General features: G+C 36.6%; 1 protein-coding gene across 1 annotated transcript; it reads left to right on the top strand.

Annotated features, from left to right (window-relative positions):
• The first annotated feature begins 9,066 nt into the window (after nucleotides 1-9,066).
• On the top strand, nucleotides 9,067-50,103 carry Trhr (thyrotropin releasing hormone receptor). The gene is made up of 2 exons (XM_069991830.1): nucleotides 9,067-9,903; nucleotides 49,696-50,103. The coding sequence occupies exons 1-2, from the start codon at nucleotides 9,115-9,117 to the stop codon at nucleotides 50,101-50,103; spliced, it is 1,197 nt and encodes a 398-aa protein (XP_069847931.1). The 5' UTR covers nucleotides 9,067-9,114.
• The last annotated feature ends 21,986 nt before the right edge of the window (nucleotides 50,104-72,089 follow it).

Here is a 72,089-nt window from a genome sequence, read left to right on the forward strand (position 1 = left end):
TATTTACTATTAAGACTGTCAGTTCTTATCCAAAGAGCATCTAGCTTCTTATAGTTACCCTTGCTACTTCTTGAAACCACTAAGCTACTAGGTGGGTACAATTTCAGAGGATCAAAAATTTTTTTTAAAAACTCCCATTGTGATTATTATGTTTAACTTATTGTGCTAGAACTAAGAAAATACTCTATCATTTACATCCATAGATATTCTGATTGTAAACCACATACATAGACAAACAAAAAATCAGTGTAATTAACAATATAATTCCTTTTATTCTTTAAGTCATGTTCTAGTCCCTGGAACCTGTGAATATGTTTGAATGTGAGGTGCAAAGTTATTAAAAGTTTCAGATGGGGAAAAAAAATCAAGCAATCTTCTGACTCTCATCTAATTCCAGTAATAGTTAACATTTCCTCAGTACACTATTTATGTGGGCAAAGTTGCAATAGTTTCAACTCATATGGATTTATTTAATGTTAAAAATAATCATACAACCTTAAGAGATAACTAGTATGCTTATTTCTACTTTCTACATGAATAAATTGAAGCAGAGAAATTAAATGATTTACTACATTCAACAAGAGGGTAAGTTAGCCAGGATGAAAGACCAGTCAGTTTGAGTTGAGAGACCTCAAGCCAGCCATGCCTTACTACTAGAGTCCTACACACAAGAAGGAAGCCACTTAGACTGTGTGGCAGAGCTTATCAGGAGACATCCTTGAAGAAAGATCAGTTTCCCACTGCTCTCATCGTAGAGTTTTTGTACACCCCAATCACTTAGTCAGGGACTAAGTGGTTTTTTTTTTATTTTATCTCTATTGCTTATATGTTTCTCCTGGGTCTCAGTCTTGTTGACCTTTTTGGTTTTGTGGAACTACTCCATATCATTCATACAGAATTAGTCACTTCTCACCCTTTGCTCCCTAAATATGTGTACATATTTTATAGCAGCTGGCACACTGCATTATAGTTGGCAGGGTAGTTCTTTCTTCTTTTTTGTAAGTCACTCATGTCAGGCTGGAGAATCCTCTGTGCTTTTTATATTTATATTTTTAGCTACGGTATCTGGCATATAGCCTGTCAGATAATTGGCCATGAATAACTTCAGCACTTAACCAGTGAGAATGGACATACAGGTGAATTTTTGCTCTGAAGGGTTGAAGTAGTTAGATGTTGTCTCTTAATTCATTCTTTTTCAAAGCCAGTTTCCTAGCCAGCTGGAATGTTGAAGGGAAATATATGAAGTACTACAGAAATGTCTACAAAGATTTCACAGACTGAAAACTTGTTCTATACTAGCATTCAATGTTCTAAGATTACTGTTGATTCTTAATGTATAATACCTCTCAGCACTCACAAGTTAGAGACGGAAGGACTATGAGTTCCAGGCCATCCCAGGTTACATAGTGAGAACCTGCTTCAAAATGAACAAAAAAAAATTGCAATATTTTGGATTCTGGCAGGACTCACTTACCTCTTTCAAGTAAGCCACCATTTTTATCACAATCATTCTTCTTGCCATCTACCTTCGGAAGGGCAGGACCCATGAGATGCCCTCAGAAAAGATCTACACAGCAGGTGTGGTCCCTGTGCATGCATACCAGCGGCAGGATGTTCACATTGATAGCACTAATATCCAGCAAACACTGGCAACCTAGAATTTAAGTGACTGTATCATAAACACAGTCTTCTTTTCCCTTTCCCTCAAAAAAAATCTGATTTTGTCATTCTGTACTTCTTTACTCCTTTAAGATACTACTTATATCAACATAGCATAGAGAGAAGCAGGTGGTCGCAGTACAGTCTTATGTAAAGAGGGTGATTCTCGAGGGATCAACTGAGAGTAATACAGAATAGGTGATAAATAAACAGCATATGAATAAACAACAGAATACAAACAAAATAATGCAGAGTTGGTGACAGACAAACAACATTTGGCATGAGGTCCAGCACGTGGTTTACCATAAAAACTTCATACTTTCCCTACTCTTTAAAAACTAGGGGATTGTGAAAAATAAAACCGGTGTTATTAAATTTGCTAAAACACTACTTAACACCTTCACAGAGCTATATAAATTATAAAAATATCTCCTTCTGTATCCAATGAGATGTTTGGGAGCTTAGGTGAGACCCATCTCTATACAGACCCCAGAGCCACATCACCAAGGAGATACAAAATAAGATAGCGTCAAAGTACATGAGTCACCCAGTGACAGAAATAAAAAAAAAAGAAATAGGAAAATTCAGTTATCTTGAAAAATTGGTAGAATGAGAGGACAGAAAAATCAATTGGATATAGAATCCTTAGCACTATAAGCCATCTTCAATTTATTATCATTTATAGAACATTCCAGCCAACCAAAGAAAAATGCATGCAATCTTCACCAAGCTCAACCACATGATAGGCCATAGAATAAACTTCAATGAGTTAAAACAAGTAAGATAATGCAGAATATGGTTTTTGTGGAAATAGAAAAAAGAGAGTTGACAAATTCTATAAATATATAGACATAATAGCACACTTCTAAGTTTGTGAAGATATAAAAGGGAAACAAAGTCAGGTAGTGGTGATTCATGCCTGTGAAAATCACAGTTCAAATCCAGCCCAGGCAGGAAAGATTTTGAGATTTTTATCTCCTATTAGCCACCAGAATTCCAGAACTGGAGCTGTGCTTTAAGTGGTTGAAGGGCATCAGCCTGGGATCAGACCCAGGCCCTGAGTTCAAGTCCCAGTACTGGTATACATACAAAAACATTAATAAGGCTGGGAAGTTGGCTCAGTGGTAGAATGCTTGCCTTGCATGCCTGAGGCCCTGGGTTTGATTCCTCAGCACCACATAAACAAAAAGAAAAAAGCTGGAAGTGGCGCTGTGGCTCAAGTGGTAGAGTGCTAGCCTTGAGCTGAAGAGCTGAGGGACAGTGCTCAGGCCCAGAGTTCAGGCCCCACAACTGGACCAAAAAAAAAATTAATAAATAAAGTAAAGCAATATACAGTGAACTGAATGAAAATAAAAGCATGCCAGCAATGCTGAGAGATGAATTTATAGTTCTATTTACATTGAAAACATCACATCAGTGATCAAGCTTCCACCATAAGAAATTGATGCTAAAAAGGAGAATAATAAAAATAAGAGTAAATTCATGTGATGTAGAAATTGAGAGGAAATAGAGAAAACAATGAAACCGAAAGCTATCATTTACAAACTTTGATTCAATGAATAAGCCTCTAGCTACACAAATAGTGATTCAGGTGTCCTTTGTCTGCTAACACACACTGGGGATGTGATAAAGGAAAAAGAAGATCAACTGAGGGCCAAATACGATGTTGATGGACTGTGTGGTAAATAAATAAACAAATGCAGCATCTATTTTAACATTAGGATGTGAAATGTTCATTTGAGATTGTTAGAAGCCAATGGTAAATATAAAACACAATTACTAGAACCCTGAAAATTTCTAATACCTTTTTCAAATTATACAAATTTTGGAAAGTAAGTTTGAGTTGTCTTCAATAAAACATGCAATAAATCAAAATAAGTATGAGCTCAGAAATTAGACAGTTAGATTAAAAGCCAGTTCTTCAATCTTTTGTCAGGTCACGTCCCTGAATGACACTTTGGGGAAAGTTTTGCAAAATATGTTAACCCTTTATAAACATGCTGTTCATCTGACAGACTGCATAGGGAAAATAGTGATGTACTTCTGCTGGTATATTTCCACTTCAAAATACTTTTAGGTCGAGTTTTATGGTGCTTTGCTTTTAAATATGATTTTATTTGCTCCATAAACATAGATACTAAACAATATAAAAATATATAAGCTAGAGAAATAGGCAAAGAAGTATGTGCTCAAATTAGACATTACCTTACAGCATATTTTTATCTTTCAGAATAAACACAACTCTGTCTTTTCCAATAAGCAAAAACATAATTTTACGATCTTATTACATAAAACATTTTCATTTGTTGATCAAAAGCCAGCAACTTTCTTTGGGTAATGTCTAAATTTCAGAAAAAATAGATTTTTGTGACATGTTTTCTCAAAAGTTTTGCCAAATACCTTCTTCCACTCCAGGATCTGTGATGGATTCTACACCTAAAGAGAGGAAATTTAAAGACCCTTCAAGTAGGATGCAGGCAACTCAGCATCAAACCCTGTGCTGACCTTCTTTTTCGCCTCTACACCCAGCATCTCAGCTCAGAGACTAGCTATTCACCATGGTTTTAGTGTCTGTGAGGCAGTTTGATAGATTGCACCACATTTAGCAATTCTGAAGCCTGAAAACAGGTATCACTGATACAATTTCTCATAGGAACCTGAGTTTTTCACTTGTGCTTTCTTTTGCTTAGTTTTCTGGTGCTGACATCTTTCTAAATCGTTAGCAGTTATCTGCACCCAGTTATCTCCCTCGTCTTTACACAGTCTGGACTACCAAATACCATCGATTTCTCTTGCCTAGAGAACAGGCTTTGTTCATTTGGGCTTAGGGGTTCCCAACCATCTTTTTGCATACAAATGCCTAGGCTTCACTTCTTTACTAATAAAATACTGTATCTGAGAGAATTCTGAATAACTGCATCAGGAACTATCCAGATGATTCTAAAATTAAGCCATGAATGGAAAAATCTAAGCTCAAAGTAAATAATGATGAAAATTTATGGAGGCTCCCAAAACTCTCAGTGCTAAAGGTGAGTTTTTTTTTAAAGAGTTTTAAAAATCAAATAATACAAAATAATTTATCATGAACAAAATATCAAAATTTTAAGTGAAGAACTAGTACTTAAAGCCTATAGCCAAAGGGAAAACTCATAATACTGACTCTTATCTTTACTTAAAATTCTGATGTTTTATTCATTTAGACACTTCTGCACAAAATTTGATTTTAAAAAAAAGATATTGCATTAAAATATTAATGATACTGATTGCTGAGGTTTGGGGCATCTTAAATTTTTCTCTTTTCTCAACCTGGCTTGGGCCCTGAAAACTGCTACCCTAGCCAAATGCTCTTCAGTCTCAATAGGAATCTCTCTGGTCTCTGGAACATATGACTGAAGCAAGAATTGATATTTTCTTTTCTGAAAATTCCCTATCCACCAAAACAATTATAGTAGTACAAGAAACATATAAAATTATTTTTAAAAAATCACCTGGTTTGATATTGAATCCCCATTTGTTTTTAACGCATTGTTCCTAGGAAACTACCTATCCCTAAAATATGAAGAACTAGACTTGTATGAACATTTTTAATATTCTGATTTTTCATTGCTCCCCATCACACTCAATCAGAACCACAGAGCTAGTCCTAGAGTACATATTACTCAAAAAATTGCTTTAGTAGTATCAATATCACTTGGAAGTATAGAAAATGCTCTGGTTCCATCATCAATCAACAGATCTACAGAAGTAGGAACAAAGGCAGGAACCTAGGTTTTAATAAGGTCATGAGGTAATTCTTAAGGATTCAAGCTAAGTGTAAGAAATGCTCATAGTATAAATAATTATATACCTATTGATGAATTTGTAATGATCAGTAAACAAGTACCGGCCCCTGGATAGCTAAGACCACTTCCCTCCAGAAATAAGGATAAGATTCTTCTCAATGGCTTTTGTGCTAAAGGCCAACAAATATGATATCATGTTAACTAGTGTGTGCTAGGGCCTGAGTTTTGGCAAAGGGATAGAAAGTTTCTTGGGGTAACCACAAAAGGGAAAAAACAATATTACGAGTAAATCATATAATTGGGAATGCCAGGATGGGGTAAGCCTAAAAAAGTTTTCTTAAAGCTTAAGACATGTCTGATACTATATCAAGAAAAGATGAACAAACAAAAAGTTTCAACTGTAAACTAGGACAGTTTTGCAAGGGAGCCTGTGGAATCTGCTACTTCCTTTTACTTGTTATTAAGTAGTCTATGAGTAAGAATGTCTGGCTAAAGACAAAGGGCAAGGGACAATAGAATTGGAAAGTAGACTTGAGAAAGGTACCTACCTGTATACAACTATTATCTAATCACCTCATGAGGAAAGATTGTGGCGTTGAAGCCAACCTGTACCACAGCATAGAAACCCTGTCTCAATACAATAATACATAAATAAATACATAAATCGAGTTGAAGTAGAGGTGGCAGGGTTGGAGTAGAACAAGAAGACAATCCTTTCCTCTTGCCAATCATTTTTCTGTCTGAATATCAGAAATTGAGGCAAGAAACAAATTCCTGAGAACAATTTCTGTCCTAAAGAATAGGGAAGGAAGTAAAGGAATATCTGTTGTCCGCTTTGCTAAACAAGTTGAAAGAACAGACTAAAATTCAGGCAAAATTCCTACTCAGCATAACAAATGTACCTTCTCTTCTCAGTCTCAACTTGGAATACAGAGACCAAAACTCAAATGATGACAGAAGCCAGGTGTACGATTAGTGAGAAGCAGCTGACATGAATGACAGAGAAAAGGGAGATGTAGAGTGTGCAGAACACAGGAGAGAGCACAGTCCACAATGAAGACCCTGGAACCACTCTCCGCGGCTACTCCTCAGAGTCAGGTAACATTTGTACTCAAGATGGTGGGCTTGAGGTATAAAGAAAACTCCAAATTTAACATTCAGTTTCTCTCCCAACTTTAAAAGGTAAAATATATTGGAATTATCCCCCCAACACACACACACACACACACACACACACACACACACACACACACACACACACACACACACACACACACACACACACACACTTGATCCTGCCTTGTATAGGTCGAACAATACATGTCTAACATCAGGACCAGTTTGGGGACAGTTAATAGGTAATTACAGAGGATTTGGAAGGAGAAATGGGAACTCAAGGATTCTTTCATCGTTCAGAGGTCTTAGTCTTCCCATATGACCTGCACATCATCCTCAGCTCATGGTTTGGAGGATTTCCTCATGTTTTTGACACCTTTGTGGGCCTATCTCCCCAAAATAAGACTCTTCAATTTACATTTTCTAGAAGGAAAAACATCTGAAACTTTTAAAGATAAGGAATCAGTTCATCTTGTTGAGAATTTAGCTAAGAGCCATTTTTTTGTTATCAGTTGGTATGTTAAGAGGAGACACACATTAACATATGGTGTATTCAGTTGGTGTCCAGAGAAAAGGCTTGTTTTCTAAGTCCTATAGAAATGCACAGGTTTGCCCACAGGATGTTTTTGAGTAGTAAAAAATCAAGGAGGGAACTGTGCTTTTCTTAGAAAGATGAGTATATAAGATTTCAGAGGTGTGTTGCTGGAGTGGCACTGGACTTGAATTCCACTACATGACTTTTCCAAGTAGAAATAACTAAACACACAGCATTGCTAGGTGACACATGTGGGTACTATTCTTAAAAAGTGGAGGAAAGGGGAGGCACCCAGAGTATTTTGATACCCAGAGTTGAGAGATAAACTTCACAAGTCATATACAAATTTCATTCATGCTTTTAGCACAAATCACTTTGTCTTTTTTTTTTTTTTGACACAGGGTCTTATTATAGCTCAAACTGGCCCTCAATTCACAATCCACTCGATGCCTGAACCTCCAGAAGGCTGGGATTAGAGGTGTGCATGACGATGCCTGATGTTCAACTCATTTTTAAATAGCAAATTTTAGAAAACCCTGGAATATTTCAGGTAAAACAGTTTAGAATCGTTTTAACTCATTTTCCATTCATATAATATGAGAGGACCGAGGCAATTTTACTGTTTCATGGATGAAACAGTCTAAGGGATTTTGTGGTAAAGAAAGAGGTTGCTTTCCGCACAGACATTTCAAGCTCCAAGGGATGTGTCTAGACTAAGAAGGTTTTGCCATCCCCTCAAAACAAAAATCCTGTCAAGCGAGGAGTGAAAATATTATCTTATGGCAGTTCAGGTACTGGAGTTGCTGCAGAAGTTAGCCTCTGAGCAGCAAAGACCCCCTGGACCCCCTTGCTTATGTTTTCAGCCTTCCACACTGCAAACTGGATCGTCCTTACATTTAAAAGTAAATCCTTCAAAGGAAGATTATGAATCAGGCAGTGACTGGCTCTTGTGATTATGAGTATGTGTGTGATTGTCTGTGTGTGTGCGAGAGAGAAGAGAGAGAGAGAGAGAGAGAGAGAGAGAGAGAGAGAGAGAGAGAGAGAGAGAGAGAGAGAGAGAGAGAGAGAGAGAGAGAGAGAGAGAGAGAGAGATTTTGAGTCTCTGCTCTCATTAGGGGACGATCTATGATTTGCTAGCCTGGCTGCTGCTGCTGCTGCTGCTGCTGCTCCTGCTTCTGCTCCTGCTGCTGTGGTGTCGGCTTTATGGTCTGTCAGGAGTTTAAAGAGCTGCAGCTCTGAAACACTGAACACTGCTAAGTGGTCTCCCTGTCAACAGAGATTTTCTGCAGGATTGGAAACTTGGACCTATTACCGTTTCCTCTACCCAGAAAAGCAGACAGCGTGAGAGAGAAAAAGGTAAGAGAGAGAGAGAGAGAAAAAAAATGTTCTCTATTGAGTATAGGGGTTTCATGAGATGAGGAGACATAGACTCAAAAGCTTGCTCTGTTATACCAGAGATTTCACCCCCTGGGAGCAAAGAAGCGCCAGCTAAATTTCTACCAAGCTTAAGCAGAGTCTCTTGGCTTTTTCCTTGGTTTCTTTTTTCTTTATTATACCACCACCCCCCCCCCCCCCAGCATCTCAGAGGTTTCTTTGTGTTTATTTTGCAGCTAGGAGATATCCTTTAGTTGTTTGTTGTTGTTGTTTGGTTTGTTTGTTTCTTTTTTCAGAACAATTTCAAAGCAGGAAGTGTTGTGGGGTTTTTTTTGTTTCTTTTAAGCATTTTTCCCTCCTAAAGGGAGCCTTTTGATGTGAGCTGATTACAACACTACACCCTCCTACGTGAAAGTTAGAAGAAGTTTTCTAAAGTGCTCAGGAGCCGGTGCTATTGCTGTAGAGAAATGGAGGCAAAGGAAAGGAAGTGAGAGGGACTTGGGAGTGACTGGACTTGCCAGGACACGGTGAGGCTGAGGCTGAATTATGTACACAATCTCTCCCACAGGGGTTAGAACTGCTGTCGTAAAGCTGGGAAGGAGATGTTTTAAGAAGTTACGATTTCAGAGACAATTCAAACCACGAAAGATGGAGAACGAGACAGTCAGTGAATTGAACGAGACCCAGCTTCAACCCCGAGCAGCCGTGGGCCTCGATTACCAAGTGGTCACCATCTTACTTGTGCTGATTATTTGTGGCCTGGGCATCGTCGGCAACATCATGGTAGTCCTGGTGGTCATGAGAACCAAGCATATGAGGACCCCCACAAATTGTTACCTGGTGAGTCTGGCAGTGGCTGATCTCATGGTCCTGGTGGCCGCCGGCCTTCCCAACATAACAGACAGCCTCTACGGCTCCTGGGTCTATGGCTATGCGGGATGCCTTTGCATTACTTATCTCCAGTACTTGGGAATCAATGCATCCTCGTGCTCGATCACGGCCTTTACCATTGAGAGGTACATAGCAATCTGTCACCCCATCAAAGCCCAATTCCTCTGTACTTTTTCCAGAGCCAAAAAGATCATCATCTTCGTCTGGGCTTTTACATCCATTTACTGCATGCTCTGGTTCTTCTTGCTGGATCTCAATATTAGCACCTACAAAGATGCTATTGTGGTATCCTGTGGCTACAAGATCTCCAGGAATTATTACTCACCTATTTACCTAATGGACTTTGGTATCTTTTATGTTGTGCCCATGATCCTGGCCACAGTTCTTTATGGGTTCATAGCTAGAATCCTCTTCTTAAATCCTATTCCATCAGACCCTAAAGAAAACTCTACCACATGGAAAAATGACTCAAATCATCAGAACAAGAATTTGAGTTTAAATGCCTCTAATAGATGTTTCAACAGCACAGTGTCTTCAAGGAAGCAGGTAAGCAAAGCTGAACCTCCAAGCTCAGTAGAGAAAATGTAGAGTTCCTTGTAAGATGGGATCTACTTTGCCCTTCTTAGCTGATATCAAAATCCAAAATACAATCATGCCAATTTTTTATAGCATTAGCTTCTGTTTTACATATTAAATCCTTCTGTGGAGCAACTGGAGATCTAAAAATAAATGGGGAGAATTTGATAGCACCTTTATCAAGTAACAGTTCAGGTGCTATTAAGATATAAAAGTATACACAGAAACTCTAGAAATCTACCTTTAAGATGTTTGTGCCATTCTGGAAATGGTATCAATATTTAAACTTCTGGCTCCTAAAGGTAAAAATATTTCCAAGGCAAAAATATCTTTAAAATTCTATTGTATGACAGTTAATGATTGAGAACAGATGAATCAAAACAATGGAACTTTTCTTGTCTTCAATAAGGATCTATTAACAGAACCACCAGGTTAATTTTCATTTACCTTAATTGAAGAATATTCTTTCACCCTTTCCTATTTCCTCTAAGGTATCTCAGTGTATAAAAACTAAAAATTCTCTTTGCTCAGGAAATGTCCTAATAAAAAAGCCAACATAGAGCCCATTTGGTTGTAATGAATTGCTAAATTTTAATGTCTGTTTTTCCAGCTAAACTTAAGTAATAACTTAATTCAGATAAGCTGAATTTCCATGTGGTTCCAGTTAAATAGTGGTTTTATTAATGAATAACAAATAACTTCATTTATGGTTGTATTTTATTTGTAAGGCAATATACAATAAAATGCATTTATATCATGCTCATATTTACTCACATCTATCAGTTGTTCCAAACTACTTACAAAATTAGCTTTCAATTCCTTTTTTCCTTTGTTGACCATAATAAACAGGTGGTACATATTTATTCTCATAGTTGAAGTGAAATCATGAAATTAACAGTACCAGTTCTTCTGAATGGCTTGAATTATATCTTTTTTTGTCTTTGCAATAAATGCATTTAACTGTGTGTATAGATAGAAAATGAGAGTACTTTTGAAAGTGTTTATATGGGTCATTCACACAATGAATTCCTAAACTCTAGATTAGCTGAAATGTAAAGTTGTAATTGGACATATATAAGGGCATGCAGTGGAATAAACTACTGAAAAGAAACATAAATAGCATTTTAGTAACATTGTGATATGTGGTTTATGTGGCAGATACTTGCTTCCTTATTGCAGATATCTAGGGATAGAAAAGAAGACCTGAACAGTGATTGACAGTTCTTAGATTCCTAATTCTGTGACATTTGTATTGCTACCTAACACAAGGCAGGTTTGGGTATCTATTACAATATACTTGACTAATTGAAATCTAGAGAGATCTATTGACCATTTGCCAAGACAAACATTAACAAATAGAGTAGGAAGGTAAAGAATGTGTATATCTTCATTAGCCAAACACAGGTTAGCATTTGCAGCAAAGAATGCTAGTGAGTAAACTCATTCATTAGTTTCCAATTTATATTCTTATTATTAATTCTAAAATATTGTTTTTCTGGTCTAAGGTCTCTTCTTTCAATTACAACCATTAGTACCTATCAGCAGCAGTAATGGATTTTTAAATAGCTAATTATATTACATGTTCACAGTCTTTTTAAAGCTGTCGCAGAGAAACTGGCTTTATAAGGCCATGTGCTAGAAGAAACAACTGAAGACTTGTCTTCAAACAATCCAAAGATTAAGTACAAAGCTCTCTAATCAGGCTGTATGTACTTGGATGAGCAGAACTTTGTGAGCCTTGGGTTTTTTTTTCCCCACATATAAAGTAAGATTAAAAGCAACACCCAGAATCCATTTAAAGGCACAGGCAAAAGAAACCTTATGAAATAAGCCTAAATTAGAGTGGAGATTATCACCTAAGGGCTAATTAAGATCCTTTACACTTTTTATAAATGTATAGTCACCTCTCAGGGAAATACAGATTTGTTGTTAAAAATATACTTTACCACTTACACAGTGGTTGTTAACTAAGCAGGCACACATATGGTATAGTAACTTTTCTAATGAATATTCAGTATGTTTGGAAACAGTTAAGTCTGTCAATATAACAACACTGTCAGGAACCAAGAGTGAAGGAGGCCAAGGGCCTGCAATGTGCAATTCTGTACAACAAAAAAAAAGTGTCTTCTTATAAATAACAAAAATATCCGGATATCCTCGTTGAAAAGCATGGAATGACAGACGAATCAAAAGGAGTGCATTCAAGTAATGTGCCATGTAATTCAATCTTAAGTACAGATGGAATGGGAGTTGGTAAAAATCAAGGGGCATTATGATACTAGAAAGATCATTAAAGTATTTGTGGATGGGGCACCTTTTGAGAAGGCTCTGGGAGGATGTGAAAAGTAACAGTAAAACTCCCAGTAATTTGAGGGAATGGGTGGGGTTGGGAGAGATCAGAGAAGCCATGATAGGGTGACATTGATCAAGATGTATTATACTTATAAACTGACATGTTTAACTGACATCTCCTTGAACAACTGTTTAAAGATAATTTTTAAACATAGTAAAAGTTAAAATTAAGCACAGCAGTCCATCTATTCACAAAAGACCAATAGGGTGGCTGGGATGGTAACACTGTAGATTAGGGGAAGGATCAAGGAAGTGGGGGAAAGGTGGAGTTTTTATTGGATAACATGATGACTGGAATGACATACTAGTGAGAGTAAAAAGAGCAGTAAAAAAGTAAGATTTGGTCAAGAAAAATGTGTGCATGAGAGAGACAGAGACATAGAGATAAAGGTAGAGGCAGGGTTGTGGAAGATACCAACTATCATGCAATCAGAGTTTTAACTGAATGGAGAGGCAACAAAGAATGTGAGTAGTAAGCCGAAGCAGTAGCTATGAAAACTGGAGATAAGACATTTGATAGTTGTGAGCAAGGTAGATCCGAGGTTCAAGACACTCATGGCACCCACATGCAGGTGACTCACACCTATAATCCTATAGCTACTAAGAAAGCTGAGATCAGAGGATCAGAGTAGGAAGCCAACCTGAGCCAACAAATCTGTGAGAGTTATTTATGGATCCAGTGATAGTGGCTAACTGTGAGAAAAAAAATCTGAGCAAGGATATGAGTCTCTGAGTCCCTGAGTTCAAGCCCTAGTACCTGTACATACACACACACACACACACACACACACACACACACACACACACACACACACTCATGGCAGAAAACTGTAGAACCTGTTGATAATGATACAAATATAATTTCAAAGGTGTAAACCAGAGAAGCATCTCAAAAAAAGGATGGTACAATATGAATATAATCGACAGTAGGATTGGATGCAGGGGAAAAGTCAATGTGGCACCAGGGTTCTACATTTGGATGAACAGTGGCACAATTGAATACATGACAGCTCTCTGGGGGGAAAAAAGTGATTTTTGTACAAAATTAGTGACCTGTGATCTGTCTTGTTTCTTTTTTGAAGTAATTCTTGACTTAAATTCTCATATGATTAAAAATTTCATCCTTTATAACTCAAGGACTTTTTACTTTAATATTTTTCTCTGCATACTTTCTTTTAGGCAAGTTAAGTTTACATTTTAACAAATACTGAACTAGCCAGGTCTTTCCAAGAAACTTATTAGAGTCAAGGTTGAATACCAAAAGGATTACAATTTTAACAGAATTACCTTTAAAAAGACAAACACAGGGTTTTTGTTTTGTTTTATTTTTATTGTTAACATAGGTACAGAGGTTTCTGTGTAGAAATTCTAGTTCAGAACCATTTTCCTATTATTCAAGATTCAATTATATTTTAGGAAATCACCTTAGTTTGAGGTAATTTCAAAGAAAAAAATACTCCAACTTACGGCTTGAAATTATGTAGAGTATTGATTGGATCTTTTGTTTTAAAATCAATTCTTTTGACATAGAGAAGGAATAGTGTAGATGACCACATTTGTCCTCTTTCCATTCTACATAGAAGCCAAGAAGAACACCTCGGACCAGTTCATTCACGCATTCAGCATCATGTGGATAAAAAATATTTCTATCATTGACTATATTTCTATGTAACTGATTAGTTCTTTTTGGTATTTTGGAAGCTCCTATATCTCTTGGTGAAGTGCTATAATATAAATGAAATCACTTAACGCAAACATTTTCTTTTTTGGGGGGGGGGGTCCAGTCCTGGGGTCTGAACTCTGGGCCTGGGTGCTGTCCCTCAGCTCTTCAGCTCAAGGCTAGCATTCTACCACTTGAGCCACAGCGCCACTTCCGGCTTTTTTCTTTTAGCTTATGTGGTGCTAAGGAATCGAACCCAGGGCCTCATGCATGCAAGGCAAGCGCTCTACCACTGAGCCACCTTCCCAGACCCTCAAACATTTTCTACACAATGGAAGGCTTTCCAGAATACTTCCTAGACCAAACTCCCAGTCCTATTTTCAGTGGAATTATTCCAATATCTTTTTTGTTTCTTAAAGAATAAGCGGGAGAACAACTGTGCAACACAGTCCTAACAAAAGCTCTAAGAGTTTATGGCAAATGTTCATTATGGATTTTATTAGACTATTTTATTAGTCTTTTAAAAAAATTCTGAAATTTATTTCTATAAAATTCTTAAAACTCCTCAGAATGTTGATAATCCAAGAAACAGAAAACAACTTTTAAAAAAAAAAAAAAGCCATATATACGTTTTGATGATGATGATGACAATGGTGGTGATGATGATTATGGCAATGGGGTAATAATGGTGATTGTGATGATGACAATATAGAAGCAACAAAGTATTATAAAAACACAGAAAATCTAAGAATAAGAAAAGAAGTATTTCTAAACAAAGACAAATATCATTTTGTTATTTTGTATAACTTTTACTGGATCACTATTTAGATAATTACATTTATAAAATGTATGTAAATATACTTCCCACTTTTTCAAACCAAACATTGAAATTGCTATTATCAGAGAGAATGCACAGAGTAAAAACGGGATTAAACTTGTGTCTGCTTCTCTGAGCCTCCATTTTCTTCTCAGTAACACAGGCAAAACAGTTGAGCAAATATGATGCCTAAAACACAATTTATATTTGGTCTCTTCTTCCTGCCTGTTCGACTGTTGTCCTCTGTCACCTGCTTCTCAGTGACTGCAGCTCCCTTGGTGTCCTTCTGACTCTTCAGCAATCCTTGCTTGTACAATGTGTCCTAGAACATGTAAATACTCCAATAACTTACACCCAATGTCTCACTTACCCCTCCACACTAATCTCCTGTCAAATCCTGAGTCCAGTGATAATCACCTTTTAAAAGAAGGGCTGTTTTAATAAGCAAGGGGGAAAAGGCATGATGGTGGAATGGGCTACAGAGCTGGAATTTCAGAGCTGGTATTTCATTAACTTGTGTGATGCGGGGGAGTCTCACTTGCACCCTACATTAGCAGGCCCTGATGAACATAATCATCCTTCTCCCTCCATTAGCTCAGCTCAGGAGTAGTCTTAGGAGGCAAAGTACCAATAGTAAACTTCAATGATGAAGGATGACATTCATCAAAATGTATTGTACTTCTAAGGTGAACTTTTCTACTACTTAAAAATTAATTAAGCTAGGTGCTGGTGCCTTACATCTGTAATCCGAGCTACTCAGGAAGCTGAGATCTGAGGATCACTGTTGAAGCCAGCCTGGGCAGGAAAGTCCCTGAGAAACTTATCTCTAATAAACTACTCTGAAAGAGCAGAGACAACGCTCAGGCCCGGAGTCCAAGCTACATAACAAGAAAATTAATTAATTAATTAATTAGTTAAATTTAAAAACTAAACTTCAGCATTGAGCATACAAAAGTTCCAAATTTACTAGGGCTGTTTCCACAGGCCAATTTTTATTCATTCTTTTTTCTTTTTTATTGTGAAAATACTGTTCAGAGGGGTTACAATTACATGGGCAAGATAATGAGTACATTTCTTATCAAGCATTGTAGTCTCTTCCTTTATTTCCCCTTCCCATCTCTTCCCATCTTCCCTCCCTCCCTTGTCCCCCACCCCATCATCCACCTCTTCCCCTCCCCCCCACCAAAGTAGTAAAGTTCATTTTTGACATAACGACTTGTACATCTCATTGTTGTAATGGGTTCACCTGTATCCCTATTTAAACTATTTGTTTTTTCCCTTCCCCTCCACAAATTATACCAACCTCAAATACAGTGAAAACAGGGGTTATACCGTGGGGGAGGGACATACAAAGCAACAAAGAAATCATCTTATAAATGTGTTAGAAACAATTGCATGAAAGAAAAAAAACAGTTGAATACATATCTTAGGGTTCATTTCCCTAACATCAACTTATCTGACCTTTTCTGCTTGATTCAGACATATACTGGTTATTGCAAATAAGGGAAACCATGGGACCTATGTTTCATTGGGCCTGGCTTACTTCACTTAATATAATTTTTTCCAAGTTTTTCCATTTCCTAACAAATGGGGCAATGTCATTCTTTCTGATGGAGGCATAGAATTCCATTGTGTATATATACCTCATTTTCTTGATCCATTCATCTACTGAGGGGCATCTGGAATCAAGAACTCTAATAACAACAGATGCTGGAGGGGATGTGGCCAGAAGGGAATTTTTACTCATTCTAATAACCTAGATTCACAATGTCCTTAGTAGTATAAAGATCTCTTAAGTTAGAAAAACTATGTATAATTGTCACTTAGTACAAAGATTGCTAAATGGACCCTTTTTTTTCTTATTAAAAATACTTTTCCAGCATGGTGCCAGTGGCTCACACCTGTAATCCTAGCTACTCAGGAGGCTGAGATCTAAGGATTGCAGTTCAAAGCCAGCAGGGGCAGGAAAGTCCATGAGACTCTTACCTCTAATAAACCACTTAGAAAAATGGAAGGGGCACTGTGACTCAAGTTATAGAGTGTTCGCCTTGACCTGAAGAGCTGAGGGACAGTGCATAGGCCCAGAGTTCAAGCCCCACAGCCTACCAAAAAAAATACTTTCCCAATTTATGATTCATATATGGATTCAATTTATGGCCTATATATGCATATATATAGGCCATAAATAGAACGATAATTCCTCTAGTTACATACTTGATATCTTTTGTCTTAGAATATATACTATTTATTTGCAATTTTAAATTTGCATTTTGACTCATAATTTCACCAGAGGAGAAATATTGCTTTCTCTACTACAGTTCTACATGTCCACAGAATTCTCAAATTGGCCATATAACAAAAATCTTAAAAGTCAACTAACTTGGAAAATGACAAACCATATATATATTTTTTTGGTCATTCGTGGGGCTTGAACTCTGGGCCTGGGCGCTGTCCCTGCGCTCTTTAGCCCCTGCGCTCTTCAGCTCAAGGCGAGCTCTCTACCTCTTGAGCCACAGCACCACTTCTGGTTTTCTAGTGGTTTATTGGAGATAAGAGTTTCACGGACTCTCCTGTACAGGCTTGCTTTGAACTGCAACCCTCAGATCTCAGCCTCCTGAGTAGCTAGGATTACAGGTGTAAGCCACCGGTGCCAGCTCAAACCATATTTTTTTATAAAGCATTTCATGAATTCTTCACAACATGGATATCCTAAGTGCCAGATGGGTAGAGTCTGATTTGTCACTGTGTCTTAGTCTCTTCTGCTTCAAAAATAAACAAAATAAAGCAAAAGAAAAGGTGGATGGCACAAAACTACAGCTGAATTCACCAATAAGCAAACTTTTGCAGACATTTCTATGCAGTATCATCTGTCATTTTATTAAACATTCATTCATAGCCCAGATGCATAGGCTGCAGGAATATGTGTAGACAAACAAAATCAAGTTCAAGGATCTGAATGCTCAATATCAAGGATATTGAGCATATCACTATGGTCTATGAAAAGGCACCCAGCAGCCATGAGAACAGTGAAACCAAGGAAGGCTTACTGTACTTGGTATCTGAGTTGCACTTGTAGAGATGAGTTGAATGCTTGAAGGAGACAGAAAATTAAGCAACATAAAGGGGAAGCAAATGAGAGGGGACTGAGCATGTTCGGGCAGAATAGTTCAGTATAATTAAAGTGGGCTATGTCAGGGGATTGTCTGGAAAGTACACACTCTGGTACCCACCACACTCACCACTACCCCATTTCCTAGTCCTGTGCTGATCTTTCAGTGTGCCTTCTGCTATACTTACTCCTGCATCTACCTACCACCTATGAATCTCCCAGTATATATAACTCTAGAGAATGTATATCTTGATCTATGTAGGCAATTGCATAGTGGATGTTTCTATCAAATGTAATAGGTCCAAACTAAACTGATTATTTTCCTTCACAAACCTTGCTTTCTTCCTTCTCTGCTTTCTTTTCCTTTGTTTTTCTTCCTTCCCTCTTCTCACTTCTCCTTTCCTCCCCTTTCCTTCCCTCTCATCCTCTACCTCCCTTTCTCTCTCTTCCTCTCAACTCTTTGCTTCTTCCTTCTCTTCCTCTCTCCTCCCCTCAATTTTCCTCTACTCTCCTCTCCTTCTTTCCTTTCCTCTTTCTTTTCTATTCTTTCTTTTCTGTATGTTCCAAAGTCCAAAACCTGAGAGTCTTTGTAAGAACATATTTAGCCTTTTATCCCCTCACCTAAATCTAAGCAGTGGCGAAGTGCTTGTGGTTCTCGATGATAACTCTCATAGCTGATTTGCTTCTTTATTCACACTGCCACCATCTGAGTCCATGGGCTCTAACCGCCCTGGATGCACACCATATGAGCCTCTCCACCTAACCTCCCAAATCATTCGGCAAATCGCTGACTTAGGAAGCCTCTGTACCACAGAGATATAGTGTCAAAATTATGTTTAGCTTTTCTCAAGACCTAGAGATTAACCTCTTTACTAGAACAAGGAAGATCTTGACCTTCCTCCATTTCTGGCTTCATTTCTGATGACTTACACTTTATGCCTCAGCAACACTGAATTATTTATAGTCCTCGTATATGCTATGTTCCCTAAGCCAGAACACCTTCCCCTGGCAAATTCCCAATTACGTTTTAATTCTCAAATCAGATAATGCCCATGGAACTTGTTGAGCCAAATTTGCATAGCTGAGTTCTTAACTAAAACTATGTGTATTAGGTATTCTTCCCATGCAGCCCTACTACTTTGCATATGTTTCTATTTTAGTCATTCTTGTGTGTGCCCTAATTGGGAGCCTATCTCTCTTTCTACTTCCACTAATATCTTGAAAAATAATGCTTTGCTCTGAACTGGGTATACAGTATGCTATCAGCACACACACACAGTAGTATGCTATAGCTGAGGAGTATAGACTTTGCAAGAGAAAATCATTAATTTCTTCCCACTTCTGTATACGGTGTCATCACAATGACTGTTTAAAGTATACTTGGCATACTTACACCAAAAAAAAAAATCAGTGAATATGATGGCCCAGCACCCATCTCTGACTTGTAGAAAAATGACAAACATTTACCAGTAAATTTCTGTAGTATGATTGTACCTGAAATATGTAACACTTCATATACAGTAAAAAAAAAAGCATACAAGAATATGTGCAATGCATACTTATGAACTCAGTCACCAACAACCTAATATTTTCTCCCTGAGAATAATGTGTGCCCTATTTAAAAATTAATTAAAATATTATTTATATTCTATCAAATCACTTTTGAGTTCCAGAATGTTCAAGTGTAACTAACCAGAATGGTGATCATTAGATTAGGAGATAAGACTTTTCAGATATTTTTCTTCAATCGAGACAGGTTGATTCAGAAACCCATCAGACTCAGACAGTAATTCATATTATACAAAATTAGGTTGACTTTCCTATGGACTTTCTCCGAATGAGGAAGCTAACTTGGATGGAAGGGGCAGAAAGGTAGAACAATGTTAAGCCAGGGAAGGAAAACAGTATGAACACAGGCATAAGGATTGCAATAAACCTAATTGAGTGCTCCCAAGCGATTAATTTTCTTGAATTAACTTGTATCTATTATTTTCTTTAAAGTGTCTACTCTTCTCTGACTGGCTTTTAAACCCAATAACATATCACATTTTAACATTTCTCCTGATTTTTGGCCTTCTGTTATCTTTTTAACTTAATAAACATTCATTGAGCACCAACAAATAATAATTAGTACCATACTGAACTCAAAATAAAATATAAAAAGTTGACAGTAAGAACAGATGGGAAATTATGTTGTATACTACTGAAGAGGGAAAAGGGAAGAGAGAAAATCCTAAAAGGAATCCAAGATTCTTAGCTGGGGCAGGAGTAATCATCTTTATTTGTTCCTTCTCCATAGATTTAACTATGTCACTAAGAAACTTCCTTATACACCAAAGTTATGCATACATTATAATTTGGCTCATGTAATTTCTTTCTACTTGTATAACCTTCCCCATATTTGATACTTATATAACTTTTAACAATGTTCTGTTTAGATTCCTAGCTTAGGCTGCAGGTGGATCAAGAACTATCTATTGGACATATGCTAGAAGTCGGTGAACATAAGTTCTAGAAAGGAGTGACATTAATTAAGATATATGGTATTCCTAAACTCTTTTGTTAAGTGAAAACTACTCTGTGCAATGACTTAAAGGTTATAAATAAGTACATAAATAAATAATCCCCCCAAACATTAAACAAAAAGGTTTTTGAGGTAACTGGAAATAGTGAAGCTATTTTTTAAGTTGAATGAAATATTAAAAAACACTGTTAAAAATGTTTTATTATATATGGTCCTATGCACTTAGTGATTGGGCTATTATGATCCCTTGCTAAGAATATCATAGACATATTCTAGTTATTTCAAATGAGGAAAATCATGAAACTTATACTTCTTTGTGCCTGGCTTGTTTTGTTAAGGGTATCAGAATGAATTTCAAGAATTGGAAACAAGAGGTTCTTATTATGTCCTGTATGCAGTTATTTCTATTTTTTTCTTTATGTTTTAGTTTTCTGTGTCCTTTGTCTTTGGTATAAGCTTATCTGACCCATGGAAAGGAAAGGGAATCACAGAAACATCAGGACAAAAGATGAACTAATACAACAATGATCCCCATTAGACACTATGTTGGAAATGAGCTTTACCATTTGGGGGAGGGGAGTAGGGAGTGGCAAGCAGAATAAAATGAGGGAGTGGGTAATAGTGTTTAAAAAGAAATGTATTAGCTGAGCACTGGTGGCTCATGACTGTAATCCTAGCTACTAAGGGGGCTGAGATCTGAGGATCACAGTTCAAAGCCAGACTGGGCAGGAAAGTCCATGAGACTCTTTTTTAAAACATTTATTTTATTGTAAAGAGGCTATACAGAGGGGTTACAGAGTAAGGTAATGGGTCCATTTCTTGTTGAGAATTGTTACTCACTCTGTTGTTCTCCCACTATCCCTTCCCTCCCCCACCTCCCTCCATTCTCCTCCCTCCCGCAGTTGTAAAGTTCATTCCAATAGAGTGTCTTGTGGGTATCATTATTGCAATGGGTCATCTTGTGTCCTTGTTTCAGTGCTTTATTATTTTCCTTCTGCTCCTCAAATTGGACAAAGATGCAGGGTGCCAATATCAAGTACAGTGACAACAGGAGATATACCATAAGGGAAAGAACATACAAAGGAAACAAAACAATCACATATTACATTAAAAAAAAAAACAACAAATAAGAACCACTTGTGTCCATATCTTGGGATTCATTTTGCTCAACATCATCTTTTTCTTTCTTTCTTTTCTTTTCTTTTTTTTTTGTCGGTCCTGGGACTTGAACTCTGGGCTTGGGCACTGTACTTCAGGTCTTCAGCTCAAGGTGAGCTCTCTAAAGCTTGAGCCACAGCGCCACTTCTAGTTTTCTAGTAGTTTATTGGAGATAAGAGTCTCATGGACTTTCCTGCCCTGGCTTTGAATCATGACCTCAGATCTCAGCCTCCTGAGTAGCTAGGAATACAGGCGTGAGGCACCGGCACCCAGCTTAACATCATCTTATATGGTCATATGTCCATAGCTTTTGAGTTTTTCTGCTCATCTGATAAAATTAACCTAAATGTATACTAATTATTGCAAATGAGGGAAACCATGGGCTGAAAAAAACACAGAGAAAAAGAACGAACTGTATACAGAGTCTAATGAGAGCTCTTATTCCCAGAAGTTGGAGTTCATGTTAATATGCTTCCTTATATATAGTCCTTTACATTAAGCATTTGGGATCTTGAGAGTTAAGAGTATCTTCTACATAATCTAATTCTTTCAGATGAAGGAGATCATGTGACCTGCTTTTCTTTGGGTCTGGCTTACTTCACTTTAATGGAAGGAATATTTAACCATCAGAAAACTGGAAGTGGAATTGTAGCTCAAGTGGTAGAACATTTGCCTTGAGCTAAAGAGTTGAGGGACAGTGCCCAGGCCCAGAGTTCAAGCCCCACAATCAACAAAAATAGAAAGAAAGAAAGAAAGAAAGAAAGAAAGAAAGAAAGAAAGAAAGAAAGAAAGAAAGAAAGAAAGAAAGAAAGAAATGCACTCATTACCTTACTTATGTAACTGTAACTCCTCCCCTGTTCATCACCTTTACAATAAAATTTTTAAATGTTTCATTTAGGAGGGGAAATTGTTCATAGGAGTTGAAAATATTAGAGGATACATTTTCAGCATCAAATATGTGGATTTGGGTAACATTAGGATAATAGAAAGAAGGTATGAGGAGATTAAATTTAAGAAAAGGGAAGTATAGCCTGATACACATTGAGCTCTCAAGTACTGCTACATTTACGAAATTAAAAGATGAGAGACTTTGCTAAAAGTGGGGGGGAAACTATTATTCCTCTCAGAACATTGACAGAGGGGCAAAGACAAAATTTGTTGAGAAAGAAGGAAGGAGAAAAGGAAAGAAGGCAGGAAGGCAGGAAGGAAGGAAGGAAGGAACGAAGGAAGGAAGGAACGAAGGAACGAAGGAACGAAGGAACAAAGGAAGGAAGGAAGGCAGGCAGGAAGGAAGGAAGGAAGGAAGGAAGGAAGAAAGGAAGGAAGAAAGGGAGAAAGAAGGAAAGGAGGGAGGGAGGGCAGGAGGGAGGGAGAGAAGGAAGAAGGCAGGAGAAAGGGAGAGAGGGAGGAGGAAAGAACAAGGAAGGAAGGAAAAAAGGAAGGGAAAGAAGCAAAGGAAGAGGACTCTCAGTTCAGACCAGCCCTGGAACAAAGCAAGACCCTACTTTCAAAATAACTATAGTACAAGGGGCTAGAAATACATATCAAGTGGTAGAGTACCTGTTTGGTAGGTGCAAAACCCTGAGTTCAGCATTAATACCACCTAACAACAAAATAAGTGAATTTACCTAAGGTAGAAGTTATGGCTTAGCCCCTTAAATCAGAAGTTTACAGTCTGATTGAAAACTCAGAAAAGTAAAAATGATCATTCATACATAAAATGAACTCAAGTAAATTTGTAGTTAAATTAGCTCTGAAAGTTAAAATAAGACCAATGACATAGACACATGAAATAGGGTGAATGATATAAAACACTCGACAGTTTCTAGTTGAAATAAAAAGATAACATTTTGCAAGAAAAAACACATTCATAAACATTCATAAACAACACAAGTAGCTAACTCCTTAGATAGACTGCCTTGAACATAACATACAATAGCAACCAATAATAAAAACCTCCTACACCTGTATGCGGAACCATTATTTGAGTTTTACAAGGATTTTTGACTATAGGAGGACTCAGAATATTTTCTGCAGCTTTGAAAGTAAGGGAGTGAGTCAGTGAGAAAGGTGACACTATTAGAGTAAAAGAGAAAAAAAGCAGGTGAATGCTGAGCCTTCCATGAACTTTTAAAGAATATTTGTAAAGTCAAATGAGTAAAGGCTCTCACTTAATGTGCAAGGTGATTAACCCAACATGCATTTTCTCAGAGGAGTTTCCATCTGTGATTGATCCTACTTGGGAAAGATAAAATAAAATTTTAAAAATGTAAAATTTAAATGATAAAAATGTGTGTGGGCCTAAAATGTGGGGATGAAGTAAGGTGGAGCGAAGAACATGCTGATGTACTTTGTTTTACAAAAAAAAAGGCTCAGATTGAGTACGTTTATGGGAGAAATATTTAACGAGAGCATACAGAGTACCACAATGGACCTCCTCGGATTTCCTTAAGAATCAAGTCAATATCTATCTGAATAAGAGCAATCAAATCAACTTTTTATATAAAGTTACTATAGTACACAGTGGAGACACTATCCTGGATCAGGTATGGTCTAAGACCATCTTAGAAAATTATTACTTGAGAGACTAAAATAAGGAAGAAGCAGATATACAGATGCAGAGCAGATTTGTACCTTCTCTTTTATGACTTAATTAGGAACTCTATTACATTAGTCACAGATTTAGTCACTAAAGTGCAAAATTTAATAAGACAGAGTGTCTGTTCAGAAGTTCACGGTCTGATAGAAAACCCAGAAAAGTAAAAATGATCATTAAATCTATAAAGGAATTAATGTTATCATAGCAAAAATCACACATGACTGGCTTGAGAAGAGTTAGACAACAGAAAAGCTTTATGGAAAGTAAGAGTTTTGGAACTTTGTGAACAGAAGATTCTCTGGATGAATAGATACTTTGTTAGTGAAGAAGGGGAGAAAGGTGGTCTCTGTAAATGGCACTCTACAGGTAAATACCACAAATCCATAAAAAATACTACTGGTCCAGAGAACTTCTAGTAGTTCCTTAAGGCTGAGCATCAATAGTTGACTAATAAGGAAAGAAGGGACCAGGAATTAGGTCTTTTTCTGGAATGTTGAGAGATTTGGAAACATTTCTAAAAGCTACAGAAAGTCAATGGGAGATTGCAAGACAAAAATATTGTGACAAGAGTTATGTTTGAGGAAGATCATCCTATCTTCTATGTAGTCAAAGAATGAACTCAAGGGGAGGGGTCATGATTTAGGAGAGTCTGTATGAATAAGGAGTCATCCAGCCAAACATAGCAATGTCAGAGAGGATGGACAGAAACTGACCTATTTGCAATAAATAGTGAGATAAATGGTGAGAACAGATTAAAGCAAATGGGAGAGAAAATGATCAAAGGTGACACTTTAAACTCTGAGAGAGGAAATGTGACAGTTAAGAGTATAAATTATAAAAAATCTTACTCCCTAGGGCCAAAACCAGGGATGGCCCCACACTATGGGAGGTGAAAGAGTTAAAAGGTAAGAACTGAAACATATCCAAAGAGGCATTGGTAGCCTGGGTGAGTAATTTCCATAAAGCACTGGGGGAAATGTATTAGATTACATGGAGTTGCTGAATGATGAATGAGTGTGAGGGATTAGAAAGAGGGCAAAGGTAGACAAGCCTGATTATGAGATTAGTAATGATATAAGGAACTAAGGCCAGGTGTTTTGTTTGCTTTACTTGGCCTTCTTTCCTAAGGTAGAAACGGCAACGTCTGATGCTTTTATATCTTGATCAGGAAGAGCTAGCAATGTGACATGATTTATTTGTCGATCTAAGAGCACAGAACAACTAAATATTGATAGGGAATGGCTTGGGAGGAAGCAAGAGGAGCTACAAATAGGGCTCATCCTTCTTTCGCTTGTCATCAGGAATTGTGTGTAATTCTCCAATCCATCCACAGCATCTAACACAGGGGCTCTCACAGTAGTTTACAATAAATGTGTTTCAAGTAAGTGGATGGATAAATGGATGAAAGAATAAACACAAAACAAGGGAGAGAATAATCATGGTTGCAGATCAATTCTAGTTATAATGTTGTGGTGAATTCGTATAAGCTTGTGTCTGTTTCCTAATTGAGAATAACAGAGTTCAGACAGGTAGAGGTGCACTTAGGTGCTATTGTGGAGAATAAATTAGGTAAGTGATTGGGTACAATGAAATAGGATTAAGTCCCATTAATGTTTAGAACAAGTGAACTTGTAAAGTAGCAAATTACAGCTCTGCATTTCTTAATGACATGTGAACACTACAATGTCTCTGTTCTAGAGCTCATTCCCAATAAAGCATATTTATATGCCATTTCATTAATCAAAACCTAGCCATTTCATTGATCAAAACATTGCTGTTTCTCTTCTGTTGCAGTAATAGTATCTCCATTCAGTATAATTTCCTAAGTAGCACTTCATTCCCCTTCATTGAGGCAAAGATATTAAGATAAGGTGTCTGCCTGGATTACATAGGACATATTACCAAAAGGAAAGGATTCCTTCATTTGCTAAAGAACATTCCATCTGAATCTCTGGCTCCTAATTGATAGAAGTTAGGTGCTTTGATAAATCTCTTAATCAAACAGATTGTGAACAAGATCAGCAATAATTCCTCCACCCAGTCTTGAGCCAAGTCTCTCCTTTATCAACATTCCCAGATGATATAGCTAGATTTTTTTTCTTTCACTCAAATATGCTGATTCTTTCCACTTTATCTTCAAAGAAACCTGGAAACACATGTAAGAGAAATTAGTCTTGAGACAAAAACAACACACTCCATTGTACTCAGACTTCTTGCCTTTTCTAGTTCTTTTCTATTTCTTTTTCCCTCAAAGAAATGTGATATATTTGTGAGTGAATTTTGATGCCAATTGTGTTCGATTCCTCATTCATAAGCAATTCTTCTATATGTGTGCATGTATGTGTGCATCTATCAATAAGATCTTTTGAGAGTACTGAAAGAAAAAAAGCCAGAAAATCTTTCTCTATCAATGTACCACCTCTCATATTTCAGAATCACAGGGGATTCGGGGCTCCTTTAGGAGCCCTCCAAATTCAAGGAGTCTGTGTCAGCCATTCAAAATCCAGTACAGACACAGAGTTCAGACAGGTGGAAAACTGCAGTTATTGACCGGGGCTTTTTAGCTGATGAACAAGCTTCTGTTGCTGGCTCCTTTCCAACTTCGCCCACTTCAACAGAATAATTCGTTAGTGGTATTTTAAAATCACATCAGGTTTATTGTCCCCCATTAGAGCCATATTTTAAAATAGACAAATATCAATAGATACACATACTATAAGTAGAAAAAGCAGTCTTGATTTTTTAGTTTTTAAAATCAAACATACTGCTGAGACTCCAGAATAAAATTCATTCTTATTATATTATCATAGTTAAAAGACGTAAACTTCTGAGCTGTGATACAATTAATGATCTCAACTAACTTTTTGTGATCATTAGGGTCTTCATAGTATGTAAAGAAGGCACTATTTTTTGTAAATTGATGCCTTAAATATAGAACCATTATCAGATCATTCAGCTATCTTTTCAAGAGTTTCAGAGTAAGGCTTTAATCTTTAGAATCCGTTATTCATAAGGTCACCTTTGTGCTGCAGCTAAACTGACCCAACATGATCTCTAAAATTAAGGCTAGAGATTCAAGATATTTTTTCTAACAATAGAATATAAAGCACCCTTTCAAAAGCATCCATAATTGGTCACAGTGTGAAAAATTATTATTAGCAAGCATAAAATTCACAAGACCATTTTCCCTAAAGAGAAATACAAGTGTCTGAACTCAGAAGTAAAACAAAGTCATATATTATTATAAAGGAAAATGCTAGGCCCAAAATCCTTAAGAATGAGTAAGTGACTTCCTTGCATACTAACTAGCCAGTGGTGTATGTATTCATTGTGTTCACAGTCATCATAAAGACTTGAACCCATTATATCTCAATCATCTATTCTAAATTTTGATCATATTTTTTCATCACCACATCAGTAAGATACAAGACATTCTCCCCTCAATAACAGTGTCACATTACAACACATAAAGATGAGACAACACTGTTAACTCCTATGTGAAGACTTGAAGAGTCCTCTTTCATGTATTTCATACAACCCTCCTTGAGACCAGCTCATCATTGTCCAAGAATCATTATTTAAAAATTCTATTTTATATTCTTGCACTGAGATATGCACCAGACTATTTGTGTGCTTTCCCACCTAACAGTATCCTAGAAAACTTTCTGTCACAGTTGTATGGATATCAGTCATGTTACCAACCTATTAATAGCATAGAGATTGTTACTGAGCTTTACTGTGGGCTATGAATGATGCTGAGGTATTGTCATTTATTTATACCTACAGTATAGGTGCACTTTTTCTATAGGTTTAAAGATGAAGGATCAGAAATTCAGTAATATTTAGCTCAAGGTCACTCATTTTATAAAGGGAAAATAGAATCTAATACCAACATCTAATCTGAAATCTCTGATCACAACACTCTACTGCAACCCTCATACACATGCCCGTGCTACTGGTACCTCAGAGATGAGGGACAGACAGAATTTCCATTCTGTCCAAGAAAAAGGAAACATTTTCTTATATATGTATATGGTAAGTAAATTAATTGATTCATACAAAAATGTGTTGAATGACTGCTTAGATGATCTAGGTATTGTTTTATTGTTTGGAAATATTTCAATGATTAAACAAGACAAAATCTCTGTCCTGTGGAGTTTATATTCTAAGGTGAATAAGAAAGAGGTAGATATTTAAAAGAGGAGCATATAAAGCTGCAGAAACTCTAGAAGCTGAAGAGGATACTGAAATGCTGAAGTAGAAGATGTATCGTTTTTATTTGTTAGCTTATATGTTTCTGTAGTGGGGATGATACTCAGGGCCCCTTACTTATTAGACAAGTCATCTACTTCTTGAGCCACACCACCAGCTCTTTTCCTCTTATTTAGTTTTTCAGATAGGCTCTTCCAAAGTTTTCCAAGACTGTCCTGTACCTGATGACCCTTCTGCCTCTGCCTTCCAGTTTCAGGCATGTATTATCATACCTGGCTAGGAGATGTATTATTTTAAATATAACAGTCAGAGATACTAAATGAACAGCCTGTTTGCAAAGTATAATGATATTGTGATTTTATATTCAGGCATGAAGGGATGTCATTTACACATCAATATTTGAAAACACAATTGAATTTTTCCCATTGATAAAATAATAAAACACCAGATTTGCCTACATTGGTTTCTATACATGGTTAGCATAGCATTAATGATCCTATCCAACTATATTTTACAGAATGCTAACGCTCACTTTCAAAGCAAATACCTTCTACAATGTAATCAGGAATTGAAGTCTTTCTTCCCCATTGGTGAAATAAGGACTTCTAGACATGTCAGTGACAAAGAGGAGTTTGATATACATAAATATCCCCCCCAAATATAGTTAGCCCTCTTCAATTGCATCAAAGGTAGGATGACAAACTCTATCCAGTCCCTCAAGTCCTTTAGCAAGAAATAAACCTAATTGATTAAAATCCTTGCTTAGCCATTTGTAAATGGAGATTTGACAGCAACTTCCTGAGATGTTCTTGTCAAAATTAGCTGAATTAAACAAAGTATTAGAAACAGGAATAGATACATAGTAAGTAACACATGTTCTTTGTTAGTTTCCAAAACTAGCTTTTAATTCTCTAGAATTAACTGTGTTTCAAAAATTGGCATGAGCATTTACATTGCATTTTTCTACACAATATTCCTGTGAGGTAGATATAATTTTTGTCAAAAATAGAAGCATGCTCAGGTCTAATACCTGGTAAGTGTCATGGTCAGGATACCAAGTAGAGGAGCTGCTGTGGAACAAGGGAGTCTTTCCCTCAGGGAAGTAAGGTAAGCTAAGTAGACAAACAGAGCACTGTCTTGCGTCAGGTCAGAATGCCACCTCCTTTCATGGCTTTCCCAGGAGCCTTCTGTTCTCACTTGTACACAACTTCTGGTTTCATTCATTCCTCAGGGTTCTAATTTGCTGATTTAATCATAAAGTAGAGTCTTTTGATATTTTAAGGATGTAGTGCTAATCATGATTGTCATAACAGACACCCTTTTTTGTTTTATTGTCAGTTGTGGGGCTTTAACTCTGGGTCTGGGCACTGTCCCTCAGCTCTTCAGCTCTACGTAAGCACTCTACCACTTGAGGCACAGCACCACTTCCAGCTTTCAGAATAGTTAATTGGAGATAAGAGTCTCACAGACTTTCCTGCCCTGGCTGGCTTTGAAACGCAATCCTCAGAACTCAGCCACCTGAGTAGCTAGGATTACAGGTGTGAGCCACTGGCCCACAGCTAACAGAAATCAAATTTAAAATCAAAAGTTTATTACAAGAGATGAGAGTCATAACTATTTTGTCTTTATTCCTCACAGCTAGAATAGTCATTGGAAGGCTTTGAAAAATAGCCATAAATCACAGCAATAGATTAAAATGGCTTGTGTGCCATTTGTCTGATTTATTAAAAGACTTCAACTGTTCCACTCATTGGGTTAGGACTAAATGCAGCCTGCTTGTTTTTATAAATAATGTATTGGCAGAACTTAGAAGTCATGTCCATTTATATTTGTGAATTCTATAGTTGCTATCACACTTTAGTGACAGATTTCATAGTATGAGCCAGGCCTCCTGGTGCAGAGGATGAAGTATTTCCCACCAGGACTTTTACAGCGAAAGTTTGCTGAGTCCTGAACTATTCCAACACAAGAATTTATTTGTGGAAATACTCTTTGCTTAGTACAGGTACTGGCCCAAAACAAATACTCAATAAATAAATTATAAGTGCACATTAAATAAATGGATTCATCGATGTACATCCCTAACTTTATCTGAACAAAAGTGCACTTTATTGTCAAATCCTTAATTTCACCAGGTTTGAAAAACACAAACTATATAACCCATATCTGCAGAAAGACATTAAAATAGTTTCCTATAGCCCTATTAGTAACAGGGTAGCCACAAATGAGATTTGAAGCAAAGCGCATTTTGCTGTTATATATAAACATGGTGTCAATCACCATCTAGTTATAGGAAATTAAATGAATGAAACATAAATCATATTGAGTTAGAATCTCCTTGACTCTTTTAATTTTCTTTATGCCAATACAGTGTACAATTCTTTATTTTTACAGAGTAATAGACTGTTCCCCAGAAAATATCCATTACCATAATTTGTTTCATCTACCACATCACTTTTTGAGAAGGAATTAGTTTTAACTTCAAGCATTTTTATGCCAAACCCTATTTTAGAGATTGGAGATTAATATATGCAATAAAAGCTATTCCTTTAATCAAGATCTTCCAGAAAAGAGAAAAAGACGCAAAATAATAATGGACTTTGTGCTTCTGGGTCAAAGTACAAAACAGCCCCATGAAATGCCATGGAGACTGTAGGGCTCAGAAAAATAGCATTAGTGAGTTTCTCTTTGCTCATTTGTTTATTCATTCATTCTCTAGATACTGGTTGCACCTATTACTTATCAGACCCTCATATTGCTCCTTGTAAATAGAGTAATCCAGGGATCTTCTAGGAGAGGCAGAGAAATGAGAAAGTAAATAGGGGAACAATCAGAAGAATGGGATCACTCAGGTTGTGACTATTAGCACAGATAGAATAAGCGCACATGGGTGAGAAAATATGGTTTAGAGAAGGGTTAGTTTTCACTACCCTCTCTAGAAATATTCACTTCTCTGTATTCCCCTTACGTTTATGCTATCACATTTGCCTAAATAAATGCTCCATATTTACATAGTGGTAGGAAATATTTGCACCCTCAATTAAGTAAAATTGGCTGTCATTTCATGAAAAACATATTCTGCGTCAGTGCTTAACATAAATAATCTCAACTATTCTTTGTTCCTGTGTGTATGTCATTGAGGTTTAGAAGAATGAAATGGCTTGCTCAAGGTGATACAAATAGTGTCAGAGCCAGAACTAGAATCTAGTTATGTTTGCTGTCAGAGCCTGTTTTCTTAACCTCTTTATAATACTGCAAAGCAATCTAGACTGTATTGTCCAAAGGAGACTTCGGTGCACATAAATTGGTGTTGAAAGTTTAGATCACATAGCCAGGACTGGAAACCTCTGGTTTGCCTCGCAAAACTCAGAGATCCAAATGTGTTTCTAGGTTTACACCAGTTAGAATCAGATGAATGCAAAGAAGATTTATTCAGCCTGATAACACAGCAATAAAACTATCACTCCTTACCAAATATGCATATTTTTAAGATAAAATAAAGAATCTAACAGCCTCTAATATGTGCGAAAAGTATTTTTATTTCCTTTTTGTAGCCAATCCCCATGCATGTATTTCCCATAATAAATGCAGATATTAAGGCTCAGAAAACTCTAAATGGTAATAAGTGGTAAAGCTGAAACTTAAAAATGGGCCTTTTGGTTTTGAATATCATATTTAACACCTCAGAAAGTAAAAGTCAGTAGAAACGGTTGAACTTTTGATTTACTGAAAGGAGGAAATGTATTTCCCTCGTCTGAAACTGTCTCTGTGCATTCTTCTGGGACAGCTAGAAACTTAGCTCCCTTACTTCAGGTGGGCCCTTCTATAGCATAGAGCAAAGAATTGTATGCTTCCCAGGTGCTCTCAGCCTTTCATGGGGGACTTTCGTCTATAAGTATTATAAAAGAAAATGAAATGCCCACAAAATATTTGGCAGCCTTGACAGTTTTGTTTTTATTACAAAATCAGTATCAGTTTTCCATCATTGACATTTTACAGTGTAAAACTGACTTCCCAACCTTTACTGGGTGAGTAGCTGAAAGATTGCTCATCTGTATCTTGTTCTACAATGTCACCATACTAGGCTGCAGACAGATAGCCAAAGAAACGCAGAGGAGACAAAATATTGCCCTTGCTCGGATAGGATCAATATCCTCAGAAAAGTGTTACGACTAAGCAGCCTAGTTCCAAGCTCAGAGACAGCTAAGATGGCCTATTTAGAATTTCTAAGGTCCAATTCCAAAGAGAAAAAATGACCAGGAGCATAACTGTGTGCTACAGTGTAAAAATACAGAAAGTAAAGCAAGATATATTCTTTACCTGCTTAGCTATTTACTGGTAATTTACCTAGCAGCAAGAATAAAAAGATAAATAGCAAACCACACCTAAAAAACAGATGAACTCTAACATTTCTGCAACATGCTCAAAAGAATTTTCAGTACATTTTATTTGCTAAATTCAGATGTTATTGAAATTTGAATCCCAGTTCTGTCAGCTGAGATTTTTTCCTTTCTCAGCATGTTTCTAAATGCCCATCTCCCATAAACAAGAAAACATCCAAGCAACAGGAGAGAGCCAGACTTTCATCATGCACAATTTTCACTACTGATTTATCAATATTGAAACCTCCCACACTCTAATTATTTCTAGCATGTGGAAAGTTTTGCATCTGATCCTCAAGTGTAACTGCAAATATTACCTAGCACACAGCTGTTTCCCACTTTTAAACCCTAAAATCAGAAACACTTTAGAAATATATGTAAGTATAGTGTATAAAGGAATGAATATCCAGCGAGTCAGCCTTCCAGAGACAATTAACAGTTTCACAAAATACCAGAGGCTCTCCGAGGTAGTGGGAGAGGGAATATGGGTGAATGAAAAAGGAAGAGGGGACAAATATAGGCAGAATACAATGTACATCTGTGACAAAAGAAGGGGGAAATGTGAAATGAGTCTGAGAGAGGGAACAGATGGGGTGAAGAATGAAGGAATGTGTAACTTCTGATCAGGAAGCAGATGAGCACATTAAATTGTAACCTTCTTGAGCAATAAATTGCATCAAATTAATAACTATGTTCCTAAAAGTCTTAGTGTCACAGTATGAAAATTAATCTTTGTTAGGAGCAGGTGGCATAAAAATCTTGTGCAAAAAAGTGATTTTTTTTCACTCCTCCAGTTCCCCTTCCACTGGACTTTAAGCTCCAATTTTGTTGGTTGGTTTTTGCAAACATTAGAAAAGAAATTTCCTCACAAAATTTGAGTTATTTAGAAAAGACAAAATGGTGAGTTTGGATATATGTGTGTGTGTGTGTGTGTGTGTGTGTGTGTGTGTGTGTGTGTATACATACACACACATATATATACTTATATACACATATAGGTATATATATATATATTATTTATGTATTTTCTCCATGAATTTTCTGATTTTTCCTGTAAAATTCAAGTAAAGAGGACTATGATGAAGAAAATAAATTCATTTCCTGGCATATAGTGGGCATATCATATGTCTTTATTCCCTTCAGTTTCCATTTGTTTTTTCCTATTTTTTGTACTGTGAAACATGTTAAGACAATAACTGCCCAGTTTCTATCTAACACACACATTCAACGATTCTCAGAAAGTCAGTTTTGTCATCACTTTTCGTCCATTCCTCGTATCTTTGCCTCTCCTTGGTCCCCTAGCAGAAGTGCAGAGCTCATCCCCTTCGCAGAGAAGGACCTTCGCCCAGCCAGTGTAGGTGCTTAGCTGTTTTCTTGGAGAATAGAAGACGTTACAAAGGAAAGGGCAAACCAGTACTGTGCAGCTGTATGTCATCTCATAATTCCAACTCTGCTATCTTCCCAAAGGCAACGCCAACCTGTGGTCCTACTGGAAATACAGTCCTCCTGGGATATAGAGTTCTCTTTCCTCAGCACAAACTCCTATCTCAGGAATCTGCTCTGCTTACCTTCCTTGGCTCTCTCTGAAACTGTGGAGGGAAAATATATCTATTTCAATAAATGTTTTACATTTATTATTAAAGTATAAAACTTTAAAATTCCTCGGTCATCATTTCTGCACTAAAGCCCTATAGTTTCCTTAAGCATTAACAAATACAAATGCAGATTCTTTATTGTGCTTCTCTGCTAATTTTTCCAGAGATATACATACTGATTTTTCCAGGAATATGTGTACTTGTGCATGCATATATGAGTGCATGCACATGTCTGTGTGCTTGTGTGTGTGTGTGTGTGCGTGCGTGTGTGTGTGTGTGTGTGTGTGTGTGTGTGTGTGTGTGTGTGTGTGTGTGTGTGTGTGTGTGTGCTGTTTCTAGGGCTAAAACTCAGGATCTGGGTGCTGATCCTGAGCTTTTCTTTTTGCTCAATTCTAACACTCTACCACCTGAATCACAACTCTATTACAATTTTTGCTGGTTGGAAATTATTCTCACAGACTTTCCTACCCAGGCTGGCTTCAACCACAATCCTCAAATCTCAGCCTCCTGAGTAGCAAGGATTACAGGTATGAGCCACCACCTCCCAGCCTCATGGGTATTTATAATCAGGTTAGAGCCCAGAAAACAGTCTGTAATTCTTCTAGAACAGCCATTCTAAATGGATCATTTAGATACTGCAATGACAGTTGGAGTCAAAAGCCTAACATTAGCATTCCTGGATGGCTTCTTGTCAAGAAATCTATAAGTAATGAACAGCCCACAGCCTGACAATCCATAGCCACCTCATGGGTCACCACTGCGCTTCTATTCAATCTTGAGGCACTTTCTGGCTGCCTTGAGTTGATTCCAAACCCCTATCCGGCCCCATCATTCAACTTTCAAGACCCACCAATGATCTCAGTCTATGAGATGAAGTACCCTACATTGATTATATCTTTTAAAATCTGAATGTCCAGACATGTGTCAAAACAAACCATAGCAATCTGTAAGAAGACATTCCCAGAGTCCCAATCAATTGCCAAAGCTTGGCTACATTCAGATTTATTTAATTACCAAATCAAATTTAGCCTTCAACTGGCTAAATTAATATAACAAAATGCAGAAGGTCATGGATCACTTTGCTGAGGACTATCTGAGAGCAAAATGATTCCCAGTTTCAGAACACTCTGTTAATATGCAGACGGCAGGAGAACATGGACAGAGTCCAAACACAGAATGTATTGTTACTCTTTGAAGAATGGCATTGGAATATTAAAGGATTTTTAAATATGTTTTATACTCAATAGCAAAAAACATGTCTCCAGAAAGATGTACACTTCTGAAAATGAGCATTGCAGAAGTGCACTTTGCTGATTGATGAAGAACCCTGAACCCACATGTAACTCTACAACTCTACTTAAAAAAATAAAAACAAGTATTTATTCAGCAACTATATCTAGAGCACTTGTTATATGTCAGGCCTACTTATCAATAATTCCTCCAAACTTTTGTGCAACAGGCATGCTGTGAATTTGTTGAGTTACTTTGTCCATGAAGCCAAATAAAGTGCTTATTCATAAATACAAATTACCTGCTATGATGCCCTTTAAAATCACTCATTAAGAAAGAGGTGAGTAGCTTTCAAAACAAGTTTAATGATGTTGCTGACACCTCCTGTTGTATGGCTTTGTCTTTTTAGTACTAACAAAGCCTTTTCCACTAATTGAGAGTGTCCTAGAACTTAAGAAAGATTCAGGCATAAATCATGTCATCTGCCCAGTGTCCTCAGAGACAGAGAAGTACTATAAAACCAAGATACTGGGTTCCAGTTATGGCTCTGTCTTTTGTAACTACCACACGTTGTCATTCATCAATACAGAGAACAATGTCATAATGCTTATCTTCAAAGGAATAAGGTCCAGGCAATAACAAATCCCATGAGGACACACAGATTTCTATTTCCTAGAATCATTCACAGAATCAATGATCAGATACTTTTTAACTGAATTAGCACAAAAATTGCAACCAAATCTCCTAGGGAATTGAAGTATAAATGAATCCCTATGATTTCCCTAGGAGAGCTAATAAGCTGATAGCTGACAAATAATTAAAATGTCCCCGAGCTTATATAACCAGAAACAAATTAATGGCTTACTCTATATCCCAAGAACTGGACCTATTTATCATTTTATTGACTATTTTTGAATTTTCAGTGCCGTTGTTTGCTTATTTCTTCAGGAAATAGATTAGTGGGAAGGACTCCTCTCTGTCTTACTATGGAAACTTTCTTCTCCCTAATCAGGACTCTCTCCAGGTGTATCTCCACTTGGGGTAAAGCAACCACAAAAGCCCATAGAGAATTCCAAGGTTACAAATGATTCCTGGCAACCATACCTTCCAGTTATTTTGTAACTCATCCTTCCAGCAAGTAAAACTAGCTTAAAAACATGTTGATTTCTGTTGATAGGTAGAATGAAAATGAGAGCCAGCATCTAAAGACTCTTGTTCAGTCATTAGTTTTGCTACTTGCCTATGGCCTATATCTCTGTATCTCTGTCTTCAATTGACATCTCTTCACCAACAAAATGGGAGCTGTAACATTCAACCTACAGATGTCAGTGGGATATGAATACAGCACGTTCCAGTGATCTGAAAAAAGTGGATTAATTCCAAAGAGCTTAGCAATTAACTGCTCACAGAATTTTCACTCAGGGTTGAGAAAGGTGATGAGAAAGATAGCATCTTGTCTTTTATTGTCTTGATCTCTTCAATGTGACTAGGAAAGGAAGCATAGCTATTCAAAAGATAATTTTGTGTGTGCACCTGAGGAAATTCCAGCCAGACTACTTATGTCCTGGATGCTATTCTCCATTCTTGAAAAGAGTTTCTTCAATTATCTTTGTCCTGAACCATAAATTTTCACTCCCTGAGCAAACGATGATACTGTTTTGATACTCTGTTTTTCAAAAAAATAAATAAAACAAATACTTCTTTCCTCCTTACAAGCCTTCTTTGTCTCCACTCTTCTTTCTAGAAAACTGTCAATAAATAGGTTTACAATAACTACCTCCAGTTCTCCCTATTATCCCCCAAAAGTTCTTCATAGAGTGAAATTGAAATAGTATTTAACATTCTTGAGTACTGTATAACTTAAAAGGCAGAACACAAACCAGCCATTCTACCCCCGTTCAGTGAAATAAAGATAAATGACTGATAAGAGTAATAAAATCATATGATCATATAAAATTTGTCCTTCAATGTCCATACTAGTTTTATGCATTATAAGCAAAACAGAAAGCAATGGATAAATAAATTTGGTGCATATGTACTATGGGATATTATTCAGCAACAAAAGAAATTCCCATACATGCTACAATGACTATCCTTATAAACATTATGCTAACTAAAGAAAGTCAGTTCTACACAAAAGACTATATGATTTTATTCAGATACAAAGATCATGAAAGGAAAATTTATAGCAACATACGTAGATCAGTGCCTGTGGAGACCTGAAAGAACTAGGGGAAACAGGAAACTGATTGGGTAGTGTGTTTCTTTTTGAGACAATGAAAATTAAACTTTAGTGATGGTTACACAACTCTGTGAACACACTAAAAACTTTGGAACTGTGCATTGTAAATTGGCAAATTTCATAATACATAAATTATATCTCCATAAATCAATTTAAATAATATAATCAGTTGTATGTCAAGCTGGTAACATGAATTGTAGATGCATTGTGTTGAAAATAATCCTTCAGTTTTGTAATCTTCCTACCAAAATGTATAACCACAGATGCTTCAAGAGAAAACATTGGCCAAACTCAAACTGAGGTGCATTTCGTAAAATATCTAATTTTGTAAAATATCTAATATACCACTTTTGGCTATCTCTGTTGGCAATCTCTATCTTTACATATTGTGTATAAGTAAAGTGACTATTATATTCCCCTTCGCTTGCCTTTCCTATGCTTGGAACAAATGTCAACCCATTTCTAGGTTGACTAAAAATGACTCCACAGAGTTAGTGTTTCCAGTACTCTCCCCTGAAGCAGTTCCTTCTTTGGCAGCTATGTCTCTCCTTCTGCCATACTAATGGAGGCCAAGCACTTCATGGAATATGACATTACTTAATCAAATTGTAGAAGCTAGCTAGGGACAGAAATTGTTCCACTTCTTCATATTGGCTGCAATCGGAACTTTCATACAATGCCCATTTATATATATCCAAGTAGTCACAAACATTTCAAATCAATACTTTATTAACTTTTCACATGTTTTAGGCATGGATGTCATTTAGGCCAAGAAAGCCCTTGCAAATCCTCCTTAACCCCAAGTCCAGATCTGTTATCACTGGCTCTGTCAAAGAATTTGCCTCACAACGGCCCATCACATCTAAGACACCTCAAGGCATTGGCAGTATCTGTCTAGATCACTGTCAAATCCTCAAGATCCAGTACATTGGTATACTGTAAGGATGCAGATGAAAAGCTTAAAATGAATGGAAAAAATATTTTAAATGTATTTTAATATATATCTTATTGGAAAGATACTGTACATAGGGGTTACAGTTACATAAGCAAGGTAATGAGTCCATTTTCTATCAAGCCTTGTTACCTCCTCCTTTGTTTTTCCCCTACCATCCCTTCCCTCCCACCTCTCCAAATCCCTCCTCACCTACTGAAATTGTAAAGTTCGTTTTCAACATAGTGTCTTGTATATCTCATTGTTACAATGGTCAACCTTTATCCTTATTTAATTAAGTATTTTGTTATATCTCTTCCCCTCCTCAAATTATATAAATGTATATACAAGATGCAGGACATTGGAATCAGATACAGTGTAAATGGGTTATACCGTGGGGGAAGAACACACAAAAGAAACAAAAGATGTACTATGTGAATGGATAAATTTCTTTCTGGTCAAAATATATTGTGAAATTACTTTCCTTGAATTTCATCCTGTTTCTAAATACCTTCAAGTCTTTGGGTAGAAGCTTCAGTAATGAAGCAGTATATTTTTATTCCCATAACCCTGTGTACTCCAGTGACAAAAAAGCAATATTGCTTAATCACAGTGGTTTAGTTTCAAATCTACATTATTTTCACTTTATTCAGGATAATAAATATCAGCAAAAATAAACTTCAATAACCATCTTAAATTGTGATAAAAGATTATACCTAGGGTATTTTCTTTCTAGATATTTGCTCCTTTATTAAGAGCTACTAAATGCCAAGAAGATGCCCACTAAAACTGTGAACATTTTAGGAAGTAAGCAAATATAATTAAAGATATTTTAAATTAACAAACATAATTACAGGGTTAAATGTATTCTCTATCATATCATGGGAGATAGATTCTTCTTAATCTTAGAAACATACTTATATTTCCTTGTTGGCACTTCCTTAAAATTTTTTAAAGTATATTTCAAATGAGAAAGCTAAACTATATCAAGTACACATTTAACTTATTAATATAAACTCCATTTAAAGGTGTTCTTAATATTAAAATATGTGCAAAATTCTCTGCAATATACTCTGATATATTAGACTATTCAAACTGAGCAAAAGATTGTAGTTACAAATTCTGAAATAATTCTTTTTGCCTAAATGAACTCAAATTTTTCTGAGGACTATTTTATGTCACATACTGGAAAGTTATATGAGAGCAGAGAAATGAATAAATTTGCCCTGGCCCTGAAAAAACTTACCATTTTTGGAGGAAAAAAAATAGCTCATTGAATGAAATGTTTGGAAGTGGGATCAAAGCAAGCTTAGGAGACTCCAGAAGTACAAGAGAAATACATTAACCTTGAAACACATTGCTTTTCTTTAGCACAATGAAAGCTGCTCCCTTCAATGACATTAAGTGAAAAGAGATAGGTCAGTATGACAGGTAGATTCAATGTCTGACCTCACATCTGTACGGAAAATGCAAAGTGGATGAAATTCAACCTTTCTTCTTCTTTTTTTTAATTGTGAAAATACTGTGCAGAGGGGTTACAATTACATGGGCAAGGTAATGAGTACATTGCCACCTCCTTAGTTTCCCCTTCCCATCCCTTCCCCTTTCCCACACCCCTACACCCCACACTCATCTGCCCCCCCAGCCTCCCACCCCCACCACCCCCCTCCCACTCCCACCCCGCCAAAGTCATAAAGTTCGTTTTCGACATAACAACTTGTACATCTCATTTTTGCAATGGGTCCACCTATATCCCTATTTAAACAATTTGTTCCCTTCCCCTCCACAAATTATACCAACATCAAATACAGTAAAAGCAGGGGTTATACCGTGGAGGAGGGACATACAATGCAACAAAGAAATCATCTTATAAATATGTTAGAAACAATCGCAAGAAAGAAAAAAACATTTGAATACATATCTTAGGATTCATTTCCCTAACATCAATTTATCTGACCATTTCTGCTTGTCTCAGACATATACAAGTTATTGCAAAAAAGGAAAACACGGGACCTGTTTCTTAGGGCCTGGCTTATTTCACTTAACATAATTTTTCCAAGTATTTCCATTTCCTAACAAATGGGGCAATGTCATTCTTTCTGATGGAGGCATAGAATTCCATTATGTCTATATACCACATTTTCTTGATCCATTCATCTACTGAGGGACATGTGGGTTGGTTCCAGATCTTAGCTATGGTAAATAATGCTGCAATAAACATAGTTGTGCTGGTAGCATTAGTATGGTCTTGGATGTGATCATTTGCGTTAATGCCCAAAAGTGGGATTGCTGAGTCATAGGGGAACTCTATGTGGAGTCTTTTGAGGAACCTCCATACTGCTTTCCAAAGTGGTTGAACAAGTTTACACTCCCACCAACAATACAGCAGGGTTCCCTTCTGTCCATACCCCCTCCAGCATGTGTTGTTATTAGAGTTCTTGATTATAGCCATTCTAACTGGGGTGAGGTGGTATCTCAACGTTGTTTTGATTTGCATTTCTTTTATCTCTAGGAAGGTTGAGCATTTCTTCATGTGTCTAACATCCTTCTTTCCTCTTCAGAGAAGTTAATCTTTAAGCCTTTAGCCCACTTATTTATTGGGCAGTTGTTTCTCTGAAGATTTGTTGTTGGGGGATTCAATTTTTTGAGTTCCAGGTATATTTTAGATATGAGACCTTTGTCCGTTGTATGGCTAGTGAAGATCTTTTCCCAATCCATGGGCTTTCTATTGATCTTGCTAGCTATGTCCTTTGCCATGCAGAAGCTCTGCAGCTTCATGCAATCCCATTTGTCCAACCTTTCTTTGATTTGTTGTGTTTCTGGGTCTCTATTAAGAAAATTTTGGCCTGTGCCAACGAGACCTAGGGTTTCTCCTATTCCATCCTGTGATGTTTTCAGAGTGTCTGCTTTGACTCCGAGGTCTTTGATCCATTTGGAGTTGATTCTGGTGCAGGGTGATATATAAGGATCTAGCTTTAGTTTTCTACAGGTGAGTAACCAATTTTTCCAGTACCATTTACTGAAGAGACTGTCTTTCTTCCATTCTATTTTTTTTAGCTCCCTTATTGAAGATTAGATGGCTATAGGTCTGTAGGTTCATTTCTGGGTTTTCAGTTCTATTCCACTGGTCGTGAGGTGTGTTCTTGTGCCGGTACCAAGCTGTTTTGATTACTATGGCTTTGTAGGAGAGTTTGAAATTTGGTATTGATATTCCTCCAGCAGTGTTCTTTCTGTTAAGGATTGCTTTTGCTATCCAGGGTATTTCATTGTTCCATATGAATTTTTAGATTGCCTCTTCTATTTCCTTGAAGAATGAAGTTGGAATATTGATAGGTATCGCACTGAATTTGTAGATAGCTTTGGGAAGTATTGCCATTTTCACAATGTTGATCTTTCCAATCCAGGAGCATGGGAGGTTTTGCCACTTTCTAAGTTCTGTTTTGATTTCCTTTTTCAGGTTTTTAAAGTTTTAATCATAGAAGTCCTTCACTCTTTGGTTAAGTTAATTCCTAGGCATTTTATTTTTTGTTGAGCTATTACAAATGGAGTTGCTTTCCTGATTTCAGCCATGCTTTTCTCATTGTTGGCATACAGAAAAGTCATTGATTTTTGAGAGTTAATTTTGTACCCTGGTACTTTGCCCAAGTTTTGAATCAGCTTGAGTAATTTGGGAGTGGAGTCCGTGAGATTCTTTAAATACAAAGTCATGACATCTGCCAAGAGGAAGAGTTTTACTTCATCTTTCCTTATTTGGATCCCTTTTATGTTTGTATCTTGTCTTATTGCTGTAGCTAGGCATTCTAATACTAAATTGAAGAGAAGTGCAGAGTGGACATTCTTGTCTCATTCCTGAGTTTAGAGGAAATGGTTTTAGTTTTTCACCATTAAGTATAATGCTGTCTGTAGGTTTGTCATATACAGCCTTTATTGTATTGAGGAATGTTCCACGGATTCCTAATTTTTCCGGAACCTTCATCATAAAGGGGTGTTGGATCTTGTCGAATGCTTTTTCTATATCTATTGAGATAACAATGTGGTTCTTATCCTTGCTCTTGTTGATGTGATATTAATTGATTTGCATATATTGAACCAGCTTTGCATCCCTGAAATGAATCCTGTTTGATCGTGGTGTATGATTTTTTGGATGAATCGTTGAAGTCGATTGGCCAAAATTTTGTTGAGAAGTTTTGCATCAATGTTCATCAAAGAAATGGGTCTATATTTTTCTTTTTTGATGAGACCTTGCCTGGTTTTGGGATGAGGGTTATGATGGCTTCATAGAATGAGTTCTGTAGTGAACTTTCTCTTTCAATTTCATTGAAGAGTTGAAAGAGTATTGGTATGAGCTCTGCTTTGAAAGCCTTGTAGAATTCCTCTGTAAAAACATCTGGTCCTGGGCTTTTCTTAGATGTTTCTATTTCAATGCTTGATATGAGCCTGTTACGATAGTTTAATTCATCTTGGTTTAGTTTCATCATGTCAGTATTTGCTAGGAAAAGGTCCATTTCTGCCAAGTTCTCAAATTTATTATCATAAAAGTTTGAGAAGTATTCCCTTATAATGTTCTGAATTTTGGTTGTTTCTGTGGTTATGTTTCCATTCTCATCTCTGAGTTTATTTATTTGGATGTGTTCTCCTCTTTTTCTGATAAGATTTGCTAAGGGTCTGTCAATTTTGTTAATTTTTTTCAAAGAACCAACTCTTTGTTGTGTTGATTCTTTCTAATTTTTTTTGGATTCTAATTCATTTAATTCTGATTTAATTTTTTTTAGTTGTCATTTAGTTGTTTATTAATTCTGTAAGTTTAGATTTTGGTATCTCCCAATAAGCCACTTTCATTCAGAGGGTATGGATCCCTTTCATTGTAACAAGAAATTTAACACTCACCTGTTCTTGAAATATATTCAGACGTACATTTAGATATAGTATTCTAAACAATTCATTTTGTCAAATAAATAAACAATTGAGGGGTAGTTGTGGAGGTAGCAGAGAAGGGATGGTAGGAGAAAAACAAAGGAGGAGGCAACAATGCTCGATAGGAAATGTACTCATTACCTTGCTCAGGTAACTGTACAGTACTTTTATAATAAACAATGTACAAAAAGATTGTTTTTTAAATCTGCCAGTACTTGGGTTTCGATTGAGGGCCTTTTGCTTGCTCACTTTGGTATTGGCCTGATGCTTTTACAACTTGAGGCACATCTTCAGTCCAACTTTTTGCTAGCTATTGAGTAATGGAGCCTGGAAGACTTTTCTGTCCAGGGTAGCTTCAAAGCACAATCCTGTGGGTCTCAGCCTTCTTTTTTTTATTTTTTATTTTTTTAATTTAATTTAATTTTATTTGTGAACATACTGTACAGAGGAGTTACAATTACATGGGCAGGATAATGCGTACATTTCTTACCAAGCATTGCAGCCTCCTCCTTATTTTACCCTTCACTTCTGATTTAATTTTAATTATCTCTATCCATCTACAGGATTGGGGTTTCTCTTGCTGCTCTCTTTCAAGGAGGTTCAGATGTCTCATTAAATGATTGGTTTCAGAGCTCTCCAATTTGTTGATGTAGGAACCCAGAGGTATAAACTTGCCTCCGAGTACTGCCTTTTCTGTGTCCCAGAGAAGCTGGTAATCTGTGTGTTCATTTTTGTTAAATATCATGAACATTTGAATTTCGTTTCTAATCTCTTCAATGACCCACTGGTGATTCAACAGTGTGTTGTTCACCTCTATGTGTTATAGGACTTTCTTTGGTGGTTTTTGGTTTTGAGTTCTAATTTTATTCCTTTGTGGTCTGAGAGAATGCAAGGTTTCTGAATTTAGACATTTGCTTTGTGACCTAACATGTGGTCTATTTTGGAAAATGTTCCATGCGCTGCTGAGAAAAACATGTATTTTGATGCTGCTGGGTGAAATATTTGGTAGATGTCTGTTAAATCTAGTTGATCTATGCAGTTGTTTAGATCTGCGGTTTCTCTGTTGAGTTTTTGCAGAGTTGATCTATCTAGTGGGGATAGTGGTGTGTTAAAGTCCCCAACAATTAATGTCTTTGGATCTATGTGAAATTTGAGGGAATGTAGTGTTTCTCGGATAAATTTGGGTGTTCTGTTGTTTGGCGAATAGAGATTTAGAATTGTAATATCCTCCTGAAGGAGAGATACCTTAATTAGTATGTAGCGGCCTTCTTTATCTCTTCTCACTAATTTTAATTTGAAGTCTATTTTATCTGATATTAGGATTGCAACTCCCACCGGTTAATGGGGGCCATTTGCTTGGTAGATTTTGTTCCAGATTTTGACTTTCAAAATGTGTTTGATTTTATGGACAAGGTGTGACTCCTGTAGGTGGCAGATAGAAGGATTTTGCTTTTTAATCCAACTAGACAGTCTATGTCACTTAATTGGACAGTTAGTCCATTCATGTTGAGAGATAGGACTGAGAGGTATTTTGTAGTTCTGCCATTTTGTCCACCTACTTGGGGGCTGTGGCAACTGGGTTCTTCATATGGTTCTTGGATTCTCAGTTTGGGTACAGTTTCTTGGCTTTTATTGTGGTCTTGTTGATTTTGTTGTTCCTTTTATGTGTAGGACATCTTTAAGTATCTTTTGTAGGACTGGTTTGGTAGAGATATATTGTTTCAGTTTCTCTTTGCTGTGGAAGGTTTTTATTTGACCTTTGGTTATGAAGGAGAGTATAGTAGCTGGGTATATAGCTGGGTATAGTATTCTTGGTTGATAGTTGTTTGTCTTTAGAGCATGGCATACATCATTCCAGACTCTTCTTGCTTTAATTGTCTCTGCTGAGAAATATGAGGTGATTCTAATTGGTTTCCCTTTATAGATGATTGATCTTTTCTCCTTGACAGATTTAAGGATGTGCTCCTTGGTCTGAATTGATCCTCTGAGGATTATAATGTGACGGTGGGATATCCTGTTCTGGTTTGGTCCACTTGGGGTTCTCAAAGCTTCTTGTATCTTAATAGGCCTATCTTTTTGCATGTTTGGGAAGTTCTCTGCTAGGATCCTGTTAAACAAATTTCCTAGACCATTAACTTCTGTTTCTAGGCACTCCTCTACACCCATAATCCTCAGATTAGGTCTTCTGATGGTGTCTTCCAAATGTTGAATAGATCTATCATATGTCTTGGATTTGTCTTGGATAGTTGTATGTTCTTTCTTTATAATATCTAGGCTGTCTTCAATCCCCAAGATTCAATCTTCTACATGATCTAACCTACTGTCAAGACTTTCTACTTTGTTTTTTATTTCTTCTCTTTCTAATTGGTCAGCTTTGATGGCTTCAAATTCTTTGTTGGAGCTTTGTTTTAGATCTTGTATGAACTTCTTTACTTCCTTAATTTGGTGGTCAGTGTTTATTCTCAAATCACTTAGTTGATTGGTTATGGTTTCCTTGGACTCCCATTCCTTCTGTCAAGTTCCACTCAGCATTCCATGTGTAGTCGCCCTGAATTCTTTCAGCTGTCTGTTTAAGGATTCCAAGAATGCTTCTATTGGTCTTTGTCTATTCTCTCCCATTCTCGAAATTCCTGTATTACTCTTTGATTAGCTTCCTCACGTTCACGCAATTTCTGTAGTTTCTTTAAGTGTTCTCAGCCTGCTCACACCATTCCTGACTTTCTCTTTGTCTGTTCTCAGCCTGCTCACACAATTCCTGTCTATCTCTTTGACTGTTCTCAGCCTGCTCATAAAATTCCTTTATTTCTCTTTGAGTGTTCTCAACCTGCTTTCGAAATTCCTGTACCAATCTTTGAGTAGCTTCCTCATGCTCATGAGATTCCTGTATTGATCTTTGGTTTGCCTCCTCTCTCTCCCAATCATGCTCACACTGAGTCCTTTGCAGGTTTTCAATCTTTTCATTGACCATGTTTACCAGTAGTTTTTGTAGAACCTTTTGAGAACTCTCCTCTGGATTATTCATTATCTGTTCTGTCACCTGATTATCATGAGTGGGAGTTGAGATACCTGGATTTGCCATTTTTCTTGTGTTTTTTCCAGCTTTTTCTGCCCATTTGGTATGAAAGTAACACCAATCTTGTGCTAGAATATTATTTTAAGGCAAGCATCAACCAAAGTCCTGTAGTTGCACACTAAAAAGGCTGCAGATACAATCTAGTTCAACAGATACAATTTATTCAACATCAAACAACTATGGATTAATGGGCTAAGAACAGCAAAGAAGAATTTGGCAAACCAGAAATTCTTAGGTTTCAGGGAAAATGTGGGGAAAAATAGGATTCGAGGGATGTGGAGAGGTAAAAGGAGAGTGAAATTAACCAAGTCCTAATCTCAAAGAGGGAAAATGATTGGACAGAATGATAGGCGAGAGAGAAAAAGAAAAAAAGAGACACAAGAAAAAATGGAAAAACAAAAATTTAAATTTAAAAAGAGACTTAAAATTATCTAAGTTTAAAGGTGAAATTGGGAGAAGAAAGGGATAGGATGAGAAGAGAGGAGGGATAGAAAGGAGACATGAAAAACTAAAAAATAAAAATTCTTTAAAAATTATATAGGTATAAAGAGATAATATTGCTATTAAAGAATTTAAGCCTAAGAGGTTTTGAATTGAGTAATAAATTTCTGGATTAAGTGTGTACACAATGGGGGATAAGGTCTATTAATCATTGACAGGTATATATCTGAGGATGAGCAGAACAGCAATTAAGTCATGCAAAAAAGAATGAAAGAGAAGAAAAAAATGAAAACAAGGGAAAAAAGGGGGAAAAAAGGACCAAAAGTTCAGTAGAGATTAAAAAAAAAAAAAAAGCACACACACATACACCTAAAATAAAAATTATGAGAGGGGGAAAAAAAGATTAATAGAAAAAAATTTTAAATTAAAAATTTTTTAAAAGGTACCAAAAAGAGAGTTCTTTGATTTTTTTTTGGGGGGGGGGGGTGAATGGGAAGATCCTGTATCTCCCTTGTGTCCATAACCTCTTAGTGGAGCCTCTGGCCTGCTTGTGGTGTTTGGTTTTCCTGTGGCTTGATTGGTTTCTTAAGTCAGTTTGTTTGAGCAGGCAGAAAAAATACTCTGCTTTACCCAGGATTTTATGATCCTCCTCCCAGGCTAGTTCAGTGGGAAGGAGATCTGCTTTGAGTATCACAAAAGAGGGAGATGGCTGTTTCCTCTAGTTTGGAGATGCTGTGATGAGGCTAGGTTCTGGGTAGGGTTGAGGCCTTTCAGCAAATAGTAGCTTCTCCCTGAGAGGCTAGCTTCTGAGACACTCACAGAGCCCATCCTGGAGCCATTCTCAGGGTTTATGTTTACTGAATTTCAGTTGATTGTCTAGGCTGCTGTAGGGAGGCAGCCTCTGCCTCTGCTTACCCGGTGAAGAAAGTCACTCCTCGAGGGGTGGTGCCATCTCTGCCTGGGCTGGGTGACTTTCCCCTGGGTGCAGCTGAGCCTGGCAGGTCAGGTCAGGTTCCTGTGACCTGCTAAATGACTCTTTCTTTTTTTCTTCCAAGGCCTGAGTTGGAGCTAGCTGCTCAGCCAGGCCTTTGTCAATATCAAAGATGGAGATCTCCTGTGGTGGGAGGGGGAGGAGTGGCCTTCCCTCCTCTGCTCCCTGAAAAGGAGTGAGAATATCAGGGTTCTACTCATGCCGGAGTCTTGGTTCCTGGGTGGTCTCTGGTCTGCGGTCTTCAGGATGAATATATCTGCTCCTTGTCAGTTCTGGCTGGTGTTGAGTAGAATCCGCTTACCTGCTGCATCTGGCACCTTTGTCCTGGACTCTCTCTGTTGGCAGCTACGAACAAGTGCTCAGATCTGTCTCCTTGCTTGGATTTTCCCTCTCTGGCCAAACTCTCTGTACTGTGATGGCACACTTGGTGAAATTCTCTGGCCTAGGACTGTTCAGTGGAACACTAAAACTGCTTTCTATGTGAGAGCTTGTTTAGCCTCCATCTTCTCTTCCGCCATCTTCCTAGTATCCTCCACCTTTCTTCTTAACTGTGTGTTTAAACTCTAGAGGAAGTTAAATATCTGGATGACCCCAACAGAAACAACAAAATAGAAATCTCACTGTTGAAAATTCAAAAGACTTTCATGGAGAAGGTAATAGCTAAAAGATAGACCATGGCTTTTGTGCTCATGTAGACTTGGGTTTGAATCATAGTTCTAATTCTGTAATTCACACAAACTTTGAAACATCAATTGTTTCGGACACAGAATAAAAATAATGTTAATTTCCTAATAAAGTTGATATAAGCATTCAGTTTAATGTTATAGTTCAGTTAATGTTATAGTACTTATGAGATCACCTGGGTCCTCAAAAAAGAATCAAATAAGACAATGGCAATCCAATTGTAAATCAAGGCAGGATTCCAATGAAGGATGATTCCTCATTGGCAGAGAATGAAGCAGTGATTCATGTCAGAAAACCTTGAGGACTAGGCAGCCAATAATTATTTGAAGAATAGAAATCCTTGTAGGTCATTCCTCTTTATTGTCTTCAGGTCCAATCTAAGGTCCCCAAGCATTTCCAGATTAAAAACTTCCAAGTGCGGATGAGTAGAAAGTAGAAAGAAAGCCAGACAAAAAGCCAAATAGAAATAGAAAGTACAGAGGAGTTTAAATCCTTAAGGGCACCCGTTAACAAACAGAGCAGGCACCTGGTGGATACATGCCCACCCTAGCCTTCTTTGCACAAACAACTGTGTTTTATTACTGGAGTACAGTTGTCTACAATGGGATTAATCTCAATAACATCTTTATTTTGGCTTTTCCTCCTCTGTTACATTCTCCTGTACATCCACAATCCTGCTTCCTGGGTTCACTTCCAAATAAATAACCTCTACCTCTACCTAATCTTAAGTCCTTGTCTCAGACCACTACATCTTGAGAAATAAGGACATGGGTTAAGAAGAGGAGAGTTATTTTTTATTTATTTTCATTTGTGTTTGTACTACTATATTTTTCTCTATTTCTTTGTAGGTCACCAAGATGCTGGCAGTGGTTGTAATTTTATTTGCCCTTTTATGGATGCCCTACAGGACTCTTGTGGTTGTCAACTCATTTCTCTCCAGCCCTTTCCAAGAAAATTGGTTCTTGCTCTTTTGCAGAATTTGCATTTATCTCAACAGTGCCATCAACCCTGTGATTTACAATCTCATGTCCCAGAAATTCCGGGCTGCATTCAGGAAGCTATGTAAGTGCAAGCAAAAGCCAACAGAGAAACCCAGTAACTACAGCGTGGCCCTAAATTACAGCGTCATCAAGGAGTCAGACCATTTCAGCACAGAGCTGGATGACATCACTGTCAGTGATACCTGCCTCTCTGCCACCAAAGTATCTTTTAATGACACCTGCTTAGCTTCTGAGGTGACCTTTAACCAAAGTTGACTCATGAATTAGAAGAAAATGAACCACTAAGTAAATGAGAATCTGTTCAGTTATCATACACAACAGAAGAAATAGCCAATACATACATGTGAAAACAGAGCAGATAGAATGTAATACTCTTCCAAGTATTGGCCATAAATACTTAAACTCATCCCAACAGTGGAGGCTTTTTTTTTTCTTACAAAACTAGCATCACAAAAATGAAGCACATCAGTGGAAGAGTTACCTAGGGAAAACTGAAAGCAAAATCCCTTTCATTTAGTATGGAGGAAATCACTATATTTTGTGTGGTTTCAAAACAGAAAGTACATTTACTCAGTAAAAATGAGATTTCAGACATGTCCACTTTATCAAAAAAATTGTTAGGCTGTTTATAAAATTAAAGGGTGATTTTTATATTGTACAAAGTACATAGCCATTCAACTTTAATGTAAAACAAAATTCAAAATAGCCAAAAATATAAAGTGAGGTGGCATGTGGGTTTCATTTTGACATAAATCAAGATCTTTATCAACTCTTCAAGCTTCCTAAATTGACAGGCAAAGCCAATACAGCGCCAAGAATTTAAAGTGAGATTTTTTTTTTGCTTTTTTATCTGAAACTTTCAAGGAAAACAATTCTTTTTGAACATTTTTGTATATAAGCCACTGAGGCATGTCAAGCATATTCTTCTAGCTGACTGTAGCTTAAAAGTCTGAAGCAATCTCAAAAGCTTAGTTGCTATTCTAAATCAGCCAATATCTCATTATTACACTTGGAGATGAAGACCTCTCGCTGAACCTTGTAGTCAATAGATTTTCACATGCCTGCAAACGTCTTTCTTTCTGATTGTTATTTGAGGTTGATTTGTTTTCAGAGGCTAGTTATATTTTGTTACAGATTATGCATCCAAAGTAATGTAGAAGTCTATTGATTGCATTTTTAGTAGAGTTATAAGTGATTTCATCCTGTTTCCAGCTTCTCATGCTTCTAGTTTTGCCTGTGACTGCTATTCCAGCAATTATTAGACAGCTGTGAATAAGAATCTACCCAGGACATTAGACAGGTCCTACTTAAATCACTCTCAAATGACTCACCTACTGAGATTTGGCAGGTCAGATCTCCCAGGGTAGAAATTGCCCTTGGTTATGGTTCAGAATTATTGATTTTTTAACAATTGGAGTGAAAATTGTCTGCACTGAAAGCTGGCATTTTCTCCTCTCCTGACTATATCTCTATGTCATGGATTTCTTTTCTGAAATCTAATTATTATTAGTAATCTATCCCTCCGCACCTACTTAATTAAGTATATGCTCTGTTTTGGAAGCTTCTGTTTTGAAATACTGCTTCATGAAGAATTTACCTTCCAGAACATTCCAGATTATGAAAACTCATCTACTGCAGGAAGAAATTCTTATCCTGTCATCTATCACAATGTCATCATCATATTGAATGCAAGCAAATATTTACAGAAAAAATACTCTGAAAGTTCATTTCTATGACATTAAGCTATCATTTTTAACAAATTTCATTCCGAATCAATGACTTTTCTTGTCATTATAAATAGGCACTAGAATGACCAAATGACATAAGCATATGTACAGATACACACATACACACATATGCATAAATTAACAGGTGATTGGAATAAATTATACTTTATTCATTAGGGAAAGGAACTAATATTTTTGCAGAGAAATGGACTTAATTCTTGGGCTTGGGGATGCTAACTGCTAAGAAACAAATGAGTATGAACTTCTTTAGAATGTCTTGGACTGGTATTGATAAATCTGGAACTGAAGAGAAGAAGAAAACATACATGACTTTACAGGAAGACTCCACCTAAGCAGAGTACTGCATTCAGAAGTCAATAAGAATACTTTCTGAAATGGCACAAGATGCCTCAGTAAGAAAGCTAAATATTTACTAGAGAGGAATAATAAATCACCTTGTTTTGGTACCCACAAATCACGTGTAATCTCATCTTAAAATGTACTTTGTTTGTCTTTGTCCTATAATATTTTCATTTATTACATGATTTGCTTGCCTAGAGTTCTTTGAGCATCCCCTGAAAGCCACTATGTTCTAAGTCTCTGTGTTAGGTCATCAAGATTCGTAGTTATAAAGTAAATCCTAACAACTTCCACAAGGGTGACTCCATTTTTCATTTGTATTCTATAGATTATCTAAATTTAGATGGTGTCTCTAATTTTCAGTTAAATGAATGAATGAATGAATGAATCTCCAGCTAATGAATACATTCTGAAATCACTTTAGTTGTGTGATTTTAGAATACAAACAACTAAATTCTTCACTGGAGAGAGTATCAGGGAATCTGGAGTTATCAACTAGACTTTGTAGAGAAAGTGGGTATTTATTCTGAGATATATTAGACAGCTAGCTAAAGGAATGACAATTTATGTAAGTGAAATAAGATGAATGAGGGCCAAGGAGACACAAAGAAACCTTAGAACAAAACTCTGGATATTATAGGCATGTGTCCAATGCAAGTATAATTCATCAAGGATTGATTAAAGATAGTTGGAAGGAAAAGCAAAGGAAGTAAGTACCCTACCTGTATTTATATTTGGTCTAAAAAATTCACTCACACTCAAGAATATAAAATAGAAATGTATATAAGTAAACTACTGGTTATTTTCAAAAATTGAATGTAATTTTTATCTAGACAAAATATGGTATAGTATTTGTCTTGTGAGTTAAAATATTAGAATTATTCTTATAATACTAATTTTCCAAGTTAAAATGTAAATGCATATGTATATCTTTTTCTATATTATATTGTCATTACGTATTAAAAACTATTTATATATGTGCATATTATTCAGGTCCCTAACTACTCTGTCTACTTATGCAAAACAGAGATCAGAGCTAGCCCAGGGTCCTTGGCTGTTTGTGAATCAAAGCTTCGGCATTAACCCTGACGTTGAAACACATGTAGTGATTAGCTTCTGGTTACTATGACCTCATTGTTGACTTGCATGTTGTATATAACATTCCTATGAGTGTTTTGGTTTTCTTCTATCAGTTTTGGAAAGTTGAGTGCTGACCCACTTGACCATTTGGAATGAACTATTGTATCCTGGTGGCACAAACGTTCTTTCGGAAAGTATTGTACTATGGGAACTTACTTCTTTTATTTGTGGATGGTGTGCAATAAACCATAAAAACTGAAAGATCTGTCTCCTTTGATTTCTTTATTTTCAAAATGATTGCATTTGGGGTATAACTTGCTCTTAAAACCATTTGTCCAGTGGGTCTGGGAAGATGGCTTAGTGGTAGAGTGCTTGCTTTGCATGCATGAGGCCCTGGGTTCAATTCCTCAGAACCACATAAGCAGAAAAAGCCAGAAGTGGCACTGTGACTCAAGTGGTAGGGCACTAGTCTTGAGCTGAATTGCTGAGGGAAAGTGCCCAGACCTAGAGTTCAAGCCCCACAACCAAGAAAAAAAAATCATTTGTCCAGAAAATCACATCTTAATTCACTGCCATCCAACATGTACCATTGGTAGATAACTATAAGTAAAACAACAATAGATATTTCCAATTTCAATACTAAATCCCATGTGTATTGAAACAAATATTAACTAACTTATCAAGCAATGAATGATCACATTGACATTAGTAAGTTCATTTAACATTAATATTAGATGAGAAAAAAGTAAGTGGTGCTAGTGGCTGAGGTTTGCGCAACACTGAAACATTGTTTCTTATTGTCACTGTTTGAATAATAGCAGAATATACTTAAAAACCTGTTAAACAGATACTTGTTATTGTAAAATAGATTATTCCATTGCCATTGTGATTCAAAATCATCTCCCCTTTACCTGGAGTAGCTAACAAAATATATCTGGTTATAAAGTTGTGCACTTATCTATGTAGAAACACAATTGTCTATTCCCTGAGGCTCTATTGTCATAAACAGACTTCGTTTGATGAAGTTCATTTGGGCATATGAAAGAAAATTCTTGCTGAAGTAAATCTCAAGCTTTGTTTGAATGGCCTTGTTCTTTTACATTTGAAGAACTTGGAAAAAAATTAAAATGTACTTGGAACACTGCAACACTCAGCGAATAAGAGCAGATACCTTCAAACCTCACAAGAATAATGCTAACTCTGACACTATTTGTCTTCTAAGGCATTTTATTCTTGTAGTGTCATGTACTGTATAGGCTCTCAAACCATATAAATTTTCCTTAATTTTCTAAGATATTCATGTGGTTTACCAAGTAGCACATCCCTCTTTTCTAGCGAAAAAGGCTATAAAAATCCACGAAGGCACATTTTTGCTGACTCTGATCAGCAAAGTGCAGTGATTTAACAATACTTGGAACACAATGGACCTTCTATCCATTGCTAATGGATACAAATGAATGTGTTTATTAAATAATTAGCTTTAATGAACAGAAAACATTATAAACCGCAAAAGGAACATAGACAAAACAGACAATGAAATATCTTAGAGATTCTCTATTTGTATCACTGTCCACTCATTCATATTAACCTTTAAAAATGTTTAGCTTTAAATTATGTTTGTTCTGACTTAAAATTCTACTAAATATGACCATCCAATCTCCTTCATGAATCTGCCCATTCTTCTGATATAGTCATTACAAATGATAATATAATGTAGATAAATGTATACAAACCACATGCCATTTATGGTGTCTTACACCACATCTCCTTAGAGATCCATGATTTTAGCATAGTTTTCTCCTATCCAACAAGCCAAAGAAATTGCTTTTCTACCCTATCACCTTCTCCATAGTTGTGAAAAGTCCCTCAGCATAACTAAATCCAGCCAAATTGTCCAGGGAGTGAAGACCCCTTAGGATCAGCATTTAAACACTGGGAAATTATTATCAATGAGCATATACTCCAGTCTCTCATTTTATTGTGAAATATTCTCTTTTTCAAAGGGAAAAACTACACATTATAGTTAGTGCAAATGCCAAACCTCATTTGATTATATCAACACCATTTTATAATAAAATTCAAGTTATTATAAATCAAAGAGAAATTCTTTCATCTGAGAGGCTATTTAAGGATAACTCACAAATAAAAGCATGCCTAATAGTGAAAGATTGAACACTTTCTCTCAAAAATAAGATGACAATCTTATATGTAAGGAAGTCAAGAAATACACTACAATACACTAGGAATAAATAACAAGTTCAGCAAATTTGAGACCTACAAAGTCAATATACAGAGAACAAATATGTGTATATATATATATATCCATATATATGTATATGCTCACATATATATGTATTTGTATACATATATGTGTGTATGTATACATATATGTACATATATGACATGAATAATCTGCAGATTAAACAACTTTTTAATGGATATATTAGGTGAAATTATGTGCTAACTTTCAAGTTTATTGAAGACTAACTTATGGGCTGAAGAAAACCTGTAAAACAGATAGCAGTAGCAATGATTATTACAATATTTATTTGTTTATTTAAGTCTTAGTTATTATCATTATACCAAGATGTACACAAAAATACACAAAAACATTACCCTAATGAGTAGATAAAGGGAAGAAATATTGAGATTTTTTAAGACTATAAAACAAGGTTCACAGAAAAGTCTTCTGGATAGCATTTTTTTGTGTGGAGGATTTATTGCAGGAAAAGTTCTCTTACAATTTAATATTAAAGTATTTCATATGGGTAACACTTTGTTATTCATGATCATTCATTTTCTCTGAGAGAAATGCTAGTGGTCACCTTAAAGTTTTAAGACAGATGAAAGAATCAATGTCTTTGCTTGGAACACTGCACACATTCTTCTTGATGCCAAGTTGTGATGGATATGGACACACTGATTTCCATAGCCAGATGGAGAGCTATAATTCGGGAAGTATTGCTGAATTTGCCATTACCTATTGATCATCCAGGCTACACATCACACTGTCCTTTTGCTTGCTGATCAGAGATGGCAATGAAGATGATTAGTATTAATAGATGCCCTTTAATTTCTCATATTAGTAATAGACTTTGGGGAGTTTTATAAAAATTAATATTGCTAATGACTTATGACTGGTATGACACAATAGTCCAATAGAGTGACCCACAGAAGACCTGGAAGGATTGAAATCAGCCTAGGGATGTAAAAGAAGTCATATTAATAATAACAACACAATTTCACAGGTAAGTAAAAAATCCCTGCCTACTCAATATACCTGAACCTCCCTCCCCTTCAGTTATTTCTTACAGATCATGAGGGTGTATTACATTGATCAAGACTTAGCTTGTTCTTCCTGTGTGTTCACCTGCTCATTGATGCTAAATTACCAAAGGAGAACCTTTCCAAGTTGCCTAGCTTCTGGTTCCCACCACAATAATACCAACTTTCACCAAGGATCATCTTTTCTGGCTTTTAAAGATATAACATATGCTGGGTGCCAGTGACTCACACCTATAACCCTAGCTACTCAGGAGGCTGAGAGCTGAGGATCATAGTTTGAAGCCAGCCCAGGCAAGAAAGTCTGTGAGACTCCTGTCTCCAATTAACCACCAGAAAACTGGAAGTGGTGCTGTGGCTCAAGTGGTTGAGCACTCACCTTGAGCACAAAGAGGCTCAGGGACAGCACCCATGTTCTGAGTTCAAACCCTACAACCAACAACAACAAATAAAAAGTGCAATATGTTTTGCAGCACTTTATCTCCCTATTCTTTGTAACATGACCCTTCTTCTTCTACTTTCTATCTATTCTACTTTCATACCACTGTTTGTGTATTATGTGAAGCAATGATTTCTATGAAGTCTGAGCTCTGGCCAGTAAATGCTGTCTTGATAGATGGTGGAAAACAACCTATCTGTCTTCTGTGTCTTCTTTCTCTCTTCTCCCAGACTAGACTGTCAATCACAAAACTTCTGCCTCAAGTGTTTCTTTCAACCTTGATGGAGAACTAGCTTGTGAAGGTAAATGTAAAGGATGGCCTGGTTCATTAGCACAGCAGACTCTTCTATTCATCCCAATTCCAGGGACCAACTCCAGTGGTTTTGGAAACAGGTTGTTTGAAGAACAAAACTACCTATGTTGGTTCTCTGCTCTTGAGAACTTGAAGGAACAATGTTAATGGAAAGAAAACCTGACAAGGTCCCTAGCTTAATTCAAATCTAAGCTCAACCCTACTCAAACATAAAGTACTAGTACCAGCTTGACCACCATCACCCAGGGCTCCAGAATGTATCTCCCTCAGCCACATTCTCCCTCCAGCATTTCAGTGGCAATAATGAAGGAAGAGACAGAACAAAACATTCTTTTTTAAAAAATAATATATATATATGTGTTTATTGTACAGATACTGTACATCCTTGACCACCACTAGTCTGTAAAAAGTCTAGAAAGGATCTGCTTAGTGTGACTAATAAAGCTGAGATAAAATTTCAAAATCAAACATGGTAATTTAACTGCTAAAATCCTTAAAGAAAATGTATTTGATAGTATTCATTCTCCTTTTCAGCTTTAAATCCCATATCCTGGACTGAGTGGAGGAAGCCTTTTACCCAGCAAGGCCAAAGCTGCTGAATGTTTTTTCCTGTGTTTGGAGGGAGACCACAGAGTCCACTCTACTTTCTGCAATCATTAGCTGATGGATCCACAAAATCCAATTTTATGATGAAAGACTAGAATATTCCTCTCGGTGTTTTAGAAACCATCTAATTATTCATTCCCTCTTTTCCTAGTGGTGTCAGGAGAGAATGAGGTCTAAATCTTCACCTGCAGGCAAATTTAAAAAACAAAGCAAAACAAAACCACCATTTCCATTAGTAAAGCAGCATTTTCATTAGTAAATGAACAGTACAAACCAGAACCTTAATTTTGGTTTGTATGTGCAAATCACAAAGCAGCCTCTCAGTCAGACTCCCCTAAGCAAACAAACATTCTTTAAAGGGACTCCTACAAGCTGCTGTCTCTTGTTTCTTATCACTGCAGGAGAAAGTTCTTCCGAATTCAGGCAGAGTGCAGCACCGATGAAGCTGCACACAAAAATTGGGAGACAAGTTGTGGCATCAACTACTGTAATTAAGAAAATTGTTTTTAAGCTTTTCTATGAATACAAATCACTGAATAAATGAGCAAAAGGCCTCTTCATTACTGAGGCAGGCAGATGCGGAAGAAGCATCAGGGTCTCCAGGAGACCCAAGAAGATTTAGAAGGAGGATTAAGGGCAGAAGCCAAGCGATCTCAGTCAAACAAAGAGGTCTGGATGCTTGCAAAAAGAAGATAAAACAGAATGAAATGTGCAGCTGGGGTGCAGTTGCTGAAACATTTGCCTGAGTCAGAAAGAGAAAATAAAGTAGAATATCATAGCCAGGCACCTGGGGAATGTGGAGGATATAGGCTGTGAGCCTGTGCCAAGTCATCAAATGCCTAACCTTGACACTGCTCTTCATCTTGCCCTGGACCTCCCTGTGTATCCCACTCAGAACACCAAAATCCCATTGTGCTCACCTCTGTGGCCCTCACCAGAGAGCAGCGCTGATGCGTACTGTCCATTCCAAACAGCTGAGAAAGAAGGAAATAGGCTGTGGACCGAGCGTTACAAAGCCCCAACGCCTGATTGTCAGAAAGAAAGCCTGGCCTTGGTCCAGGATGACCTCTGAGGAAACAATGAAGAGACGCTGAAGACCCACAATGTCATTTTGGGCGGCATATGGAATAGAATGTGTCAGCCTTAAATAAACAATCAAGGAAGAGAAATAAGGGTTCATTGATTGGATGTTGTTTGGACTGAAAAAGGAAAAGTGGCCCAGTTCTAGTTCATAATCTGTCTTGGAAATTTAGTGACAAATTCCAAAGCAGCCCTCAAATTCATTTGAAAATGGCCCAAAGTTCCCCTCCTCACCTTAGTCTTGAAGCTTGAAAAGTATTTTAAGATGCTACTTGGAAAATGTAAACTTATTCCTTTAAGGACTAAGTTCATCGAGTGGAGATGCTCATTATTAGGAAATATTCATAACAGAGAAAAACAGAAGCTATCTAAAATGCAATATTGGAAAAATTGATTAGGATTAGCAAATTAGGCTATTTCTACAGGTAGAATACATAGTACTGTTAAAAGTTATGTTGTATTCTGATATAAGCTTGCACAAAATTTAAAAACCGCATTGGTATAATGATTTGACATGTATATTTGCATAATGTGAGTACATATTTTCAGATTTTTTTTTTACCATTTACCCCTTTTTGTTTTTCAACTTGATCACATCAGATCTCACAAGCTAGTAGAAACCCAAAGGATTTCTAGAAGATAAGAGAAGCTGCACTAGCACTATTACCTGAAATAAGAATTTCATAATAACTGATGAAGCTGATTCTAATACTACACATAGCTGATTTCAGGAATCTGTCTGGAACTAACTTCTATGTATTGGGAAATATACTTATCTAAGTGTATAGTTCTTGGAAATCCAAATATAGAATTTGGATGAAGCTGAACAAGACAGACATGAATTTCATTTCTGCCAAATGGGGAATGACCATCTTGAGAATATGTACCAACGGAGTAATTCTGAGTGATTCTACATCTATTGCTTTTAATTGCATGTTCAACTGTGTAAAAAGCAACCAAGACAGTGCTTGGCTTCTAATAATACTCAATAAATAACAATCCCTTTCCAATCAGAAGCTGAGCACCAACTATAAGTTTATTTGTACTGCCCCCACACACCTTTATTTTTTTTTAGAAATAAGCAGGGCAGAGGTTTTCTATTCACAGTTTGAAACAAAATATTCTTCATGTCACCTTCTACCAGCTCCCTCCAAAATTAGCCACTCATGTGTATTGTTTATAATTTATATAAAATTGTTTTGTGGTATTAAAACAATTATGTAAATCACTAAATCCGGTTTACTTTGACTTCCCTTTGAGGACAATTAGAAGTTTTATCTCCCCAGTCTTCATAATTAATACATCATACTGTGTGCATTCAACTGCAATAACCAAATCTATGGTTCTTCCAGACTTAATCACCTATCAACTTTATTAGGTTGCATTGCAAGAAGTATAATGAAGTCAGCTACAAAATGACCTGATTTAGTGGCCTTAACCTTGACAAAGATGACAGGCATTTTCTCTTTCTTCTCTGTTCTCCAGAATGGCTGGCTAAATGTCTACATTGGGCCCTTCTCATTGTAGTCATTTAGATAACCATCAGCAGCTACTAGGGCAAGATGATCTTGTGGAAACAGCTAGAGAGAGACAGAGAAAGAGACAAACACAGAGACAGAGACCAGTGTCAAAGGATCAAATTGGTCTTTTACTTTAGTTTGAGCCAACTGAAATCAGAATCCCACTCCTGTACCAGGAATTGTTGCAAGACAATTCCATGTGCTGATTCTTTTGTATCCCCATTATTTTCTGTCATAATGCTAGAGATTACCTGTTTCCTCTTAATCATAGAGGTTGGCACAAATATGGCTACCTGAAAAAAGTTGGAGTTTGGATAGAAGGAACAAGAAAATGGCAATGAATGCCAAAGGATAAGCAGAGGTCTTTGTCTTACTAATCAAATGCTAATGTTATTTCATTTTTAAGGAAAAGTATAGGAAAGAGAAGGAATCATAGAACAAGAGCCACCTGGTGTGTCATACAATTTAAAATTTTCTAGTCCATCTCTGTATTTTAAGGAATCTAGGGGAGAAATTTTCTAAAAGCCCGAAACTATTTCTATCATCAAAAACTAAATAATATTCAAGAGAAAGGTGATGATATAGATTATTAAACTGATACTAGTAATGTTTTGGCCCAAAGTTATACTTCTACTGCATTATAAATACTCCAGGTACTCCCATTAACAATTCATTCCTAAAAAACAAAAACTAAAAATCAAATTTCATTTTTTAGCGGTTCCTTCATTATGTGAGAGCTTCTCACATTGAGGCTTTTGATCCCCCTTGGAAAGCAATTGCTAATGACTATCTGCCGCCTATTGGGACACTGCTGGATGTCTGACTCTGAGCCCTTTCTATGATGGACCCCACATCATTAGCAACCTCCAACATTAAAAACAAAATTGAATCTAAATGATTAAATATCCTACATATATCTAGGTCTAAGCTGTACTCTGTAGAGAATTGAATAAATGATTTTCAAGCTTAAATTCATTTCACCAAATGAAAGATTCAATACCATGTGTTTAAAGCAGGACCGATTGGACTCCAAAGGCCAGTTTATTATTTTTTAGCAGACTTTGTGATAGAAGGCAATAGTATGTTTATAAATCCTTCAGATGTCAGTTGCCTGTGAGTTTTCGCAGCGGAGGGTTAGCATAGGTTATGTGGCCCTCTACTTTCAAATCCATACCAATTGGAGTCAGGAAAGGTATGACTGTGAGAGCTCATTTATTAAGTAGTGACTTTCAAAGACCTACAATGGTGCAGGCACCGTGCTAGGTCAAGGCCACCTTGGTTCTCAATGGAATCAACATAAAGATAGTTATCATGAAATATTTTTGACATAGCGACTTGCAAAATGCCTTGGAAATATACAGACTATGTGGAAAATTCTTTCTAAAGGTGTTAAGACAGCCTTACAGAGAATGCAGCTTTTAAGAAAGGTCTCTAAAAGGTGTAAAGGTGTAAAGGTGTAAAGGTGTAAATTGAGAAAGAACTGAGCTGAAAACACATTTTCAAGGAAAAGCACCCCTTTGGGAGGTTAAAACCACAAAATATAAAAAAGTATAGACAAATATCAAAGAATATCAATGGGCAGAAGATTATCAAGATAGTTTCATGGAAATTACGGAACCAAGGAATAGTTGTATGATGTAGAATAGTAAATACCATGATTTAACTTCTACAGACATAGGTATCTTTACTTTGTATCTTTACTTTGTTGTATCTTTACTTTGCTGCTTCAATTTCTCTTCCTGTATAGTTTATAGATGTTAATCCACCATAACTGCTTCACAAGATGAAAGGTCAGCATGATGTGACAGGCAGAGTCCTCACTCTGGGGCCAGTAAGAACCCAGTGAAGACACTGGGTCTTAAGAAGGTACCTTCTTCTCTAGCCTTACCTCTATCTCCTATGAGGGATATTTGTATTGAAGTTTGTATTAAGTACTGTATTTTTTAATTGACTTACTATATTGCTAGCTATTGATATTAATATGTTTCTACACATGAATTATAAATTAAGCTTTATCATAGTCATGTACACATAGGAAAAATGGTATATAAATAGGTAAAGAATTTGGTACTGTGGTGATTTTCAGCACCCATTGGGGTTCTTAGAACTTAACCTCCACCAATAAGGTTGAGGTGGTACTATGTTTATAGATAAAAGAACATGATATCTTCAATTTATACTCAATTATATTAATGTACATATTTAACCAATATACATGTTATCGGTGTGTATGGTGGGGGGAGGTGTAAACACTGAATAGGCAGCAGTTCTTTGTTTTCATCTTATCTTCTTTCTACAATTTTTATTTTTATCGGCTTTAAGTAGTTGTGTAAAGGAGTTGCCATTTAACACAGAAGTTTATGAGTATGATATATCTTGATCAATGTCACCCCTTTCAACATTCTCGCCCATCCTCCCCTACCCACCCCTTCCCTCTTCTTAATTTTGTAAAATACACATTGAATTCTTTTCTGAATTTTCCCACTTCATCTGTCTACCCCTTTCCCTTTGACCCCACCCTGCCCCTTTGCATACACTCTTCCTGGTGTTTTATTTTGCTGAGCTTTGGTTTTGCCTTTCTAAGGAATCACACTATTTGAGATCTCTCTTGATTCCAGCATGTTTCAGTTAATACATTTGTATATACTTGCATACCACTTGATGTTCTTAAAAGTTTGTAAGCCAAATCTAGCTTCCATAAGTAAGAGAAAACATGGATTCTTTGTGTCTCTGGGCCTGACTTTACATAATGTGTTTAAATGAATGTACTGTACCATCCAATGACTCACTATTTATTTGTCAGTTTCACCTGGAGACAAGAAATGTAAGTGACTCTAAGTATCAGAAACAATGGGAAAAGAACCCTCCTTGATCAGGCAGATTTTGATCCTCCTTGCTGTAATACACATAGCAGCTGTCTACTCCCTCCTGCTAGTGGTATGTAGCACTGCCTGCTCTAAAACACTGATCAACTTTTTCATGCAACCTAATTTTTACTATGAGCATTGTTAGTTAATTCAACCTAATTTTTTTTCCTGGACCAATACATTCTTCCTTAAGTACATTTGATTTTATGCATGAATTTCCACTGTTTTGTCAAGTTGTATAACCAGTAAGAAGCCATTAAATAACATGCCAGATCTTATTCAGTGACATCTTCTGAATTTGAATTATACATTGATATTGGTGATATTACTTTGTGTCCTCCTGATCTGAAATGATAGTGTGAAGGACAAACAGAAACAATGTATGTGTAAGGTTTGTTTGGAAACTCAAAAGCTAAATAAAAATTATGTATTTGTATAACTGAATTATAATGTCAGAGTGAAAGATAGGCTTGCATGAAATTTAACCCTTCTGGTCTTCTGATTCACTCTTAGAGGACAAGGAGTGGGGGGTAAGGCTAAATTGTCATAGGATTTGAGATTCCCCAACTTTTCTATTAACTTCTTTCAGGGAGCACTTATTATATGCAACAAAATGGATGCTGAGCTTTCTCTGTCCACAACACTATGTTGAATTCAGCAGAGAATTTTCTGAATAAATATTTTAGAATAAGCTAGAGTGACAAATAATATTTCAAAAAGCTAACAAGGAATGCTTGATGTTTTCATGAATATAATGATTTGGGATGAGGTTTCAGAGCTCACTAATGAAACATTCATTTTACATTGATATATTTGTACTTAGTATGACTTGATCTGCTTTTTCTCATCCCCAAGGAAACATTTTAAGATTTAAGTAAATCCTAGAATGATAAGATTTTTATATTGTTTTATAAATTATTTTCATTTTTGAAAGTGAAATAAATAACTGAGGAATCCCATCTTATTAAAACAAAAAACACAAAGAAGAGGAAAATAGAACAATGAAAGAAAGCTACTATTTATTTAATGTACTGCTTTAATGTAAACCCTGAAGGTAATTGTTATCACACCTTTATATTCATTTTTACAGTCTTTCCATTATATAGTAAAAGACAGTGAATAAAATCCATAGTTTGCAAGTGAATAAAATCCATAGCTTGAATGCCGGGCGCTGGTGGCTCACGCCTGTAATCCTAGCTACTCAGGAGGCTGAGATCTGAGGATTGCGGTTCAAAGCCAGCCCGGGCAGGAGAGACCGTGAGACTCCTATCTCCAATAAACCACCAGAAAAAACCAGAAGTGGCGCTGTAGCTCAAGTGGTAGAGCGCTCGCTTTGAGCTGAAGAGCTGAGGGACAGCGCCCAGGCCCAGAGTTCAAGCCCCACGACCGACAAAAAAAAAAAAATCCATAGCTTGAGTTTGTTTTAAGGTATTTTTGTGTTTAAAGTTTTATCTGATGAAATTCCTCCTGTTAAGTTAGAGAATTGATTTTTCCAAACTCTTTTTAGGGGAAATCTATACCTTTTTAAAGTTGGAGAGCTTCAGTCAACTGCTCCCTAGTCCTCCATATGGATTCTCTATGATTTTCTGACAACTGCCTACCACTGACAGCTAAGTTGACTCTGGCATTTTGTTATCAGAGATAATCTTAATAAGTGTTGTTATGAAGATAGTTTTTTCACACCTTCCAGCATTCCTATACTAAAAAATGCCTTAAAAATAAGATTTTGTTGTGTCTGAGAATATGTGCACTTTAAATTTTATTATATACTACTGATTACCTTGGATTTCCCATGCATATTCTGTTATAGAAAAATTTAGAATACAGGTACCAAATTCCATAAAAACCTCTTACTACAATGAATCAAAGTACGAGTTTGTGTGTATTTTTGCAACATTGAATCCTCCATACTTAAATAAGATATGTTTTTGTGTTTTTTTTTGCTTTATTTGGTTCTTTCTGGCTTTTAGGAAAGTGTTTCAGATTAAAGTTTAGGAGTAGAGGTGCAGGTCAGAGAGTGAACAGGAGATTAGCATGAATTAGTCCCTATATCCAATCTCCAGGGTCCACAAGCACACACACACACACACACACACACATACACACACACACACACACACACACACACACATACACACACACATCAATACTTAAACCACTTTTTTCCAAGAACTTTATAAACATTATTGTTACAGTAAATGGAATTTTATTGGCTTTTTAAATGGATGATTGTTGGTATATAGAAAATGGTATCATAGTGACAATTTATATATTGCCATTATTGATAACATTGTATGTTAGCTTTAAAATCTAGTCAAGCAATTCCTTTGTGCCAGCATTTCTTCTCTATATACATACATATACATACACAGTACACACATACTTATATCTATATATTTCTGCTGTATACATGGCTATATCTTCTGTATTCATGTCTGTGTTCATGTCATATGTGTCTGTAAATGCACTTGTTTGCTATTCTTACCTAGTTTTGGAGTCATGGTTATATAGCAGTCATGTTTGTTTACAATATATGCTTTGTTCACAATATATGTTTGTTTACAATATAAAATTTTATTTTATTTTTTATTTTATTTTCAATCTACAGGTTAAGAGAATTAGATGTTCAAATAGTTAATTTGCTATGAATTTCTCTTTATTTCTAATTAACATGCTATCATTACTATAGTGATTTTTGAAATAGTTTCAATTTCATTGGTGTGATTAATATGTATTTTAAGTAAAATTTTCCATAGCTATTGCCTTACAAATGACCAGATAGTCTCATATGAAATGTTCTATATAAGTTTATTATAGTTGCATAATTATATTACTAAAATCCTTTTTTATTCATTATCCATTAATTTGACAAAGATATGTTAAATTTTTCTATAATTATAATACTGTTGATTTCTCCTGTATTTCTAACATTTCCTTACTTATTACATAGCTCTGCATTAGATGTTTCCAGACAATAACCTGTTTTATATCAAAGCTTTCTTTTTTTCCTCTAGAATATGTAATATCTCTCTTTATCTAAGACACTCATTATGGAAAATGAAAACTTACAAAATGTACTTTTCTCTGTCAGTATTGCCACACTTTTCTCTATTTTGTTAATATTTTCCAAGTGCTTTTTTTTCCCTGTGATATCCAGTCTTGCTATTCGCAGCCTTTCTCTTCTTTAGGTAGATCTTTTATAGGAAAATACTGAATTTTGTTGGGTATTTTGGTGGTCAGTTTGTTGTATTTCTTATGTGTTGTTTTATGTATATGAACAAATAGTCCTACTCATGCCTGGAGGTTTATGTCTGCCTGGGCTGGCTCAAATTAAGATCCTTACATGAGCCTCCTGAGTGGCTAGGATAACAGGCATGAGCCACTGGTGCTGGCTTCCATTCCCTTTAAATAAATTGGAGTTTCTTCCCAGTTGCAATAAGTCTAGTTCTCTAAAAATAACCCATTCACTAAAAGTGTTCAATATTCAACTGAACCTCAGCCAGTACAAAGAGGACTAACTTTAATGTAGGCATCTCAGTGTGATGGCAGTTCAAGGGTGGAATTTTCCAATGCCCAGTATGACATAGAGGTAACCATGTTCCTTCCAATAAACCAAGTTCTGAACCCCAAAATTCACCTTTTATTCATGTATAATAACCATGAATGCTTACCAAGTTTTAGAACAAAAGGCCAGATTTCAGCCCTAACTTTGTCACTTACTGTCAGTGAGCTTAACTCTGCATCTCAAGACTTCTATTTGTAAGTTACGGGTGATGAAAATATTTGGCTGTTTGTGAACAATCAAATGCCAACAAATATAAATAATACATTTTTTCCCTTAGCTTATCATCAAGTATACCAGATCCATTCTTATTCATTAGGGAACAGAATTGGATACTAGCCACCCACCAGAAATCAAAAGACTATTGAAAGATATATTTCTACCAATAATGGTTTTGTGTCTGCCCTGCCTTTTGTGGCATTTATCAGGAGGTTTCATTAGAGTTGACAAGGAGTCTTGCAAAAATAGAAAACATATATAATGAGGACATCATAGATTAATTCTCTTTACATTTTTATAAAGCAGATATGATGGTCTCAAGTTCCTTCTATTAGAAGGAACTTATCTAAATTATCTAAATTCCTACAGCTTGCCAGTGACAGATAGACAGGATTCAAACTAGGCCTGCCTACAAGCCTATTACCTTTCTGTCATAAAAATAAGGGCATTGAGAGTCAATCTCAAACAAGTGGTTCATCTAGTTTCCAGTTTAGCTACTGTTCAGATAAATCAGTACATGAGCATGCTAGGTTTAGAGAACAGAGTTATGAGAATCATGAAATCAGATGAAAATAACATTTGAAATATCATTCTGATTGTTTATTGAGAAAAAATTAAAGATCAGAGCTCATTATAGAACAAATACAAGGTTGGAATGTACCTTGAAATGCTAGTTTGTTAGCCATCAAAATTGAATCTCTCTCCCTTGCTCTTTTTTGGAATTATTCATATTATTTGTTTCCTAGAGAACGTTTTTGTACCCAATAGTCCATTTCTAGATACAAGAGTTATTCCTCCTAAATAATTTGTCTTTATAGTAAGATAAAATTTTTTTAAAAGATGAGATAAGAGATTGCTATAGTGATGGCCTGAAGACTGGGCAGATTCCCTAGATCCAGATGGGGTACAAACCACAAAAACTAATGCATGATTAGGATTTGAAGTGAAGCATGAAAAAAAGGGAGAAGTCAAGAGCTGGGAAGGTGGCTCAGTGGTAGAGCGCTTGCCTTACATGCATGAAGCCCTGGGTTTGATTCCTCAGTACCACATAAGCAGAAAAAGCCAGAGGTGGCACTGTGGCTAAAGTGGTAGAACGCTAGCCTTGAGCTGAAGAGCTGAGGGACAGTGCCCAGGCCCAGAGTTCAGGCCCCATGACCAACAAAAAAAAGGAAGAAGTCAAGAGCAACTTCCTGGTCTATGGTTGGGTTGACATTTTGCTGGTTTCTGTAAATTGAAGCATCTAATATGTAAAGTGAACCCTACATTTTCATAAGCGTTAGTTTATTTACCTGACACATGTACATATGATTCATTTAACAAATATGTATACATACCCCCCCACATATATATATATACATATATATATATATATATATATATATATATATATATATATTCAACATAGGTGATAGCTCCATGCTTCTCTGGATGTTTGGGAAAGCAAATCATAGGGAAAGCAGTTCCTTGCCCTGCTAATATGCTGAGACATTAAGTATAAAAGCTAAACAGCTGTGCTTCATGTTCTGGAGAAAGACCTTTGTCAAGGGACATCATTTCCATGATTTTACTGCATATAGCCTCAAGCAGTTTTGTTGTTGGTTTTTTTCTGCAAAGGCATTATTTGTATAGCTATTTTGGGAAAATATGCTTACTAACTGTAAAAGTTCTAGATTGCCAATATATGCTGATAGGCAAATACTAGTTCTCACCAAAGACTGTGCTATATAGGGGACGACTCCTGCCTCTCCTGCTTGTTCCCAGCCTTTGCCTATGGTAGACACTCTGTGAGTTCTGACTGGCTCTACATAAAGCTTACTGTCACTAAGGATTTTATATATATACCTGCAGCTATCATTGATTTTCTAGCAGAAAGAGGTACAATGCCTGGTCTGATGAGGACTATTCTCACAATCATGGTCAGCAATTCCGTGCAGGTAAGAAATCTGCATTTAGAAAAGGAGAGACATCCAGGCTCTTCCTGCCTTCTTATTAGCCTAATCTTTGGATTAAACATTTGGATGGATGGGCGCATTGCATGTTTTGCTGGCATAACAGGTAACTTTTCAGCAAACAAACAATTATGCCAGAAGTGGTTTCCTCCCCAAACAGCCAGACGTCTTTCAAATAAAAAGCCAATTCAACTTAATAATCCTCAATCCAGGAATTGAAAATGTAGTCGTGGACCAAACAAAGCCTCTTTTTTAGTGGAATTTTCATTCTAGTAGGAGAAGAGAGAAAATAAGTAAAATAATGTATGAGGTGACAGGTAGAGGTGAGTTCCAGGAAGAAGTATAAAGCAGGGTAAGGAGAGACAGTGGGTACAAGTAGTATATGTGGTAGTATTTTAAGCAAGTAGTGTCAGTTGGAAAAATGGGATGAAGGGTACCTGGAACCTCGCTGCATTATGATTTCAATTTCTTGTGAATTTGTGACTCCAAAAGAAAATTTTAAATAAAAATGATGGAAGAAGGAAGGAAGGAAGGAAGGAAGGAAGGAAGGAAGGAAGGAAGGAAGGAAGGAAGGAAGGAAGGAAGGAAAAGAGGGAGGGAAGGGAGGGAGGGAAGGGAGGGAGGGAAGGGAGGGAGGGAGGGAGGGAAGGAAAGGAAGGAAAGGAAGGAAAGCTGGGCTGAATGCTAGGAAAGAAGCCTTGCAAAGCTGTAGAATGCCAGGCATAAAGGCCTGACATAGCCCAGGTGACAAGACAAGCCATTGCAAATTAAAGCTATTGAAGTGACAGGAATCTAAGCAATGGTAAGAGCAGAGAAAACTGTGGGTGTTAATCCCACAGACTTTTGTAGATTGTGATAAGGAGTGTGGACTTTCTTCTGAGTGAGTTGAAAGACTACGGGAGACATCAAGACAACTGCTTTCCAGGGAGCTGAGGTGTAGCTGAGCTATTCAAGAAGAACATTAAACTAAAGAGAAAGCTTACTAGTAAAAGACCACTAAAGAAAAACACTGTGTTGTGTTTACCTGGAATTTGCTCTGATCTAGACACCACTGGGACAGAAGTGTTGGAGCTTTAAAGGTGCTACCAACAATGAGAAATACCTAAGACACAGAGTCATTACTCCAGAAGATGCCTCAGAGGTATGTTTATGTATAACTTTAAAAAGAATAACTAAACATAATCATGATTTCTTAGCCTATAGATATCAGTTTAAACAGAATATCCAAATGACTTAATTTTTTGCTTTATCTTTTATATTATTAATATTTTTATATTGTGAAAATACCATACAGAGGGGTTACAATTACATGAGCAAGGTAATGAGTACATTTCTTATCAAGCATTGTTGCCTCCACCTTTGTTTTCCCTTCCCATCCCTTCCCATCTCCCACCCCCTGGCCAAAGTTGTAAAAGTTCATTTTTCGACATAACGACTTGTACATCTCATTGTTGCAATGGATCCACCTGTATCCCTATTTAAGCAATTTGTTTTTTCTCTTCCCCTCCCCAAATTATACCAACATCAAATACAGTGAAAACAGGGGTTATACCGTGAGGGAGGGATATACAAAGTAACAAAAATATTATTTTATAAATATGTTAGAAACAATAGCAAGAAAGAAAAACCATTTGAGTTCTTATCTTGGGGTTCATTTTCGCCTAACATCAACTTATCTGACCGTTTCTGCTTGTCTCAGACATATACTAGTTATTGCAAATAAGGGAAGGATTCCTCAATAGACTCCACATAGAGCTCCCCTATGACCCAGCAATCCCACTTTTGGGCATTTACCCAAATGATCACAAACAAGACCATACTAAAGCTGCCAGCACAACTATGTTTATTGCAGCATTATTTACCATAGTTAAGATATGAAACCAACCCAGATGCCCTTCAGTAGATGAATGGATCAAGAAAATGTGGTATATATACACAATGGAATTCTATGCCTCCATCAGAAAGAATGACATTGTCCCATTTGTTAGGAAATGGAAAGACTTGGAAAAATATATGAGTGAAATAAGCCAGGCCCAAAGAAACATAGGTCCCATGGTTTCCCTTAATTGCTTTATCTTTTGGTTTGATTGTTTAAATCTCATGAGAGTATCCTAAAGGTGGGATCTGAAGTGATTGATTTCTGTGTTCCTCAAATTAGCATTCTGTGAGGGATTTTTTTGTTTGCTTTCTTTAGGATACCTCGAATGCCTCAATCTAAAAAGTTAAGCCTCTAGCCTTGCAGTCTCAAACAAACAAAAAAAAATTAAGTGCAGAAGGAAAAATAAATGTACATCAACTCTATGGTATTATTGCCAAAAATGTATACACTCAACAAAGTAGAAGAAAACATTGGAAACCTTCTATTTTAAGAGACATCATAGAGAATAATCAATGAATACTTTTCAAGTGTGACAAGGTCATAATAAATATGGATTGCATGTATTTTTTCAGATAAAAGTATTTTATCCACCATCTTATAAAACCACAGAAATGTCCATAAGCCTCTATCCCCACCCCCTCAGATGCATTTAAACTAGGAGTTTTATACGTCCTAAACCAAGCACTCTACCACCAGAGCCATCCATACCTTCACCCCTTTTTGCTATAGGCTGTTTTTCAAATAGGGTCTCCCTTTTCTGCCTGAGACTGGCCTTGAACTGTGATTATCCTACCCATGCTTACTAGCAGTTGTGAGTCTAAATTGAACCACCACACCCCATATATATATATATATTTTTTTTTTTTTTGGTCCGGTCGTGGGGCCTGAACTCTGGGCCTGGGCACTGTCCCTCAGCTCTTCAGCTCAAGGCTAGCACTCTACCACTAGAGCCACAGGGCCACTTCCAGCTTTTATTCTTTTTGCTTATGTAGTGCTGAGGAATCGAACCCAGGGCCTCATGCATGCAAGGCAAGCGCTCTACCACTGAGCCACCTTCCCAGCCCCAAACACCCCATATTTTTATTGGAACAGAGTTTCTAATTATTTGCCTTGGCTGGTCTCAAACTGTGATATTCCCAATACTCTATCAAATAGCTGATTATAAGCATGAGCCACTGTACTTGGCCATTTTTTTTGTTTTATCTTAAACCCTTAGGGCACACAAATGTTAGGGATCCTACAAGGATCATGTCTACCAAAATATCTATGTTTTTAACCCTGCTACACATTAGAATCAAGTGGGGAGATAGCTTCCAAATATTGACATTCCAGACCCCATTTTCAGCGATTCAAACTTC

Source organism: Dipodomys merriami, unplaced genomic scaffold (assembly GCF_024711535.1).
Source record: "Dipodomys merriami isolate MVZ:Mamm:240054 unplaced genomic scaffold, mDipMer1.0.p SCAF_4, whole genome shotgun sequence".
Classification (NCBI taxonomy): domain Eukaryota; kingdom Metazoa; phylum Chordata; class Mammalia; order Rodentia; family Heteromyidae; genus Dipodomys; species Dipodomys merriami.

What these genes read in the sequence shown, in the direction of transcription:
- Trhr (XM_069991830.1), top strand. Translation starts at nt 9,115, where the DNA reads ATGGAGAACGAGACAGTCAGTGAATTGAACGAGACCCAGCTTCAACCC. An exon ending in CAGTGTCTTCAAGGAAGCAG is followed by an intron (nt 9,904 to 49,695) that starts GTAAGCAAAGCT and finishes ATTTCTTTGTAG; the next exon opens with GTCACCAAGATGCTGGCAGT.